Source organism: Hyperoodon ampullatus (assembly GCF_949752795.1).
Source record: "Hyperoodon ampullatus genome assembly, chromosome: 16".
Taxonomy (NCBI): domain Eukaryota; kingdom Metazoa; phylum Chordata; class Mammalia; order Artiodactyla; family Ziphiidae; genus Hyperoodon; species Hyperoodon ampullatus.
In genome coordinates, this window is record NC_136929.1 from 4640619 (window position 1) to 4712707 (window position 72089).

Here is a 72089-nt window from a genome sequence, read left to right on the forward strand (position 1 = left end):
AAAGCAAAGTGTTCGATTCTGATTCTGCAACGTCAACCAAAAATGTCAGTTCCTTCTTGCACGCCTCCATTTCCATTTTCCCTTTTATCTCCTTGGCAACAAGGACAAGACATCAACATTGAGCTTTGCTTCCCTTCTTTGGCCTGTAGGTAAAATATTTGGATATTATTACTATAGGCCCTCCTGGTGTTGATTTCCGAAATTACCAGCACTTCCACGCCACCCGCGTCCTGCCATCACTGGTTACCTCGCCCTGTGGTCACTTCCTGCTGTTTCTCAGGCAGCACCTAGAGGACAGAGCAGGGATTGGGCAAAGGGCTATCCAAACACAGAACTGGTAAAACAGGAGGCTGGACTCAATGACAATTAAATGATCGATCTCTCATTTTCAAAAGACAGTTTATCAGTTATGTGAGCATTTGAGTGTACAGTTTCTGCAGTTGCTGAGAAGAAACGCTTTCTTTTATTAGCCACTGAAGAAATGGAGAAGCAGGCATTGTTGCTGTACCCCATCTAGTGGTCACCACTGCTGAGATATAAGAGCAGCTTTTTGGATTCAAAATCAAGGACCAGGATGGGATTGAAGCCAAATTTTCTTGTGCCTTCAACTGTTCCCTCATATAAATTAAGCCACCTGGAAAAGTATTAATTTTTTTTAGCTGTGAGATGATCAGCCAGTGAAATTTAAGGCTGATACGTGAGGAAGAAATGTATTTCTTTGAAGATTTAAATTAAATGAGAGGTAATTATCAAAGATCATCATAGTTCAAGATTAGCCTAAATGAATCATCACTTCCCTTTAATTGTGTCTTTTCCCTCTTCTCAGAAGAAAGTATCTTTAATATAATTTTATAATGCAGGAATTTAACGTTCTGGCATTAACATTTTACTAATATTAGTGTCTATGTAAATACCTTATTGTCTGTTTAGGTGGTGCTAAAGGCTTACACTTTTCAAGCAAGCATCAAAATACTAGGAGTGTCTTGCAATTTGGAAACTGTTTCTCAGTCCTGATTTTTTTCTTACAAACTCCAAGCAAATGATTCATTTATCCCTAAAGACAATCTCACTAATGAAAAAGAACCCTTTAAGATCACTCCAATTAATTGGTAGTAGCTATACAAAGCCCTGTGTTAAGAAATCGCGTATGATTAGGCTGAAAGCAATTTAGCCAAAGCAATTTGGCTTACTGTGATGGAACCGAAGGTAAGATGTTCTGCTTAAAAGCCTAACTGAAAATGAGTATTCTTCCAATGATGCGCTTGTCTTTTAGTACGGTGCTTCGCAAAATGATTTCTTAAATATCTAAGAATTTTGGAGAGAAAGATTTCCATTTTATTCCTTCCTGTCAACTGAAAAAAATGCACAGCCTAAAAGTTGAGAATTATGTTTTATTCGGTGGACAAATCTGAGGACTTAAGCCAGGGACACAGTATCTCAGATAACTGTGAGAAATTGTTCCAAAGAGGTAAGGGGGGAAGGGAGGGAACCAGAACATATAGGAGTTTTTGGCAACAAAAGACAAGGAAGTCAGGGACTTTCCTAGTGGTGCATTGGTTGGGACTCTGCACTACCACTGCAGGGAAGAGGGAATAAGATCCCACATGCCTGGTGGCACGGCCAAAAGAATAAAAAATAAAAAGACAAGGAATTCAGAACATCAAAAGATTACTGTTAATACAAGAAAACCAGATATCTCAAGTTAAGGAATTTAGCACTTTGCTATGTACGGGAAGATGCAAGGGTCTGGGCTCACTGAAATCATTCCTTTGATCTGCACCTCAGCTCTCTGGGGCCCGTACCCTGTGCTCTCTCATCCTGTGGCTGCAGCAGCTGACTGCTAGATGGACGTGCCAGTGGGCAGACCTTTTGTCTCCATCCTGAGTTCCCTCAGGGCTCACCATCCGGGCACCTGTAATGTGATGGCGTGATGGCTGCAACATCCTTTGTTTACTGACATGACAGGCAATATTTTAGTTCACATTCCTAATTTGCTTTTTTAAAATTTATATTCTTCTATTACTGCAGTGCACTCTTCGCAATAGCAGAAATATGGAAAAGTCCAGCTACCCACACATGGAGAATTGTGAAGTCTTTCTAGTGATTATCTCTAGGTCTTTAATGTTGTGATATGTCCTTTGGAGGGGGAACACTTTTATTTTTCTACTTCAATGCATTACAAATGGAACTAAATCAATTAGAAAAATTATAAAAAAGAAATTGAAGCTATTGGTAAAGATCTAAAAATTCGATGGAAATATTGAAAGACAGAAAGAGGGGTAAAACTCCAGTGAGGCACCAAAAGTATCACCCTTCAAGGAATATTGTATGTTAATCATTACCTCTAACATTATTATTTGACTAAATTATCCTGGGGCCCAGCTGACACTTGGCTAAACAATATTGATCAACCTATGAGCACAGAGGGATGGACAAAAAGACCTCAGGGCTCAGCCAGGGAAAAGAATTAGATTGATCAGAGATGAAGGGGCAACTACATTACAATATGCTCACCTGCTAGAAAATAAATACTATTCCTACAAACAAAGAGAAAACGTTTGAGGAGAACACCTTGTCATCATCGTGCTGCAATAAAAATAGCAAAGAAATCGTGAAGACTTTCCCAAGTGTTAGCCTTTAGTGGAGAAATATAATATAAAACAGAATACTCTTCCAACCCGGAAATCCTCTCCATAAAGTCAGTAGAGAAAGAAAATAGTTTTATTGTTGAATAAGCATTAATCCAGAAGGTGATGCACATAGGAGGTAGTCTGCTAAGAGGTTGCAAGGAGAGAAAGCCCTCTTTTGTCACCAAGGGGATGCGACCCATTTAGATACACGTTCTCAGGATAAACAGTAACTAGTCCTCAAGTAACAGGACTTGACAGAAACATTTGTCCCATGTAATTCATCCTAAATCTACCTGGTATTTGGGGTGACCATCCGTGTTGGTTAATTGACTTTATACAAAGGAAAAACAAACGCCGATCTCTCTAGGGCAGAAGATGGAGCCCTTACCTTCCTTGATGTTACATCTCAAGGAGATGGCTCCCAGGTCCTTGATAAAGACTTTCCGGGGCTGGGAAACCTAAGTTTAGCTTTTGGAAAGATTTACAAATACTTCGAAGAGACAGAGAAAGAACTTGCAAGTTTTTTAAAGAAAATGTTCTAAGAAAAGGGATGGGAAGCAGCCCCTCCCTGATCTCTAACAGGTAGAATGATGCCTCTTCTTTCCACTTTTATTTGCCCTACATCTTCCACATTTGCTTTTCTGGCAGCAGCCTCACTGCCTCTGCCAGCCTGCATCTTCAGGGCTTGCCGATCACCTCTGGGAGCCTGCTGTCAATGTGACCCCTTCCCCTCCAGTGTTGCCTGAGGCCACCTCTCCTCTTCTTCCTCAGTTTGTTCCAGAACCAAGCTGCCAGCCTTCTAGCAAATCTGAAGTGCTTGAAAACAGCTGTTTTCAGGGAATTTCACCGGATAGTGTTGTTATGTGATCTATCATTTCCTTTATATACTTCAGTATAGATGGAAGGATGCACATGTGTGTGTGCAAGTTGCCTTTCGTTCATAAGGGAGGGATGGGGGTCAACAAGGAGGAATCAGGAAACAAACTCCGGGTGGTCAACTCGAAGACCCTCGTTGGTATTCCAGCCTCCAGGGGGCTGTGCAGCTCTTCCTGTGATGCCAGCTCCATTCTGCACTGCAAGACTGTGAATCTGCATAAAAGATGTCATAAATTATAGTTCATGGGAGGAATGAGCAGTGTTCACCCCGTATGACCGCAAAAGTTGTTTGGGGCATTTCAACTTTTACATGATCATATAGAAAGACCTGGAGAGTAAAATAGCTTAACTTTCCAAAAAGGTGCCAAAGGTTTAAAGTTCTAGTCGATCATGTGACCAAGAGCTTCAAAAATGTGGTACATCCACCTTCAGAACATTGCTGAATTTGCATCTGAGGAAACTTTTCGTGCAAAGTACTGGGCTATACACCTGGCACTAACACAACATTGGAAATCAACTACACTTCAATAAAAAATGAAATTAAACATTTTTTGGAAAAGTACTTACTGAAGTACTGAAAAGGACAGAGAACTGATCATGTGACTATAAGGAAAACACAATTCTCTCTCTCTGGAGCACACCTCCTGGTAGACAGCTTGCCGGAGTGCAGAGAAGTACCTGCCTCTGAATATTAGAAACCACTGATACCCCCCCCCAAAAAGGATATGGCATTTATGCATCATCAGACTATGTCCATTTTCAACAGATGTATATCTGTCTCAGAAAAAGTTTAATTCATTAAGTAATGAGATAAATGATTGCATATGCCAGTATAAGACACTGAAGGTAATCAAACCAAAATTTAAGAGCATAAGCACAGTTTAAATTTTTTCCAGAAAAAAACAATGTTAACAATAAATAAGTGAAAAAATACATATATAGAGAAATAAAATTGGTTTCATAAATTATGAATCCACCAAAAAAGACTGCAATGAAAATCTAAAAAGGTAAATTGGTAGGGCATTTTTCTTTTGAAGCTACTTGTTAAAAAAAAAAAAAAAGATTAAATTAGCTGAAAATAGCCCACAAAAGAGACAAAATTCTCAATTACAGTTAAATCAGGCTTTTCTTACCCTGGTTTACCTTCATTGTTTCTTTTTTACTAAGATAGTGTTTATATACAATGGCATATATAATTTTAGGTATATAGGTAGGTGAATGTCAATAATTGTAGAAAATCATGTTAGCTGAGTTTGGGCTACAAACTGGATTTCTTCAGCAGTTAGTTTGGGTCTCAGTTCAGATATTTTGTCCTCAGCGTATGTGCTTTGCATCTGTTGATTAGAGATGAGGAGGAGGGACTTCCCTGGTGGTCCAGTTGTTCGGACTCTGTGCTCCCACTGCAGGGGGCACAGTTTCAATCCCTGGTGAGAGAACTGAGATCCCGCAAGCCAAGCAGTGGGGCAAAAAAAAAAAAAAGGGAGAGAGAGAGAGAGATGGGGAGGTAGACTTTGGACATCCATTCTCAGACTCCTTCCTTCCAGGATTCCCCACACTCCTCAACAGTCATGTTTTACCAGCTCATTTCTGATTTCCTAGAAATCCTTCTGGATTTTTCCACATGTGCCCCCCAGCCCCCCAGAGAAATCTCCGTGTACAGTTCCACCTCCCGGTTCAAGCAAGTGTGCTCTCCCCCTGGAGTCTGCTGGCTTCTCCTCACCCCCATGGCCTCCAGGTAGTTTTTGTACATGTCCAGTCTTTACAGTTTTTTCTTCCAGGGCTTTGTCTGGTAGAATCTTGGTCCATTTTAGGAGAAAGATAGACTCCTGCCAACAGAAGCTCTCCGACTCTCATCCTAACAGTTAATTCCCATCATGATCAGAAATCTCCAAAGAAGACGATGCTTGGATTAAAGAGGGAAAAGTAAGCCAGGTGCAAATGCCCACAGTTTCTCCATTAAAACATGTAGACAGTTGTATTACTTTTCCAGTTAGCCTTTGTCTATGCTGTTTAAATCCAAGGAATCCAAACAGTAACAACTTTACATCAAATCTTTGCTATCTGAATTGCGACTTAGTTGGAGTCATTTTTATTACTAGCTATTGACCACAAGTGCTACTGAACTGCTGTGTGGACACAGCAGGCTTTGTGTACACAGGAAACAATACAGCACCCTCAGCAAATTCTCTGTGGGCATTTCCACTTTCTCTATCTACTGGAAATGCAAAAATGTTTTACTTCTCTCAGTAAGACCATAGACGATGCACAATGAAAGGGCCTCCATCTCTTGACAAAGTGGCATAATATATGGAAAGAAATTGATGTAGGCACAAGAAAGTAGACATGGCACCGATTTCCAGATTTTCTTAAGTTAGAGGTTATGAGGCGCTTCATGCCCTTAATAATTTTTAAAAATTTATTTTATTGAGGTAGAGTTGATTTACAATATTGTGTTCATTTCTGCTGTACAGCAAAGTGACTTAAGTGCACACATATATGTATTCTTTTTCACAGTCTTTTCCATTATGGTTATCACAGGATATTGAATAGAGTTCCCTGTGCTCTACAGTAGGACCTTGTTGTTTATCCATTCTATGTAGAATAGTTTGCCTCTGCTAATCCCAATCTCCCAATCTATCCCTGCCCCACTCTCCCTCCCCCTCGGCAACCACAAGTCTGTTCTCTGTGTCCGTGAGTCTGTTTCCATTTTGTAAGTTCATTTGTGTCATATTTTAGATTCCACATATAAGTGATATCATATGGTATTTGTCTTTCTCTGTCAGACTTATTTCACTTAGTCTGATAATCTCCAAGTCCAACCATGTTGCTGCAAATGGCATTATTTCATTCTTTTTTTATGGCTGAGTAGTATTCCATTGTACATATGTACCACATCTTCTTTATCCATTCATCTGTCAATGTACATTTAGGTTATTTCCATGTCTTGGCTATTGTGAATACGTTCCTTTAATAATTTATTTATCAATTAAGAAACATAAGCTGATATCTTTTATGAGCAAAACACTGGGCTAAGTGATGGGGGATAGAAAAGTGGGTAAGACAGAGACATCCTTTGCCCTGATCAGCATCAGCCTGGTAATAAAGGCAGACATGGGATGGAGATCATTACCACACCTGCCATGGGCAGGAACTAAGCTACTGAGTGAGCTTATAAGTTTTATAAATTTATCTCTGGTTCCCACATCAACTCTGTACAGATTCCTATCCCTGTTTTACAGATCAAAAAACTGAGACTTGGAAAAGTTAAGGGCTTACTCAAGAACACATACCTAAAATTAACACAGTTGCAATTCAAACCAGTTCATTGGACTCCAGGACCCCATGATCCTGTCACAACTCTATACTGCTTTTCAGGGTAATTTAATAAGATACACCAAATAGGTAAAAATGAAGTTCTGTGTCATTTCAGCAAAAGGCTTAAGCAACTCCCAAATGGAGAGAAATGCAAAATCTTCATGGCAAAGAAAGTAAATTCCTAGACAAGTACACACTGGTATTCAATTTTTAATTAATCAAGCAAAATGGAAGTGATTCAACCCCAACTGCCATTTTAGAGACATATGTACACTGCTCCGCAATTATTAATTCAAACTTATATGTTCAGAGAAACGTGTGCAGGTGAAGATTTACAGAAGGCTTTTCTTATTAAAGAGTAAAATATGTATGGTCTTTGAAATATCAAATATGCCCTGTACTTTTACATTGTTTTGGTCTGGTGCATAAATTTAAAAGAAAATTGATGGTCTGAAACTCCAAGATAAAGATGAATAACACAGTCATTAAAACTATGATATTTCTAAGTGTGGGTAACACGATCATTAAATTTTTCATACTTTATAGTATGTTATTAATACGATACCCAATAGAGATAAATCCGTTTACTCCTAGTGATGCATGGCTGGTCCAGTTCAAACAAAAGGAAGTGAAATTCAGTGAGGCTGCCTCTAGACTCAGGGTCTATTAAACTTAATTTTTTATTAAACTCAGAATCTAATTAGAACTGAAGAGAAAGGGATACAGCTGCGCTATCTACCATGAATGGAAGCAGTTGGGTTCAGAAACAATGTGAAGGTTCTGATCATTTAAGCGTGAACGGAACTTCACCTCAAGAGCTTCAATGGGACTTGCGAGTATTCAGTTTAAAGAAAATGTTTTGTCACCATTTAAAGCGAAGGCGCGGAGGCTGTGAGCAGGTGTGCAGCTCACAGGAGGAAGAGGTGGGGAGTTTGGCTGCGGGGCGGGGTGGGACCGCGTGCCGACCCACCGTCTGTGCATCTCGCGGTGGACAGTGCGAAACCAGCTCGTTAAACCACTCATTAAAACGATCTCATTGTTGCCTTATTAAACGGTTTGAAAATAGAACCACCAAGTCCTTTAACAAAGAAGCCCATCGGGACTTTGGATGTTCACGTAGAGCTGATGGGGGGATATCATGAAAAAAGCAACGGAGTCCAAAGCTTCGACCTCACCTGTGCGGATGGTGGGGGGTGGGGTGGGGAGTGAGGAGGCGAAGGGCACCCAGTGCCCGCAGCTGCACGGGGCGGGCGGCTCCCCGACAGCCCAGCAGAGATGGGAGCGCAGATGCTGGGAGGAGCGGGCCACAGAGAATCAGAGCCCTTGGCCCTGAATCCGGCGCCGCCTGCGCAGTCAGGAAACTCACCTCTTAAGTCACAAAGAAAACAAGGTCTCTCGGGCCTAGTGTCCTTTTCCTTCTAGGGACCTGCCTTCTGCATCCTCTACGCTGAGGTACTTCCGGCCTCTGCCTCCGGTGAAGCGGTACCTAAAGCGACCTCCCTGCTTTTCCGCCAGGTCCCACGCCTCTCACGCTCCCCGGATCTTGCAGGGCCTCCCTCTTGTCTACCCTCCAGCCACCTCTTCCCTGGACCCAGGGCTGGAGCCCGCATGCCGGCCGGGGATGCCCTTCCGGCTGCTTCCCTCACTCCTCTTGCATCATCCGAGGGCTGAGAAACTATCATCTTTCGTCATCAAAGTCCTTGAAATAAAACGCTTCGCTTCGGTTTTCCCAAGGCCCGCCCACGACCCCTCCGCTCCTCCTCGCACACTGCCTTCTAACCGGGCCCACGAGCCTCGCCTTCTCCCCGGGCGCGTCTCTCCTCCGCCCCCGCTCCGGGGACCCCTCCCCTCATCTCCTCCAGGCCCCGCGCTAATGCTGAGAAATTAGATGGTTCCCGCCCTGCAGCCTGGTGAATGTGGGAAAGGCTGATGTACTTCCCGGAAAACATTTCCTTGTGTTGAAAGAAAAACAACAAACAAGCAAACAACTGGCCTCCTTTTTTTTTTTTTTTCCCCGGTACGCGGGCCTCTCACTGCTGTGGCCTCTCCCGTTGCGGAGCACAGGCTCCGGACGCGCAGGCTCAAACGACCATGGCTCACGGGCCCAGCCACTCCGTGGGATGTGGGATCTTCCCGGACCGGGTCATGAACCCGTGTCCCCTGCATCGGCAGGCGGACTCCCAACCACTGTGCCACCAGGGAAGCCCCAACTGGCCTCCTTTTGAACCTTGTTGATTGCGCTCTCAGGAGAGGCGCAGGACCCAAAGATGCTGCTGCTGCTTAAAGAAAGCGCTGCAAGAGCGTGAAGGTACCACTCGTGCTGCCCTCCACCGCCCTCCCCTATCCCATCTCCCAAGTCCTCTCCCTCTCCCTCTCCCTCTGTCTCTCTCTTTCTTTTTTAAGAAACATTGGTAGAGGTGACAATACACCCACAGTGTTACTCATCCACCTTTTCTCCTGTGCATCTGTTTGGATGACGTGGATAGTCTAGCCCTCTGCTGGGAAATTTCCAGGCCAAAGTGATTAAAAGTAAAAATAGTTGACCCCATGGCCAGACTTGTGAAGCTTCATTTTCACTTCTACCAAGGACCAAACGAAAATCCCCTGGGTTAAGTTATAGCGGATTTTTCCCTGCTCTTTCAAGAAACCATTGCATTGTTCTCTGACACTGAAAAAACCCCTGCTGTTGGTCTGAATGCAACTTTTTGGAAGCTGGATTTGATTTTGCAGTATTTCAAAGTCTATTCTCAAACACTGACTGTTGCTAGCTCACTGCATGTCCAAGTAGGCACCAGTATCTAGGGCAACATAAATGGAAAGTGGACCAATATCAGGGTCTCAGCATCACTATTGACCTCAATGGAGCACAAAGGGGTGTAAAGCTAATAAACACTGAATACGAAAGTGAAGAAGCAGTTGGCTCTGCAGACCCTGTCCCCATCAGGGGTCACAGTCCAGATGCACATACTCTAGTTTCTGAGACCTTGCATGAGATATGGCCCCAGTTCCTCGTCTATAAAATAGAGGGAATAATAGCACCTGCAATCCCAGGGTTGTGGTGAAAACTAAATTAGATTTAAGGGAACAGAAAGAAAAATGACAGACTAGAAGGGGACCTTCACAGAACACACATCTGACAAAGGACTTCTACTAAAAACAGACAAAGAACTCTTACAACTCAACAGTAAGAAAACACACACCAATTGAAAAGTGGCCAAAAGGTCTGAACAGACGTCTCAGCAAAGAAGATCTGCAGATGGCAAAGAAACGTGAAAAGGTGCTCAACATGGCATGTCAGGAGGGAACTACAAGTTAAAACAAGGAGGCAACTCTGCTCACCTATTACACGGCTAAAATCTGGAACACTGACAGTGAGACCCTAGCCAAATGCCGGCGAGGACGCGGAGCAAAAGGAACTCTCATTCACTGCTGGTAAGAATGCAAAATGGTCCCGCCCCTTTGGAAGACACCTTGGTAGTTTCTTACAAAGCTAAGCATAGTCTTACCATATGTTCCTGCAGTTGTGCTCCTTGACTTTTACCCTAGTGATTTGAAAATGTACGTCCACGCAAAATTCTGTGCACAAATGTTCATAGCAGCTTCATTCATAATTATCAAAAATTGGGAGTGGGCTTCCCTGGTTGGCGCAGTGGTTGAGAATCTGCCTGCTAATGCAGGGGACACGGGTTCGAGCCCTAGCCTGGGAGGATCCCACGTACCGCGGAGCAACTAGGCCCGTGAGCCACAACTACAGAGCCTGCGCGTCTGGAGCCTGTGCTCCGCAAAAAGAGAGGCCGCGATAGTGAGAGGCCCACACACTGCGATGAAGAGTGGCCCCCGCTTGCCACAACTAGAGAAAGCCCTCGCACAGAAACGAAGACCCAACACAGCAAAAATAAATAAATTAATTAATAAACTCCTACCCCCAACATCTTCTTTAAAAAAAAAAAAATTGGGAGCAACTCAGATGTCCTTTCATAGGTGAACAGATTAACAACTGCCAATCATTCATACAATGGAGGATTATTCAGCAGTAAAAAGAAACAAGCATCAAGCTACAAAAAGACATAGAGGAATCTTAAGTCATATTGCAAGTGAAAGAAGCCAGACAACTTATGGATACCAAACGGGATAGGGGGAGGATAAATTAGGAGTTTGGGATTAACATATACACACTACTATGTATAAAATAGATAACCAACAAGAACCTACTGTATAGCACAGGGAACTATACTCAATATTTTGTAATAACCTATAAGGGAAAAGAATCTGAAACTGAATCACTGTGCTGTACACCTGAAACAACAAACACAATGTTACAAATCAACTATACTTCAATTAAAAAAATAAACATTAAAAAAAAAGACTATATACTGTGTGATTCCAACCTATGACATTCTGGAAAAGACAAAACTATGCAGACAGTAAAAGAGCTGAGTGGTTGCTAGAGCCTCAGGGTGGGGCGTGAAGGGAGTGGAGGGGTGAATGGGGGAGCACAGGGGACTTTTAGGGCAGTGGAAGTACTCTATATGATCCTGTGATGGTGGATACATGGCTTTAAGCATTTGTCAAAACCCATGGACTGTCCAACACCAAGAACGCTCATGTAAACTGTAGAACTTTAGTTAATAATTGTGTATCAATGTGGGTTCATTGATTATAGCAAATTTACCACATAAATACGATATGTTAATACCATGGGGAGTTGAGGTGGTGATGATTAAGTGGACAGGCTCTCTCTGTTCAATTTTTCTGCCAACACCAAACTGCTCTAAAAATTGTCTATTAATTTTTTAAATTAAAAATTAGATAGTGTGTACAAATTGGCTTAGTGTGGTTATATATATATATATGATTTTTTAAATTAAACAGATATAGACAGTATGCATTATATATAGGTATTAAAACATACTGTTCACCATTTCCTGGTTAAAAAGTCAGAGATGGGAAGAGATTTCTGCGAAAACTTAGGGAGGAGGCTGTCCTCCAAACTTCCTGTGTCCATGTTCTTCCTGCCACCCTTCTGCCCCTAACGTCTGGACTTGACACACTGGCCGCATTTTCCAGGTTTGCCAACCAGTTAGAACAACCCCACAGGAATCAGCCTGCATCACACGGGACAGAGCCAAAACTGTGACATTGCAAAGCTTTCATTAGGAGTTGGATGTGATTGAGGAATCACTAAAAGGGTCTGGTTGGTCTTTTAACCCTTGTCCAGTTCTTGGTTTTATCATTTTTAGTATTTCTCTACCCACTTAGTTGCATTTAAAAATAAACCATTTGGACTGAGTTATTTGTAGTGAGGTGGATGGACCTAGAGTCTGTCATACAGAGTGAAGTAAGTCAGAAAGAGAAAAACAAATACCGTATGCTAACATATGTATGGAATCTAAGAAAAAAAATGGTTCTGATGAACCTAGGGGCAGGACAGGCATAAAGATGCAGACGTAGAGAATGGACTTGAGGATATGGGGAGGGGAAAGGGTAAGCTGGGACAAAGCGAGAGAGTGGCATGGACATATATACACTACCAAATGTAAAACAGATGGCTAGTGGGAAGCAGCCGCATAGCACAAGGAGATCAGCTTGCTGCTTTGTGACCACCTAGAGGAGTGGGATAGGGAGAGTGGGAGGGAGACGCAAGAGGGAGGGGATATGGGGATATATGTATACATATAGCTGATTCACTTTGTTATACAGCAGCAACTAACACAACAATGTAAAGCAATTATACTCCAATGAAGATGTTAAAAAAAAAAAAAAAAAAGACCATTTGGGACTTCCCTGGCGGTCCAGTGGTTAAGACTTCGCTTTCCAAAGCAGGGAGTTCGGGTTGGATCCCTGGTTGGGGAACTAAGATCCCACATGCCTTGCGGCTAAAAAACCAAAACAAAAAACAAAAGCAATATTGTAACAAATTCCATAAAGACTTAAAAAAAAAAGACAATTTACTTCAGTTGTTCTAGGTTTCCCTCTGGTGGTTGTACATGGGTACAACACCTCAACAAGGCAAAGGTAAGACGCTGCTGTGTTTCCAAAGTAATGAGAAACATGAATTTCCAAGTGATCTCTTGGGAATTTGGCAAACACTACCTAGCCAGATGATTCTGTCTGATTTGATGTGATGAAAAGGGCACTTCTTTGGTGTTCTTCCCCAAAAGGCATAATAACTCCATCCTAACCATGAGAAAAATATCAGGCAAACCCAAACTGAGGATCATCCTACAAAACACCCTCAAAGCTGCCAGGGCCATGAAAATAAGGACAGTCTGAGAAACAGTCACAGATCAGAGGAGGCGAAGGGAGTGTGACAACTAAATGCAATGAAGTACCCTGGGTTGGATTCAGGAAAGCAAGAGGACAGCAGTAGAAAAGCCAATAAAATCCTAATAAAGTATGGAGTCCAGTTAATAGTAACATACTAGTGTTTGTTTCTTGGTTGTGGCAATGTCATGTATGTATGACACTAACTATGTGGGAAGCTGGGTGAAGAGTGTACAGAACACGTACTATCTTTGTAACCTTTTGTAAATCTAAATCCATTTTAATATAGGATGATGTGCAAAATCTTTTCTCAGAAAATTCTTTTTCTTCTTCTTTTTAGATCTTTCTCTAAGCCTCTCCCTTTCCTTCCTGAGACTATAATTTCAAGTTCCTAAGGTTTTTAATTAAATTTGATCAGTTTCTGCACAACTCTTCAAATGTATTTTAAACAGGTAAATTTTATAGTATGTCATTTGTACCTTAAAAAAGTTGTTTAAAAAAGAAAAATTCCGGGAGGGATAAATTAGGAGTTTGGGATTAAAATATACACACTATTATATATAAAATAGATAATGAACAAGGACCTACTGTATAGCACAAGGAACTCTTCTCAATATCTTGTAATAATCTGTAAGGGAAAAGAATCTGAAAGATAATGTGTATGTATATATATATATATATATATATATGTATATATATATATATATACATATATATATATGTATATATATCTGAATCACTTTGCTGTACACCTGAAACTAGCACAACATTGTGAATCAACTGTACTCTAATATAAAATAAAAATTGAATTAAAAAAAGAAAAACTTCTGTAACTTCTATCCATTGATTCTCGTTTTACCCTCTAGCATGTTATGCCTCTTTAAATATTGAAAAAGTTTCTTCCTTCCTTCCCTCCTCTCTCCCTCCTTTTCTCCTCCCTCCCTCCATTTCTCCCTTTCTTCCTTCTTTCCTTCCTCCCTTCCTTCCTTCCTTCCTTCCTTGCTCTTCCTCTCTTTTTTGACTTCTTTTGGGGGCAGGGGCTTTCTTTTTCATTTTTTTCTCTTGTACAGAAATTTCTAGTTTCTTGACACTTCCTTCCTTGACCTTTTCCACATTTCTCACTATCAGGTGACAGTGGGAAATCCGGGGGCTCTTTCACCTCATGTGCCAAAAAGCAGGCTTCCTCCTACATGAGACCCAAGTGCACCACCCATTCCCTGAGATAAGACTCAAGCAACAGCTAGAACTCCAATTGGTTTTAATTTTCACAAATGAAAATTCTTACAGCTTTCCAAACTCTTCCAAATGGCTGGACGTATCCACTCAGATAATGGGGGTTAAAAGGAACTTCTGCTAAGTGCTGAATTTCCTCTCCTGGGATGCGGGGAGAGGGAACTCTGAAAGCACAGACCGCATCCTAGTTTCCTGAAGGAGATGCGGATTTCAGCACTAAAGCAGGCTGTCTTCTCTGGAGGTGTGTCCTCCGAGGCTGGATGACAACCTTCCAAGGTGGCAGAGGGGAGTCCTCCGCAGGTGGGAAGCTGTTTAGAAATGTCTTGTTCGCTTCTACTGTGATTTTTAGACTCTAATCGGGCAGCCCTGTCAACTCTGATGTTAACACTTAAAAAAAATAATAATCAATTTTTCTTCACTTCCAAGGGAGTCAAATTGTCATGTATTATGCAATAGGCTTCTCTGAAATGCAAAAGGAGAAAGTGGGCTGTTTTCATTTCCAAGTGACTCTCTACCCACACAGTCCTGTTCATATTGAGTGTGGTCCCTATTCCACTGGGGGACCAGGGACCCCAACCCTATGCTCTTCCCTGACAAGATCCCTTAAGAGGATCAATCCTTTCTCAGCACTTAGAGCGAGGCTAGGTAGGGGCGGTTCTGAGGGCTGTGAGCAGACCACGCCCTCGCCTCCCTACTTGCCCCAGCTCATACCTGTGGGCCGCTCCCATATGGACAGCCCCGCGGCCCCGGAAAGACTCTTTCCCATGGACGTTTTCTTTCTCATAGACTCCCCTTTATTCTGCTTTCTTGCCACTCTCCCCAGATCTCCTGAATCCTGGTTCCTTTCCCTCCTTCCATCAAGTTAAATTTAGGGCGACTTTCTGCTTCCACACTGAAGCTCTCGCTCCACCTGCCTCTTAAATCCTGGAAACACGTAGCCTCCGGGCAGGATGTGGTCAGAGCTGTGTGTTTCCTTTTCCATTTGCACTCCTGGGCAGGAGGAGGCTCCCATGGGGCTGAAGAAGGGCAGGAGAGGTGCTCCCAGTCCCAGGGGGCTGCTTTCTCTCTGGTTCGGTTTCTTTTTTTCTGGTCTATTCAAGAGATCTTAAAACAAAATAATAAAACTAGATTTCTCAATTTCCTTCCAATTTAACTTTCATATTTTTTCTAAAATAAAACAGAATAGTGCGTGTCTATTTCCTTCTTTTGAATTCTGGTTCAAATCCCTGCTCTTATGTGTGTGTTTGAGGATGGGGGTGTCTTTTAAGCAAAAGTACTTAGTACCTATACGCCAATTGCTATTAATGGAAAACATGGGATAATAGATGTAATAATTATGTAATATTCTGAAGCTGTGCAAATGCATAGGCCTAAAAAGAATACTGTTACAGGCAGTGATCACATATGAAAACCTGCTAAGAAATTTCCCTTGGTATTTAAAGGTGGAACTATAATGTTAAAAACTTCCATTTCTTTATAACCACGAGACTTTTCTAACACTTTTTTATGTTAATGTGATGTTTTGGATAGGAGCAGAACATTTTGGCCACTTTGTGGTTCTTTTATTGACCTGGAAAACAACGGCAGCGATGTCTATGCCATAGGGAAATGTGACTCATTACTGCAGTTACTATGGCAGACCCTCTGCCACAGAAAATACGGAAAAGCATCGTAACAGGCAGAAGAGCTGTGAATAAGGACAGCTTGAAAGAAAGGAACAACAGAACATCCAAAGCAGCCAAAGTCTGAAAAGCACAAGGTCTAGAGTCACTATCGAAGTTTTATATATATATACACACAATAAAATGTTTCATCCAAAAAGTTCTCATAGAATATATTCTACCACTATAAATACACGCCTAAAGGTAATGATATAAGCAGTGTTTCCCTCTAAGTGGTCTAAAATGGATTTTGTGAGTTTTCCCATTCATTTGTGAAAAAAATCGTTGCTAAACAGATGGAAAAAAATAAGACCCAGAAAAATTAATCAACTTGTACTCCGGAATACCAGATAAATCATAGTTTTGTGTTGTTGGTCTTGTTTGTTTAGTCCTTTAAAGTGACAAATTAACTAGCCATTGGGAGATCTAAATTGACAGTTCCATATCATAACACCAAACCTAACAGTCCCTCACACAGAGCTACCCAGTCCATCTTAGCCCATTAGTTCCCACCTTTGTGATTAGTTTTAAATACAGTGTGTGATCGCAGCAGGGTCTAGAAACACAAGATAAAACAAAAACTAAGCAAATGCCTAAAATCTTTTCATGTGCACAGAATTAAGTATTCAGGAAAAGTATCGCATACTCTGAATACATGATCTTAACTTTTGGGGAGGATCATGCTAGCATAAGATTGTAAAATAAATCTAAATAAACAACAAATTGATACTCATAACTGTCATTAGCATCCTTCTACAATTTTATTTTATTATCTTTATTTTTTCAATGATCTTAAATATTATTTCCTTTTTTTAAAGTAACAAAAGACTTAGTCAACTTAGCGATGGGGAAGGTGAGGAGGAAATCAAAGACAGCCTCAAACGGAGCTTAAAAGAAAATTGCATTCACTTCTTGATGGCCCGGGCATGGCTAAGCAGGGACATCCCCAGTGTTTGGAGTTGCTGAGGGCCCCATGCCAGCCCTTGGGGCCCTCCCCTTCTCCACAGGAGAAGGGAAACCACAAAGGAGAAGCTGATTTGATGGACACCTAGAGATCTTGGACCCCCTTTAACGATGATGAATCTGTGAGAGTTAATTAGATTTATGCACATTTACAAAATTAATTTAGAAAAGTGAATGAGCCCACAGATATCCGGAGTAAACTCTCTTTATAATCCCCAGGATCCTAGCGCAGGCCAGACAGATAACAGGGGGGCAAAGAGAGTCCAAGGGGTCTGCAGCAAAGCAGAGAGCACTTGTCTGCCTGCAGTGGGCAGAGAAAAATTAGCCCTGTCAATTGTGCCCTTGAATAGCCTGGTTCTGTGTGATTTTCTGGAAATTATCATTCAGAAATCTTTTTAGCAGTATTAACTGAAGCCGGACATATGCATAGTCTATGTCGTAACAATTCCACTCCTAGGTATAGATCCAGCGGAAATAGGTACATAGGGTCCCCAAAATGTTTTCAGAGAATATTCACAGAAACACAACTCATAATAGCCCCAAACTAAAAATAGCCCAAAGGTCTTTCAATAGTAAAATGGACAAATATATTGTGATACATTCACAAAATGGAATTCTATTCAGCAGAGAAAGAGAATGACCACTTCCTACAGGAAACAGTGTGGAAAGATTTCACAAAGTGGTGAACAGATGTTCAAAAGATGACATCCCGTAAGGTGCCATTTGTATAAAGTTCAAATGTTAAAACTCTTCCTTTAAGACAGAAGTCAGAATGGCGATTACTTAAAGTAAGGGAGGAGGTGACAGGCTTTGGGGTGCTGGAGATGTCCTGTGCTGAGATTGCGGAGGTGGCCTCAGGAGGGGTCCACTTTGTAAAAATGCATCACCAAACCGTGCCCTGAAGATTCTGAGTATTATTGTACGTATATTATATATCACCCTCCAAGGTTGTAAAATAAAACGTCTGTATCTCTGAAAGAAATGAGTGTCCTGTTTCACGTAATGAATCTAGATTTTTATCTTAGAAACCAACTCAAAAATTGCGAAGCAACATGGGAGCCAAACCAAACATGTCAGGGGGCTTCACGGGTCTCCTAGGGCAGGGACATCTTCATAGTAATATTTTCTGGTTCGGACTTCGAATGACAATAGGGTTTATTAAGCCCTTCTATCAGTAGGTCATTGCACCCATAACAGAATGCATGGGAGGAGCTTCTCTGCACGGTGACCAGACAGTGGAGGGGTTTCTCCAGGCACCAGTGAGGACAGCACATTACTTCCTCAAGATATTCTGCTAATGCGTTGAGGGCCCTCACTGGGTGATTAGGTAGCATCACGAATCTTGACTTCGGATTTAAGACAAAAGAGTATCTGGCCTGGGCCCATATACTTAAACCTTAGAAATTCTCTTTTTGTAGGAAATCCCAGGATAACATCCATTTTCTGCTAAAATAAATTGGAGGAAAGATAGCAAAGGCTGAACTTCGGCAATCTCACTCACTGTTGCAGTCACATCCCCCCACACCTCTATATTTACCTAATCTTTTTTTTTAATTTATTTTTTATTGAAGTATAGTTGAATTACAAAACCATGTTAATTACTGCTGTACAGCAAAGTGACTCAGTTATACATATATCTACATTCTTTTTCATAGTCTTTTCCATTATGGTTTATCCCAGGTTATTGAATATAGTTCCCTGTGCTCTACAGTAGGACCTTGCTGTTTATCCATTTTATATATATACCAGTTTGCATCTGCTATTCCCAAACTCCCAATCCAACCCTCTCCCACACCCCTCCTCCTTGACAACCACCAGTCTATTTTCTATGTCCCTGATTCTGCTTCTGTTTCATAGATAGGTTCATTTGTGTCATATTTTAGATTACACATATAAGTAATATCATATGGTATTTGTCTTTCTCTTTCTGACTTAATCCAACTTCCTGATAACTGCATAAACTTTGACTCAACCAAAGTCTGATTTTCCTCACAATTTCACTGACGAGGAAGATATTCACAGTTTAAGGCTGGTTTGAACAGAAAGCAAAATAAGATTTAAGACCATTTTATGTGGCTGAATTCTACATCTGCTGACAAAATATGCTAAGCCATTTAGAAAGAAAAATGTTGCAAGCTGTAGATTTACAAGAGATTAGGGTGCAAGCCTATTACAATGTAGTTTTATCTTTTTTTAACCTAGGCTCTAAGAAATATTTAATCCATAACTTTATATATATAGTATTGAGGTGACCAAGTCCTTTTTGGAACATGTAAAATATTTATGACTTCAAATACTTTATATCATACCCTAACACAGACTACTTTATAATGTTCTACAATTTATGCACCTAATTTTTTAAATCATTTTACTTAGTCTTTTTTAATTGAAGTATAGTTGATTTACAATATTGAGTTCATTTCTGTACAGCAAAGTGATTCAGTTATACATATATATACATTCTTTTCCATATTCTTTTCCATTATGGTTTAATCACAGGATATTGACTATAGCTCCCTGCATGCACCTAATTTTTAAGACAACATTCAGTGTTATGGAGAGAAACCAAAAGATGAGTAGTGTTAGACAAACAATCCAAAAATGAGGCAAAAGGCACTAACATTGTTTTATTTGGCAATCCACTTAGCAGCAACACTAAGAAAATCTCTGACTTCCTTCTAGTATCAAAACTTCTACCTCACCTATCACTTCTTTTTTTATTACAATATTGTAGAACAGAATAAACTGCAAAGTGTATTTTATTTTAACCAAAAAGCCAGAACTATAGAAATGAGTTTTAAACAAAGTTTAATTTTAGGCACAAAATACAAATAATTTTGTTTTGAAAAAAATACCTTTAAAAATATTTTAATGTAAACTGGGGAAAACTAGTGTAGACCAGGGTCTATTTTTCCATCTGTTTAAACAATGAAGTAAACTGTTTAAACTGATGACATTTAAAAATATAAGCAAAACACATGATGTTATAAAAGATAAGTATTACAGCATTCTCAAAAATGAGTCTTTATAAAATGAAAATTAGGACAATGTCTTCCGGCACGTGATAATCTTTGGAACAAGCACATGGCATATAACATACTCAGGATGCCAAGAACTTTAATTAAACCTCAACTTCTGTAAAGCTAATAACATGAGTATTTTTTAAAGGCTGGGATATGTGAACTACAATACCAGCAGTTTAAAACAGAAGGATAGGAAATTAAGGGAAATGATATTACATTATTACAAATGTACTTATTAACTTCTATGGCAGATTTTATTTTTAGGTAAAAACACGTATAGTTATTTCTTTCAATTAATGCTTATATGCATGAATTGGAATTACCCTACATTAAAAGTTTCTGAAGTAACTGAAATTAGCTATAAAAAATATACCTAAGTGTAAACACATGAGAGAATTATTTCCCTCCTGTGAAAGATGTCCAGGAGTGTTCCAGCGGGTAATATATGATATTAGAGCTAAAAATTGCAAACTTGAAATAAACCTAAAAGACTTAAATAGTAACTATATCCTATTTTGAGTCCGGGTGTTTAATATGATATTTAAATTTAAACTTTTAGTTACTTTTTCTTGTATGGAATGCAAGATTTCTATACTTTTTTTCTTTTTTTTAGTTTCCTCAATATTAACTGAAAATGGAGAAAGGGTATTTAACATAAAAATAGAGGATAAATCCTGAGATTTCCCCCAAATGTCTTAATGTCCTACAGGCATGGGTGCTGTTCCATAGCAAAGAGTGGGATACCATTTTTGAAGAAATGATTACTGCCCCTTTGTATCTTGTGCTTCTTCCAAGGTAAGAAACTATCACTAAGGTGTTCAACATGGCATTATAGTGAAAAGTCTTTCTAGTTCTATTTTTCCTTAAACGGGCTCTAGTTCTTGTAATTCACATGACACCCTTTGGCTGTGGTTGTCTGTTAAATTTCCTGTTTTGGTCTAGTTTCAGCAAACCAGGCTATGGTAACTACCTTTTTTTTTTCCTTTTGGTATTTCCAGTTAAGTGTTTTCTCTTTAGAGGTACAAAGAAAGGGAGGAAAACAGCCACACCAAGGTGTGTAAGTAGGTCACAGAAGTTTCAGTGCACCAAAAAACGTGCCGTCTCCATCCCGGGATATTTTAGCATCTTCGCGTGGTATTGCCAGCTGGAGTTCATCTCCTTCCTCCAGCTTTGCGATGCCTGGAAAATGATTTTCAAGAACTTTAAGCAGTTGTACACGGAAAGGAGGGGGAGGGGAGAACATTAAAGACAACTACTGTGTTTTGGAAAAAAATAGTAACATAGGCATTCACCCTTCAAATTACACCAGTGGACTTCTAAACCACTTATTATTTGCCTAAACACCCCCCCACACCACCACCAAAAAGTAAAAGAAATAAGCAGAAGGAGTTATAACAGACATAAATGGATGTCTCACCTACTGTTTGTAAAATGGAGAATCTAAACAGGACCCAGACATCTAACTATAAGAAAAAAGTTTAGGAACTCATAGCACGTCCCTTGATGGAATGTTATATAGTTTAAAGTGGTCTTGGGCATCCTGCTGATGCAGGGGACACGGGTTTGTGCCCCCGTCTGGGAAGATCCAACAGGCCGCAGAGCGGCTGGGCCCGTGAGCCATGGCTGCTGAGCCTGCGCGCCCGGAGCCTGTGCTCCGCAATGGGAGAGGCCACAACAGTGAGAGGCCCGCGTACCGCCAAAAAAAAAAAAAAGTGGTTTTGCTTCATTTTATTGACATGGGAATCTTTAAAAAATAATGTTAAATAAAAATACAAAACAATGAGCACACCCACGTATATATAGTGCATAGTCCTAAATATACTTTCAAATGTGCATATAAAATGCATAAATTATTTAAAAGTGAAAAACAAAACACTACTTATTCATAAAGCACATCTGCTAACATAGTCTTTCTCTAGAGTACAAACTATGGGATGAGGAGTCATTTGGATTATTTTTATAGCCCTCTATAATTTGTGTTTCCGTACTTGTTTTTATAATCAAAAGCAACAAGGTAATTAGCTGCTCAAAATTGATCAACTAATCTGCATTCATGCACCTAATTTGCAATAATGCAGCCTGTGATTCAGGAATACAAAACACAACTCAGGAACTACACTCAGTATATCAGGTCGTTCTTGACATCATTTTAAAAGAAAAAGATAAAGAAAAAGAAAGAGGAGGAGGGGCAGAGAATAAAACCAACGAAATAACAAAGGAAATAGCATCTAAATTGTCAACACTTTCAACTAACAATTTTAAAAGTAGTTGCATTGTTTCATTAACATGCCATGAAAATGTATTTACAGGAACACATCTACGTTAACCTCTATTCCACTGTCAAGCCAAAGCACCTGGCTGTCCTGCAGCAACAGCCAGTGGGTATTTATTTACTGAGCACCTCAGATATACCAGACACCTTCATAGGCCCTCATAGGGTGGTGATCAGAATAACCAAAGAGTCTGTCTACAAGGATCTTGTTTTTTGTTAATAGATCAAGACAGACAACAAACAAAAGAACATAGTTCTATGTATTGTTAAGGGTAAAGTGTACACTTTTAGGACTGGCAAGGCATTTATGACTACATTAAGTAGTAGAAAAAAAAAGATTGAAGTTATTTGTTGAATGGATTAGTCATTATCATAGACATTGAAGATAATCTAATAATTCGACAAAGGCTATAGATCACAGATCATTAAGTAATAGTAACTCTCAAAATAAAGTCTGTGTGAACCAACTACGTTTCAAAGTAGGTTCTATTTAAAATTTCAACACTGGGTTATTGGCTATTTCAATTCTTCCAGATTATAGCAATCAGCTCTAACTTTTTCTACAATAAACACATTCAATTTGTTAATGAAATAATAAGATTCAGCTTCATTGGGCTCCTCAAATGGACCATTTTAATTTTTTCCAGATTATTATGGAAGCACTTTATACACGTATACACCAATGTGTGGCTTTTAATGGTTTTAAACAAATTCGTTCTAGAACAGATAAAGATTGAACACCTGAAATTTCCTAGAAAACACTTTTCGTAAATAATACTAAGCTACTAGCACTGAGAAATATCTTTAAGGTCAAGTTAATTACTCTTAAAAAGTAAGGCACCTAGGAAATCTGGCTGAGAAAGTAACCATGAGGGGCTGATGATTAGAAAACTTGAAAAAGAGTGTGTTGTAAAGCTCTAAGTACTAATTAATGTAAATAAATATAACAGACTGAAGTGACCTCACCATTTATAAATATTTTGCAACACCAAAATACTGGTTACCACTGGCTGCAGGGAAACATTTCTCTATGAAAATTAGGGATTTCCAATTTAGTAAACTTCCTCATCACCCTGTCAAAGGTATTTATGGCTGTGGATCCAGAATGACAATCGTCTCCATTACTGGGAACTACTTTGCTTCCTCACTTGTTTCATCATGCCTTTGCCAATAAACGCCTTTGGAATAGAGTGCTTCAAATCGCACAGCCCAGCTGCACCCCATGTTCCACACTGCCATTCATGCTAACTGTCTGGAAGGGAAGACATTCCTCGGGGTCCTGAATGGATTTGTCAAAATCACCAGAGAGAAATAAATGTGTCGAAGGCAATTTTTTTTTTTCAAATACTGGCCTCGATTAATTTGAAATTACCCCAAGACAAAATGAAGGCTACGATGGCAATTACAGCCCAAACAGACCTGCAATGAAGCGAGCCTGCCCTTTCCCTTTTCTGAGTTGAAATGCAGCCTCACTCCTACACTTTCACATCCCAAACGCATCCACCTGGTGTCCATTGACACCAGCAAAGCCACTGGGCCACTGGACCTGACCCTCAAACCGGCCAAAGGCACTTCTTCTGCAGGAGGTAAAGAAGAGATTCTGTGAGTCCCACTGGGGTCAGACTGGCTGGTTTAAACTAAGTTCTGTGCAGCCTAAGACAATGTGTGCTTCCCCTCTGTGCCTCAGACCTCACCTCCCTTCGACAGGGAGGATTAAAGGCAGGGGCCCAGGTAAAGTGCCTGGCACACGGTTATCATTCTGTTATTATTCCAGCATTGTTATTACAGGTTGAAGAAAACACAGCTTACGACCGTTCTAGTTTGGATTGCTGTGAAGTTACTGCCCTTTCTAAATGTACATAAAAATGATAAACCTATTAATAATGATTTTGTCTCTATTAAAACAGACTAGCTGGGCTTCCCTGGTGGCACAGTGGTTGAGGGTCCGCCTGCCGATGCAGGGGACACGGGTTCGTGCCCCGGTCTGGGAAGATCCCACATGCCGCGGAGTGGCTGGGCCCGTGAGCCATGGCCGCTGAGCCTGCGCGTCCGGAGTCTGTGCTCCACAACGGGAGAGGCCACAGCAGTGAGAGGCCCACGTACCGCAAAAAAAAAACAAAAAAAAAACAAAAAACAAAAACAAAAAACAGACTAGCTTATCATTCAAGATAATAAATACCACACAGTATATTGAGGAATATCTTTCTGTCTATGTATATAGAACTATTATTTACCAGCTGAATAACAGGAATTATTGGGTAGTGTTTCAGGCATATTTTGAATACATCGGAACAAAGTCACCAGACTCAATTCGTCCCCAAAGACATGGACTTTTTTCCTCTGTATTAGGTGTCCCATGGCAAAGGTGTTATCGGTGTATAAAACCTGAGAAACAAACCAAAGAACTTTGTCAGAAGTCAGCACAAAATTGGAGGCACTGGACAGTGACAGCGGTATTAGGGTTGAACCTACCTGACCGTATATAAAGAAGTAACCCGTTTCTTTGACCAATATTTTATTCTCTTTTTCTTCTAGCGCTCTTCCTCTTTTAAAGCTGAGAAGCCATGGAACAAATGTGTAAGCTCCTACAATGAAGAGAATGATTTATAAGAAAAAAAAAAACTGAGAAAAGCAGTTCTTCACCTCCACTTAGCTGCTATCTAAGTCTGAAACTTAGAGGAGAAATTCATCTTTTAAAAAAAGAGGAAAAGAAGAGAAATCACAATCCTCCACTGGTTTCTCAGCCATCATGTACATACTCACCCAGGCAATTATCACATACAGAAACTTGAAAGCAAACACTTCATATGTAATGTCTGGGGTTTTGATTTCTTCTGTATTTCAGCAATTTTCAAAATATAGTCTGGTCTGGATGGGACAGTTTGAGGCCAAAAAAAATGCACAAACTGTCTCTGAATAACACACCAAGAGAAATTTTTGGTTTTCTTTTGATTCTGTTGGGGAGGAAGAGATTTTCCTCTACCCTTCTTGGTTCTTCTGTCTGGTCTAAGAATTAAACTGACATGAAACAGATCAACAGGAGAAAATCACACAAAAGTTTAATCATATGCATACATGGGAGAGTCCCAGGAAGACTGAGTAACCCCCTAAAGTGGGCAAAGCCCTCACTTTGAATACCATCTTCAGCTAAAGACAAAGGAGGATGTTGGGGGTACGGGTGCAGGACTTCAAAGGGGATGAAGGCGATTCACAAAGAGATGGAAAAACAAATGTCTGCTGGGCCACCAGAGACAGTAGGACACAGAGTGGACTCTGGTCGCTAAGCCCTACCAGAATCTCCCCCACTACCCTCAGCCCATATTCTTTGAAGACGTCTCTCATGATGGCTCTGTTCTAGGAACAAGCCCTCTATCCAAATTCTTTTAGGCAGTTAAAGGGAGAGGTAACAAGAGAAACTTCCTGAGTCTTCTTAAAAATAATCGCTAAAAATAATCAGCCTAAATTAATCCTCATGTCAAAGAGACACATCTTGGGGCAGCAAATTTTGCTCCCCTCCAGTTCCCAGAGAGGAGGGAGTTTGTATGTGGAGAGTTTAGCAAAGAATATGGGGAGGAAGCCACCCTCTCCCCAACATGGCAGTAAGACACAGCTTAAGGAGAGGGAGAGAAATTACTGAGACGCAATCTCTCCTGGGAAACGGTCCAGGAATGTTGTGATAACCATCCGTAATGTTCAAGTTGAAGTGGTTTCTGTTCAATACACCAATTCTCCTCCACTGTCCCTCAAACATCACTTGGGGAGTGGCAGGAGAGCCATGGTTCTCAAGAGTTGGATAAAGGGGCGGAGAGAAGACAGAGGCCAAAGAAATGCATTGGCAAAAGGGGTGCAGATGGCTGAGCCGGAATGCCCACTGAAAGAGTAAACACTACTTTCCGGTGAATTCGCATGCTAAGGTCACTGGAGTTCCCACCATCATGTTATGCATATATTGGAGTAAACAGTGGACCCTGAGGCTAGGGGCTGGGAAATGTGGGGTATAAATAAAATGGCATAAAGTAAGGGAAAAGAAGATTAGGGAAATGGCAGTATAAGAAAAAAATCGTAAAATGAAACTGTGGTAGTCTAAAATCATATAAAAAATGTTCCCATATAATTGGCAATGTTGGACCACATGTGTCCCCAAGCTTCACCTTGGTCATAACAAAAAGAGAAACAAAATCAATAATAAAATTCAGAAGTCTACAAGACGGTATGACAGAAGCTCAAGAAAAGAACAACTTGTCCTAGACTGAGCATAAAGGAAATTTTCCCCTGTGGATTTTCCTAAGGGGGCGCCCTAGGATGCAACAGTTGACAATGCTTTCATGTTCATAAATACAATTTCTAAGTGGACATGCCCACTTCAGTGGTGCCCCCAAGGCAAAACCATCCTACTGGAACTTTTCCCAAATAGTATTCTCGAGGGAAGAATACAAAAGAAGAACCACATATTTTCTGAATATTTCTGAGGCATTAAGAACCTGAGTGGTCAAAGCCACTATACCGTGAATTCAAGTTACAATGAAACAACTCCTTAAGGCAGACCTCCAGGATCACATTCCACAGACAGAGGGAGGGAGCTGAGAGGGAGGGGTGGGTGGAGAGAGGAGAGAGGGAGCAGCAGGAGGGGACCCCACAGATCTCCACTCCTGTCCTCCCCTGAATGGCTCCATCTCTCAGGAGGAGTGAGTGCTCCCCCCAACACATGAGGCAGGTCTGATCCCCCCAATCTGCTGTCCAGAAAGACGGTCTCTGAGAAGCCATTTCCTTAAATGAAAACTCTCCAGTGCCACACACTGGGTAATGACAGTCCATGAATAAAGATCTCCTCATTTACAAATAAGAGAGGTAATCTCATCATCACCTGTTTTTATAAAATATTATTTCTGTGAAAAGATTATAATGATGTAGTTTTGAATTCTGTTTAAATAAAGATCATGTGCCCAAAGCATTCTTTAAGGTAGAGCTCTGAAAACATGAGGAAAAATTAATATCATGGTTGTTATTATTGTAAAATGTAAGCTGATGACTGGACCTGATTGTTTTCATGGAAGTGATACTTATTTGGTACTCTGACCACAAACGGTTTTCCTTCCCCTTCAAAACTGTACACATCATAGACTCTAATTTCTCTGAGCTTGGGGACTGTTTCTGTTTGGTTCCCTACTGTTTCCCCAGGGCCTAAAATGATACTTGGCCCACAGCAGATGCAGCAAATATTCACTGAGTTAACTAATTGAAATTTAAACATAAAATAATTCAAAATGGTGGGGTACTAGGCAGTTAGTCACTAGCATTTGATTGTTTTTTAAAAGCATTTTATTACCTGGTTTCTGAAACTCTTGGAAATGAAACACCCTCCATTATAGAGGTAATATGAACTCTTGAAGTAAAACACATATTTCTAAAACTGCTTGTTTATATTCTGACTAGAGATATTGAGTAAAAAAATTTTTTGGCCATACCTGAAATTGATCCTCTATTTCTTTATACAATATTATATCTATAAAATTAGCCAGTTCATACCAAATTCCACTGCTGTATTGTCATAATAGAAAGCAAAACAGGTAGTTATTAGGTTTATATTCTTATTTACTCTTTTGCTTTTGTCATTTCATCATACCTCGCTGGAAATATTCTTATTAAAGAGAGAGAGAGTATACATTTACTTGTCTTTATATACTGTCTATGTTTCTCCTCCCAACCCCACCCTCACATATGAACGTGTGTGTGTGCACATGCACACACACACACACAGATTATACTCCATTAGGCCAAGGCAATGACTATGCTGTAGTCACAGCTGGCAACTCAGACGCCAAGAATGGAGCCTAGCACACAGTATGCACTCAATCAATATATGCTGCTCAATGAATTTTTAATTTAAGAAAACAGACTGAACAATTAATTAAAAGCTAAAGTAATTATAAACTTAAGCATAAATGTTATAATATGTTTCTACATCTTAAAATTCACTTAGATTTTTTTGCCTGCTAGTTAGACCATAGATAGATGCTAACAAGAAAATAGGCATTAAATGACTATTCTGTAGGCTGCTTATCTAAACTAGTATGAATCACTCCTTATAGTATTTAGGAATTTGGAAAGGAAAAATTTCAATGACCACAGATTCTTACATCTTCTCTTCATACATAGAAAAGCACTAAAGTCATTAAACTGAGAGTCTATTCTTTGTGATTAGCAGTAATCTTTTGATGTTCAACTAAACATTCTTTTCCAGAAAAAAAAAATTAGATATATCCAGGTTCCTCCCTTGCCTTTTTAGAACTGTTTCTCAGAGCTATCTGGGAGGCTGTCTCCCGGGCTACAGTCCTCAATAAGACACTGAATGAACTCCAACTCATAGATTTTATATTGTGCGTTTTTATTTCAGTCAGTGGAGGTAAATCCTAGGAGTATTAATGCTTAATTTTGCTAGTCAACAGCTAAAATACTGATATATCTTGGTATATAAAGTGTGAACTTCCCAGCTCCACTCAGCTTTAAATACTTGATGTATTTAAATGTTTTGGAAAACTTAATAAATTACTGTGTACATTAATATGTGAAATTAAATAAAAATAATGCCAGTATTTAAATGTAAAAATAATTTACATGTATTTCTGAAAATGCCTGCTTTTGAAAGAGTAGATATTTCCTGTACTGATATATATGAAAGACTTGTAGATAAATTTTAGGACAACAAATTTTTATAGGAAAATCAGATCCATTTCATTAATATTTGTTTTCTATTCTATTTTATGAATAGGAAATTTCCTCCCAAATATTTATACTTCCAGTGTTATTTCCCTCAGTAATTGAATATAAATGCTCCAGAGAGCAGCTATCAATCACAGCTATCACATTTGGTTACTGCTCCTGATTTTCTATTTTATTATCTTAAAACTCCTGGAAATAGTTTTAAGGGAGAAGATACTAATAATATTTTTTGAAGATAGATTAAGTAAACCAATTTAAGAAATCGGGATTTTTAAAAAAGAAATAGGGATTTTTTTAATTGAACAAATATAGTTTAGCAGTGAAATTCATGTAATCATATGCCTGATTCTGTAGATGAGGCAGGACTAGGAAAATCAAAAGAAACAGAAGCCAGACAGGCAGAGCCATGCAGGCTGAGCTACCAGAAGGGCAACGAGAAGCCCTGTAGGGGCTGTGAGCAGTGGGGGAAAAATGACTATATCTGTGTTTTAGAAACACCTCTATGTAGTTACCAGGTAAGAAATGTGCAAAACTGGAGGCAAGGAAACCAGCCAAGGTGAGAGACGATGGTGGTTTATACTAGGATGGTGAAATGAAAATGAAGAAAAACAGATTAGTTCAAATTATATATATGAAGAATCACTGATAAAGTTTTGAGATTAACGTACTGACTTCGAGGAAGCAGTCAAGAATGACACCCAGAATTCTGGATTGAACAGCTGAAGACATGGTCAGAATTTACTGAAATAGGAGACCTGGAAAAAGACCAGACTTGGGGAAAAGTTCTAAAGAGTTCACGCTGATATGCCACCAAGATACTCAGGAAAAGATGTTAAGTAGACAGAGGTACATATAGGCTTGGATCTCGGAAAAGTCATCTGGGCTAAAGATCTACATTTAAGCCATCACACAGGCATGCTAAGTGACAACATAGGAGGATTTAGGAATGCCAAAGAAATAAGAATGAAGACAATGGGACTGTGGCAGAGGTCTGAAAAACATCAATACTGAAGAAATTTAAGAATAATTTGCAAAGAAATTTAAAAAGCAGTGGCCAAAAAAGCTAGGAACATGGTTGGAGAAACAAACCAAGAAAAGCACGTGTTTCAAAAAGAAGGGAATCATCACGTGTCAAATTCTACTGTGAGATTAAATCTCATCATTGCCTCTATGAAATAATTATGTTGAAAAACAGAATAAACAAGAGACTTCCACTATCAATGACTGTGGAAATCACATCTCTCCTTTTTTATCTCCTGTAAATCCTATGAAAGAAACATAGATGTGTGTTCTTCAAAATAACTGCAAGGGATGCCAAAAGCAACTGAGATCACACTGAAGCTGAGCATAAAAATGAAGAGAAGAAGCAAAGGAAATAGTCAATGGCCTGGAACAGCAAAGTTCACATAGAGTCAGCAAAATCCCTCAAACACATACACACAGAAATCTACAAACAAACAAAGAGGAAATGTCAATGTTAGCTAAAAGAATTTGGGAAATTAGGGAGGGAAAGTGCTCACTTAAATGAAAGTAAAAATTTCAGAAGGGAAAATAGGTTTCACACAAAACAAAATGAGATGGAAATTTAAAAAAGAGTTAAGAATTTGAGAAAAATTGTAAAACTATAGAATATAAAAGATAGGTAACGAATTACCAGTATATACATAATTGGAACCCAGAGAGACAAAACAAAAACAACAAAAAGTCAAGCAGAACAACCACTTAGAAGTACTGCAGAATTAAAAGACCCATTATGTGTCAGAGAAAGTTGATTCAGAGTTTTATTAGTTTCTTAATGCAGCTGTAACAAATTACCACAAACTTAGTGTCTTAAAACAATACACATTATTATCTCCCATTTGAAACATCAGAAGTCTCACTGGGCAAAAATCAACGTGTTGGCAAGTTGTGTTCTTTCTGGATGCTGAAACGTCCATCCCTTGCCTTTTCCAGCTTCTACAGTCTGCCTTCTTTCCTGGGCTTGTGGCCCTTCCTCTTCCCAGACAGCAATCACATCATTCTGAAGTTTGTTTTCATTGCCACATCACCTTCTCTGACTCTGACCCTGCTAACTCTCTCATACAAGGACCTTTGTGATTATACTGGGACCACACGGATAATCCAGGATAATATGCCCAAATTCCTTATCTTAATCACATCTTCGAAGTCCCTTTTGCCAGGTGAGGAAATAAACTCACAGGTTTCAGGGATTACAGTGTGGACATGTCTGAGGAAATATTTTTCTACCCACCACAATAGTCTACCTTCAGATATATAATAAAATAAGTACTGAAATTTTAAGGTAAATATATAATTCTTTGTGTAACTAGGCAAGATAGTCAAACCACTTATGAGAAGAAATTTCCTCTTACTTTAGTTTTCTTCAAAGTGCATATAATGCCAAAGGCAAAAGACAGTGGAGAAATTCCTACAAGTTACCCAGGTAAAGAAAGGGTAAACTGAGGATTTCACACCCAGGCATCGGTCCTTAAAGTATAAAAACTACAAGGAAACAGCTTTATTAATGCAAACACTAAGAGAACACTAATTGTTCTCCTGTGGCGATTTTGAATAAACTAGTAGAAAACAAAATTCAGGAAACTAAGATATGAATGAGGAAACCATAGCAAAAGGACTTGCAATGGGTATTGAATATATTTACTGTAAAAACACATAAAGAGGATGGTTTGATGATAAAGAATAGAACAGTTTTATGCCATACAATGTAGAGATTATATAACTAGCAAATACTGAGAAGTAGTGGAGAAAAAAATGTTGACAGTAAATTCATCAGTTGCCTCATTTGTAACAGCTGGGGCTCAAAGGATATAAATTAAAGTTGAGAGATCAAGTAATAGAAATATAAACATTGTAACAGTATGTAGATAAACATTAAGAAATGTAATATCACTATGCAAAAAAATGGATGGTGGAGGACAGGAATGATAGAGAAAATAAAGAAAAATCATATTTAATTTTATTACAGACCAGAGTAGACAATCAATGTATATTATCTAAAGATATAATTATAGATGTCAGAGTAACATCATGAAAAATGACAGAGTAGAAAGCTCAAAAATAAGTCCCTTTGTGGAGGCAAGGGTATACAATGGAGAAAAGACAGTCTCTTCAATAAGTGATGCTGGGAAAACTGGACAGCTACATGTAAAAGAATGAAATTAGAACACTCCCTAACACCATACACAAAAATAAACTCAAAATGAATTCGAGACCTAAATGTAAGACTGGACATTATAAAACTCTTAGAGGAAAACATAGGAAGAACACTCTTTGACATAAATCACAGCAAGATCTTTTTGGATCCACCTCCTAGAGTAATGGAAATAAAAACAAAAATAAACAAATGGGACCTAATGAAACTTTAAAGCTTTTGCAAAGCAAAGGAAACTACAAACAAGACAAAAAGACAACCCTCAGAATGAGAGAAAATATTTGCAAATGAGGCAACTGACAAAGGATTAATCTCCAAAATTTACAAGCAGCTCATGCAGCTCCATATCAAAAAAAACAAACCACCCAATCCAAAAATGGGCAGAAGACCTAAATAGACATTTTTCCAAAGAAGACATACAGATGGCCAAGAAGCACATGAAAAGCTGCTCAACATCACTAATTGTTAGAGAAATGCAAATCAAAACTACAATGAGGTATCACCTCACACCAGTTAGAATGGGAATCATCAGAAAATCTACAAACAACAAATGCTGGAGAGGGTGTGGAGAAAAGGGAACCCTCTTGCACTGTTGGTGGGAATGTAAATTGCTACAGCCACTATGGAGAACATTATGGAGGTTTCTTAAAAAACTAAAAATAGAATTACCATGTGACCCAGCAATCCCACTACTGGGCATATACCCAGAGAAAACCATAATTCAAAAAGACACATGCACCCCAATGTTCACTGCAGCAATATTTACAATAGCCAGGTCATGGAAGCAACCTAAATGCCCATCGACAGATGAATGGATAAAGAAGATGTGGTACATATATACAATGGAATATTACTCAGCCATAAAAAGGAACGAAATTGGGTAATTTGTAGAGACATGGATGGACCTAAAGAGTGTCATACAGAGGGAAGTAAGTCAGAAAGAGAAAAACAAATATTGTATATTAACGCATATATGTGGAACCTTGAAAAATGGTACAGATGAACTGGTTTGCAGGGCAGAAATTGAGACACAGATGTAGAGAACAAACGTATGGACACCAAGGGGGGCATGGGGGGTGGTAGTGGTGTGATGAATTGGGAGATTGGGATTGACATATATAAACTAATATGTATAAAATGGATAACTAATAAGAACCTGCTGTATAAAAAAATAAATAAAATTCAAAAATCAAAAAAAGAAAAAGAAAAGTCCTTTTTCTAAGGCAGCAATTAAGCTTGCAAGAACTTATAGAATCCATGTTTTTGGATATATGAAATCTAGTAAAAAACTTAAAGAGACCAAGGGAGTGTTTAATGAAACAAAAGGTGTAAATTTCATTAAGAAAGTATTGTGGTATTTTTGCTTACTCATGTACCACCCCTCATTCTCCAGCTTCGTGGCAGCCATGGAGATGGTGGCCTGAGTTCCAGTTGGTGTCTTTCTGATGCCAGGAAGTGCAATACTCACTTTGTTCTCAAAACATTGTGACTCTGGATTTTGACCTGCCTGGAGTTTCCATTTAGATGGGAGCAGCTCCTCAGCCTGGTGTCAGTCAAAAGCTTTACAGAAATACACTACCTGTAGCCACCTGTAACAAGGAACAGTGGATAGGGCAAGCAGCAGACTGACAAAAAGCCTGAGAAGGATGAGGTTAAGGAGGAAGATACTTCAAGGAATAAGGGCTTTGAAGTATTACCACATACACCAAGGAATCTGCAGTGGATTGTGCATGACCAGAGCAGGATGCATGTTCAGAAAACACCTGAAAGAACCCTAAGCTAACATCTCTAGTTGATCTTTGCTCTTTGCTCAAGCAGGATGGGAAGTCTAAGGCACAGTTGCTGGTAGCCTAGCTAAATGTTGAAGGAGTGCCCCAGCCCAGAGATAATCTGCTCAGAAAAAGGGAGTTTGGTTTTTGTTGGTGGTGGTGGTTTTGGTTTTGGTTCCTGGCATTAAAGTAAATCTCTATCAGGATTAGGATTGGAGATAAAAGAATCTCCAACAGGATTACTTCAGAGATAACAGAAAAAAGACTTCAGTGATCACACAGAACAAGGAGTACAGTTTATTTTTTGAAAAAATATTTTGGAAAATTCAATAAACAAATGGACAACTGCAGCCCACAACAATCAACAACAGCAAACCCTGGGGATGGGATTTCCAGAGTTACCACACTGTAATATTCAAATTGTCCAATTTACAAAGAAAAATGTAAAGCATACAAGCAAACAGAAAATTATGGACCATTCACAGGGAAAAAAAATGGCGTAAACCATTCCTGAGGAAGCCCAGATATTGGACTTACTAGACAAAGATATTACATATTTTAAATATGTTTAAAGAGCTAAAGGATACCATGGACAGAGAACTTAAGAAAACTGGGAGAAAAGTGTATGAACAAATAGACACTATCAGTTAAGAGATAAAAATTATTGTAAAAGGAACCAAACTCTTTCTTCAAAAAGAACTTGTGGAGCTAAAAATTAAAATAGCTGAAATAAAATTTTTACTGGAGAGGTTACACAGCAGACTTCACCAGGCAGAAGATGGAATCGGCAAACTTGAATATAGGACAATTGAAATTATCCACTCTGAGTAGAAGAAATAAAAAGGAAAAAAAGGAAGTGAAAAGGGCATAAAGGACCCATAGGACACTCCCCATCAGACTAATATATGCATTATAGGAGTCCTAGAAGGAGAAGAGAAAAAGGCAGAAAGAATATTTGAAAAAATAATGGCCAAACTCTTCCCAACTTTGTAGAAAGAATGAATCTACATATCCACAAAACTGAATGAATTTCGAGGAGAGTAAACTTAAAGAGATCCATTAGCAGCTGAAAGACAAAGGCAAGCACAGAATTTCGAAAGCAGCAAGAGAAAGCAATTCCTCAAGTACAAGGGATGCTCCGTAAGATCAACAGCTGATTTCTTACTTGAAACTATGTAATCAAAAGGCAGTGGGATGACACATTTAAGGTTCTGAATGAGGAATTATGCCAGTAAGATGGTAGAGTAGGGAGGCTTACCCCTCATCCTTCCACAGAAATGCTGATTTAACAATAATATTGTTATCAAAATACCATGAAGAGACATTCAGGATCCAGCTAAGAAGTAGAAGCAGCCTAGAGGAGCACAAACTGAGAAGCAGTCATATTTATACAGGTAAGAAAAGCAATTTCAATTTACTCACATCAGTCCCTCCTCCAGACAGGCTTAGCTCCACCCCAAGAAGACTGCCTCAGCCCATGATTCTCACATGGAGGGATGGTGACGTTGGACTGTGCACAAGGCCTCATGGCCTCCCAGGGTGCCTTCTGAGGAACTGGTTTCTATCTTGCCTCATACTGAGCACTGAACAACCAAAAGATCTTGGTCCCTTGAGACAGTTAGAAACAAAAAAGGGGAGTGCATCCCCTTATAGTCAGAAATTTTTTTGTCGTGATTGTGGAAAAGCAGAGAACTGATACTTTTTCTCAGGAGGGAAGGAAGGATGCAAAGGGGCTTTGCTCCCAGCCTCAGAGTGACGAACAGTGAGCACTGCCAACAGGGAAAGTGTATCCCAGTCAAAATCAGTCCAAGAAGATGGGGAGAAGTAGCTGCTTCTTCAAATGCACAGACAACAAAGCAAATCTACAAGGAATATGAGGAATCGAGAAAACACAACACAAAGGAAGAAAAAAAATCTCCAGTAAACAATCTGAGAGAAATGGCTATAATGAGTTGTAAATCACTTTCAACTCTAGTAAATATAAAAGTTAAAAGACAAAAGTATTTTTTAAAAAAAGAATTATGACTACAATAATGTGTTAATACATATACAAGATAAGCAGACGTAAGTTGTCACATTAACAAGCTAAAGTATAGGGGAGGGATAAGTAAAAGTGCAGTTCTGGGATAAGATCAAAGTTAAGCTGTTATTAGCTTAAAGTAGACTATTATCACTCGGTTGTTTTATGTAAACCCCATGTTCAGCAGAAATAAAAACCTGTAGTAGATACACAAAATGTAAAGAGAATCAAAGCATACCACTACAAAAAATAATCAAAGAACTCAGAGAAAGACATTAAGAGAGGAAGAAAGGAACAAATGAACTGTGAAACAGCCAGAAAACACTTAACAAAAGGGAAATAATAAGTCTTTACTATCAATAATTACTTTAAATGTAAATGGATTAAATTCCCCAGCCAAAACGCATAGAGTGGCTGAATGGATTGGAAAGAACAAAATCCAACCATATGTTGCCTACAATAGACTCACTGTAGCTTTAAGGACACACATAGACTGAAAGTGAAGGGTTGGAAAACAATATTCCATTCAAATGGTAAACAAGAAAGAAGAAGTGGCTTTTCTTAAATCAGACAAAATAGACTTTAAGTCAAAACCTGTCACATGAGACAAAGAGGGTCATTATGTAATGATAAATGGATCAATTCATCAAGGGGATAAAATAAATATAAATATATATGCACTCAACAGTGGAGCTCCTAAATATGTAAAACAAATATTAACAGATCTGAAAAAAGAAATAGACAGCAATACAACAACAATAGGATAATTCAGTACCCCATTTTCAACAATGGATAGGTCACCCAAAAGAAAATCAGTAAGGATATAGCATACTTGAACAACCCTACAGACTAAACGAACTTAACAAATATATAGAGAACATTCTAGCCTACTGTAGCAAAATATACATTCTTAAGTGCACAAGGAAAATTCTCTAAGATAGATGAAATGTTAGGACACAAAGTAAGTCTTAACAAATTAAAGAAGACTGAAATCATATCAAGCATCTTTTCCAACTAAAATGGTATGAAACCAGAAATCAGTAACAGCAGAAAATTTGAAAAACTCACAAATATGTGGAAATTAAACAATACACTCCTGAACAACCAGGGAGTCAAAAAGAAATCAAATGGTAAATCAAAGAATATCTTAAGACAAATAAAAATGAAAACACAACAAACCAAAACTTATAGGATGCAGTAAAGCAGTACTGCTGCAATGTCCACACACACTAACACTTACACATTCAAGGCTTACTGGCATCACAATGCATCAGCCCAAATGGAAAACACCCAGATAAGCACCCAGATCTTCCAAGGAGGATCAATGTAGAGCAGCCACCGTGCGAGGAAGATCACAACACTCTGTGAAATTCAAGCTCACAATGGAGTAGCAGCTGCATCGTTTTTGCGTGATTTATAGCATTTTTGGTTTTGGCCAAATGTGTAAAACAAACCTTTTCCAAGTTATATTTTTAAACTGGTCCTTAGAGTCTTCTTCTGGCTCTATTTTAATTCTTAGGGAACAATTTGCTACCTAATAAAAGTCGCAAACATATGACTTTGGAAAATGCAGAACAATAAATAATAAGAGAATTTCAAATATTTTAGTATTTGGGTTACATTTAGGATAATTAAAGTCACATAGAAAAATACAGATGAAAGGTAGTGTTCCCCAGGAATCATTGCAAAGCCCAATCCAAATTCATTATCTTTCTTGTGTCTCCACTCCTGGCCCCCAGCTTAACCTCTTGACACTTCTGAACTCCCCCTTGTGGTTCACAACCCAAATATTCCCTTGCCCCCGTCTGCTTTATTTTTCTCCATACCATTTAATTTTATCATTCTACATTTTACTCGTTCATTTGTTTGCTTTTCTGTTTTCCCTTCATGAGAAGGTAAATTCCATAAAAATGAGGACCTACATACATGTTTCACTGCCGAGCCCCAATACCCACACAGTAACTGGAACATTGTATGTTTTTAACCAGTATATGTAAAATATAAAGCAATAATTTCATACTGGAGATTTATCACAAAATGTTATATTTATTTGTACATATACTTATTGATAAATTAATATAAAATGTATGTTCAGTTTAACTTCATCCTATTGTAATATTCTACAACCTAATATAACAGAGAATGAATATTTGTGAAGAGGATCTTAAGGCACCATAGAAGCCAAAATCATTTCTAAATAATAAAATACTGAATTTGATTTAGTACTGATTTTATCATGTGCTACTTATTTAAAATTTGTACGTATTAGTATCCTTAAGGTAATTCTCTTTGTTAGGTTATTACATTAGCCTAAATATTTACTCTCCAATCATTTTAAATAAATTTATTATTTTAAATCTGATTGTAAGAAATTTTGTGGCAGATAGGTGATTTGAGATGGAGTTTGAATACAATCTTTAGACTTGAAATGTACAGGTAATTGGACTGAATTGAATTCTAAGTGGAAACGTTCCTGGGAATATTTTATTACCTTTTCGTATGGTAGGCGTGTCACTGTCTGCAATCAATTGTAAGCAGTCTTGAGTGACTGAAAAGCAAAAATATATCATTTTAGTCACTTGAATAGAAATAGTAAGGGAATAAAGATGACCAAGAATACAAAGCTGTAAACCCACTCCTCCAGTGACACCAAATCAGTTATACTTTCTATATTGCCTATATGCTGTTCTTAAAATTACTTTAGGAAATGTGCCCACAGGTTCTTTTTGTTGTTGTTGTTGTTGTTGTACACGGGCCTCTCACTGTTGTGGCCTCTCCCATTGCGGAGCACAGGCTCCGGACACACAGGCTCAGCAGCCATGGCTCACGGGCCTAGCCGCTCCACGACATGTGGGATCTTCCTGGACCGGGGCACGAACCTGTGTCCCCTGCATCGGCAGGCGGACTCTCAACCACTGTGCCACCAGGGAAGCCCCCACAGGTTCTTAATATAACTTTTACTTGAAATACAATATGTACTTGAAATTCAAGCTTTAGAAAAACTCTATATGCTGTTGAAATACAGTAAGTATATCAGCTGAACAGTTTAGCTTAACTTATTCTAAAATGTTATGCCTGTATAGAAAGCAAGTTTAGCCACTGTCATTTGTTTTTCAATTCTCTCAAATACACAAGCCAAATTATCAGATTACTCTAAAATGATTTTTTGTTTTAAAAAATCTAACATTAAGTAATAACTCACTAGTACTGAAAATATCACTATTAACATTACTGAAAATAAAAATAATTGCTAAAATACATTGAGCTAATATAAATCCAGGCAACTTCACAAAAATCCCAAGATTTACATCCTGAAAACTACATCATGGAAAGTGTAAACAACTTGTCCACTCCCCAGGGATAGAAAGTGACAGGGCCAGAATTTAATAACGCCTGTTTCACTGTGGAGCCAAAGTCAGGCTTTTGGTAAAATGTTTTGGACTAGAAAGAGAAAGAGAGCTACAACGTCTTTTTAAGATAAAATGGAAGATTTCCCTGACACTGCATCACCAGTAAAGCTTCTGGGAAGCATCAATTCACATCACACATCACATACAGAATATTACACAGAGTATTCCAAAGAATACATAACTAGTCTATTAAATAAAGACAATGCCTTCAGGTAAAAGCAAAATAGGTACACTGCCTGTAGGAAAAGAAAACAAAGCAGTAAATATCTATGAAAAATATGAAACATGAACCTAAGTGTGCCTATTTTAAATTAAGAAAATATTAGTTTAGATCGTTTATTATATAGCAAGTATTTTATTCTGCATTGAAGTAATGCTTTAAAAACATTCTTCACAATGTATATATTTTAGGAGCTTATTAACACAGTGGAGAGTTCCTGCTGCAAGTCACTAATGGAAAACATGGAATAACAGATGTAATAATTATGTAATATTCTGAAGTTGTGCAAATGCATAGGCCTAAAAAGAATACTGTTAACAGGCAGTGATCACATATGAAAACCTGCTAAGAAATTTCCCTTGGTATTTAAAGGTGGAACTATAATGATAAAAACTGCAATTCCTTTATAACCACGAGACTTTTCTAACACTTTTTTATGTTAATGTGATGGTTTGGATAGGAGCAGAACATTTTGGCCACTTTGTGGTTCTTTTATTGACCTGGAAAACAACGGCAGCGATGTCTATGCCACAGGGAAATGTGACTCATTACTGCAGTTACTATGGTAGACCCTCTGCCACAGAAAATATGGAAAAGCATTGTAACAGGCAGAATAGCTGTGAATAAGGACAGCTTGAAAGAAAGGAACAAAAGAACATCCAAAGCAGCCAAAGTCTGAAAAGCACAAAGTCTAGAGTCACCATATTAAACCTATTTTTCTGACAAACACTTCTTGAGGAATTACGACATACAAGGCACCGTGATAAGTTTTGTGAGGGATGCAAGGGCCAATCAGAGCATGAAAAGCTCTAATCTTTCCTCCACAATGAAAAAGAAGAGGATCTTGACGAAAGTCAAAGTTAAATTTCCAAATTTTCCATCTTTCCTTTGTCATGTGCATGCATATTGTAAAGATTAAGTGAGATAATAAATCTGAAACATTTAGTACTGTACTTGGGACATAATAATTGCAAAGTCAATCTTGGCTATTATTAGTGGTATTGTTCTTAGTAGCATCGAACCAAATAAACTGGGAACACAAGGGAAGGACATTAGGAGAGCAAGAAGACCAAATGAAGCTGATAAAGGGCTCAAGGAAATACTATTTCTTTTTTTTTTTTTTTTTTTTTGACCACACGAGGCACCTGGGATCTTAGTTCCCCAGCCAGGTATCCAACACTTGCCCCCTGCACCCCTACAGTGGAAACACAGTCTTAAACTCTGGACCGCCAGGGAAGTCCCTAGAAATACTATTCCAATTAGCCCTCTCCTTGACTGTTTCCACAAACTCCTGTAGGAGACTTACCTTTTCTATTTAGACAGAAAGGGGTTTACCTAATGAGTGCTGCCTGGAGACTACCAAACTGATATGAAAATATCTGAATTTTAATCTCCAAAGCCCAACTAAAACTTGGCCACAACCTACACATTGAAAATTTATGATCTATTCTATCACACAGTAGCAGAAATCTAACTTTTAGAAGAAAATACACTATGGAGAGAAATTTTTATTTCATGAAATACTCTTCAGAAAAGAAAATGAGATATTAAAATGACAGTTCAAGGGTAGTGTTTGAATTATATTCACTAAAGCTAGTGCTATTCATTAGTTTTCCTTATTCCAGAGAAAGTCACTGGGCTTTTCAAGGAGATAAGTTCTTGGAAATAAGAACAGGACTTTCCATCCTGCCCTCATTAGATGTTGTTCAGGTCCCATCAACCCTATCAGTGCTACTTACCTCTTCAGCTTTCAACTCTTCCTTTTAAGGAAATTTGATATCTATTATCAACCAGTTCAGTCTTTTAGGACTCTCTTTCCAATTCACCATAGATCTGATTTTAGACTATAGATTATTGTTCACAAAAAGTTGGCCAAAAGAGAGCAGTACTGTTTTTGTATCTCCCAATAGCATAGATATCCAACCACAAGAGTTTTGAGAATGCATAGTCTAATATAAGAAACATAATATTGATAACAATTGTAGTATTAATTGACTGTGTTTGGTTTTCAAATGTCTTTCACACATCTTTCCTGCTGCTACAGTTGAGGGGAATTATACAAGAGTTTGAGAATGGTTTAGCTTTTTAACTAAGCAAGGCAGTAGCATACATTAAAACATTTCTGTGTCAGTGGGGAGACATATTTCTAAATATATATATATATGTATATATATATATATCTCATATTATAATGATGTGAGAACCACAGATAATTAATCTTAAGTACATTTTTACAGCATAAGAAAATTTACTCATATTAAACCATGTGAAAAATATTTCTAAATACAAAACATTATATTGATGACAAAACTAGCTTACAAAAGAGAATTCCTAAAATAAGAACTTTTAGACAAAAGTCATTTGCTATTGCTCAATGTTTGATATAATAAAATCCAACCAACTTCACAGTTAGAATAGTGGTTGGACTGACTGTGATTGAAAGCCACCTTTTAAAGGGGCTTTTAATCAGGAAAAGAGATTTATAGGTTTATGGAATTGCTAATATCTGTTGTATTGTTTTCTGTGTTGGAACCAAACCTTTTCAAACTGGAATCCAGTTTATTATACATTATTTCAACAAAGCTAAATCTAATAGAAACTACCATAAATAATGCAATTATTGCAGATTATGCGTGGTTCCCATGAAAAGCATCCCACAATGAGCTTTTCCCATTACTCGTGTCCTGTCCATATGACCTACACCCACTAACTCCCATATTTCTCACTCATCTCATTCAAGAAGCTTCTTCTAAGCTCTTCAGTCTGAATGAGATGCCCTTCCTTCATCTTCTTTTATCTTTCTTCTTTTTTCTGTTGTCTTACTTATTACATTGTACATTTTTCAAGAATGAGGACTCTGAAGATGATGCCTCTCTTCATTTCTGTAGAGCTTTCATTCAGTACATGGAAGTCATGACAAATGTAGGAGTTGGAATTTTCTTGAGCTACTTTTGAATAAATCATCAGTGGCTGGAAAAGTTTAATTAAGAGAAATCCCTTAAAGATCTAAATATTGACCTAATGCTGGACATAGATTTATGAAGAAATCAAAGAAATCACGGTTTTAGGATAAACATTTCTACTGGAATGGGAAGACAAAATTTTAGGGGTGGAAACTGGATTATAAAGTTTTGTATGATCAGGGATAAGCAGTTTGTGTAACTGGCAAAATTTATTAAGTTACTTATTGGTAACTTACAAAAACAATGAATTGAGAGAGTTTTGAAAGAATTTCTAGAGAGCTAGGTTGAGAAGTCTGTATTTGACTTACTAGAAAATAGAAAAAATATTAAGAATTTTTAATCTTGAGAGGGGCTTGCCTGATACATGTTGTGCTTGAGAAAGACAATACATGTGTCTATGTGTAGAATGAACTGCTGTAAAGGGAGAATGAAAGCCAAGGTTTAGCTCTTGACTGGTAATAAATATAATATGTGGATGATTTGGTTTAAAATGAAATTATATAAGTGGAGCACCCAAGACAAACTGTGAAAAAAATTTAAAAGTTTCTGACTAATGAGTATATGTGCTTGAAGGAGAATTAAAAACTAATAATAAAAGCAGGTTTTCAATTCTGGGGAATTCACAAAGATGGCAGCACTATAATGGCCTTGGGGAAGTGAGAAAGGGGTGCTGAATTTTTGGAGGTCTTGGAATGAAGCTGATAAAGTAGAAATAAATATAGTGGGTAGAAGTAAAGAAATATATTTGAATTGAAGATTTTCTATGTGTATATGTGCACAGAAACAGTCTTGACATGAACTGGAAGTTGCCATGTACCACTCATAATATAATCATGTTCTATGACTAAAGTAAGGCAGGATATGTACGATGGCAGCCCTCTGGATAGCCTCATAAGAGTAAAGTAACAAAGACAGAAAAAAACCCCAAAATACCATCTTCATCTAATGTTGTTTAATTTTGCAAATGATCAAATATTTTAACTTAAAATTACCAATTTTATAGTTGTCATCATCTCCACAGGATATGTTTTTTCTTTGGTCATGACTTCTTTGCATTATTTTAGGATATTTCACTTTACTAATGACACATACTCAGAAGGCACTGGCTATCACTAACTTACCAGTGAAGGACATTAGCTTCATAACAAAACGTGCAAACAGGTCTGAAGTCAAGGAAGGTAAAACCAAAAAATACAAATACACCTGAATATCTGGAGAAAGGTGGCAATAAATTGCACAATTGGCTGTTACATATTCAACTCCCGCTTGGACATTCCCACCTGAACACCATAGTGATCTCAAGTTTCATCTGCCTCAAATCTATTTCTTGATCTTCTCCACACACATTCACCTCTCACTCCTTCTCTGTTTTCTCTCTTAGTGGGTACATAACTGCCCTCTGAGTTGCACAAACTAGAAACTTTATAAACATGCCTTATTTCTTCCTCCTCAATCTTGAAATTCAAATAATAACCAAGTTCTAATGGTTTGAACTTTTAACTTTTGTTCAATTAAGATTTCATCTCTCATTCATCCATTCAACAATTTTACTGAGCACTAAATTTGTGTCACATGTTGCACTTAGGGATACCAAAAAAAAGGAGATATAATTCCTACCCCCATGGAGCTTACAATCTAGTGGGAAGAACAGGCATGAATCAGTAACACCAAAACAGAATTAAAATTGCAACTGTGAGAGAGATACAGTGCCCAGATGTCTGATCCAATGAGGAAGGCTTCTTTGAACAGTGGCAAGTTTGGCTGAAGGAGAGAGAGAGAGAGAGAGAGAGAGAGAGAGAGAGAGAGAGAGAGAGGGAAAGAGAGAGAGAGGGAGAGAAAGAGGGAGAAATGGTAAGATGGGGAGCATCGTAGCCTAAATTCAGATCTTTACCCTCACCATTCTTCACAATTACCTTAGCCTACCTAGTTGTGCCTCTTCCATTTTCTACAATTCCTAGTCCATCACTTGCATTTCCTCGAGTTATCTTCCTAAACCCAAATCCTATCTTGTCCTTTTCATATTTATAATTCCTTCAAAAGGTTTCTTCGTACACAAAATCCAAGTCTACCTGCACAGCCTCATGACCCTCCTCTCCAACCCCCGCTGCACTTAAACACACCTTCTCAGAACAGGAGGTCAGCTTCATGTTTCCAGGCCCTTGTATCTGCCATTCCCTACGGCCAAATATTCCTCACCTTTCCAACTGGTGAAACCTCATTCATGCTTCAGGGCTCAGGTCACATACCAAATCTTTCCCTGATCCTTCTAGCTAAATATTTGATGCCATTACACTTTGAACGTACATCTATTGAAATACATTTCACTATATGTACTGATTGTTTCTATAACTGCTTCCATCCCTAGACTGTGAGTCACTTCATATTAAGGGCCATCATTTACAAATTTGCAGTGTCTGGTTTACAGCACATTAAAAAAAATCTGTGGAGCAATTTAGAAAAGAAAGTAGACATCATACCAACATCTAACCTCTCCAAATAATTCTTAAAAACCCCATCCTTACATCCAAATGTATAATACATGTTAAATCAAATTAAATTAATGTTTTAGGGAAAATAGCTTCCATTAAAAAAAAAAAACCTATGTCCATGATGTCTGAACTCTGTAACAATAAATCTTTGGGTCCATGGTTTTATGGAAAACATTCTTCATAACGAATAATCTCAATAAGTTTTTGAAATGTCAGCCATAGAACTGTAGCACGCTATAATTTTTTTAAAGTGAATGGTTGTGTGCTATTTCTCTAGAATTTCTTACTCTCTAGTTGCCAGAAGAAGCTCCAGGGTAGTAGATAGAAGAGAAAAAAGATGAGCTGAAGTGTAGCTTCACCACTTGTGTCAGCAGATACCATGAAGCAGTTATTTTCCATTTCTTTGTCTACCTGACACAGGATAGTCAGAGGAGAGGGATGGAGAGAAGAGGAAAGCCTGAACTTCAATCAATCAACATTTGCAAAATTCCCCAAGGAGATGGTAGCTTACTATATAATGAGGTCTTTTCTTGTATTCTTTTCTATTTCCTGTTTTACTACTGTTACCATATCTTGGATACACTCTCCTCTTACCCACATCTACTCAACCTTTAAAACCCAGCTCAGCTTTTCTCGGCCATGGTCTAGATAGTCATTCAGTCTGTGATCTTGACTACTGACATTCTGTGATTCCATAACTAGCCATCCTTCTCACTGGTATAATACTGATAATAATTTAGGCTTCTCCAGGATCCAATAACTTTTCTCAAAACTGGTGCTTTATTTGAACGTTAAGCACATATAGCTCACGTGATCAAAAAAACTCAGAATTTATAGTCAAGATAATAAATTCAACCTTAGTTCTTAAACCAATTAGCTATTTAATCATGAGATTGACACTTAATTTTGAAATATTTTTTCTTATCTGTAAACTGAAAAAAAACCAATATCTATTTCATAGTGTTGTGAGAATTAGTTGAAGTCGTAATTTGCATGTGTTTTGTAAAGGCAAAAACATTGTTATTTTTAAATTATTTACTATCTTGAAATTACGTTAGCTTTTTAAAATTTCTCCAACTCAGTACTGGGTTTCTGAAAAGAGGGGTTGGCTGTGCCTGCTTCAATTCTCTCACCTAAAATGCAGACAATAATGCCAGCACTGCAGGGTTATGAAGAGGGCAAATGATAATCATAGGTCCACCGGGCCTAACCCAGAGCTTTCACATGGACCATACTCGGCTAATTTCATTCCATTTCTCTCCCCTTTTCTGTATATTCTGGAGAGCCTACCTCAGAGCTTTGCACAGTAGGTGTCTCCTCTATTTTGAGAAAAGTCTGTTTCTTCTCTAACTCCTCAGAAATGGGGATACTTTTTTTTTTGATATGTCCTTTGAGGAATTTTTATTTTTTTAACATCTTTATTGGAGTATAATTGCTTTAAAATGGTGTGTTAGTTTCTGCTGTATAACAAAGTGAATCAGCTATATGCATACATATATCCCCATACCTCCTCCCTCTTGTGTCTCCCTCCCACCCTCCCTATCCCACCCCTCTAGGTGGTCACAGAGCACCGAGCTGATCTCCCTGTGCTATGCAGCTGCTTCCCACTAGCTATCTATTTTACATTTGGTAGTGTATATATGTCCATGCCACTCTCTCCCTTCGTCCCAGCTTACCCTTCCCCCTCCCCGTGTCCTCAAGTCCATTCTCTATGTCTGCGTCTTTACTCCTGTCCTGCCCCTAGGTTCTTCAGAACCTTTTTTTTTTTTTTTAGATTCCATAAATATGTGTTAGCATATGGTATTTGTTTATCTCTTTCTGACTTACTTCACTCTGTATGACAGACTCTAGTTTCATCCACCTCACTATAAATAACTCAATTTCGTTTCTTTTTATGGCTGAGTAATATTCCATTGTATAAATGTGCCACATCTTCTTTATCCATTCATCTGTCGATGGACACTTAGGTTGCTTCCATGTCCTGGCTATTGTAAATAGTGCTGCAATGAATATTGTGGTACATGACTCTTTGAATTATGGTTTTCTCAGGGTATATGCCCAGTAGTGGGATTGCTGGGTCGTATGGTAGTTCTTTTTTTAGTTTTTTAAGGAACCTCCATGCTGTTCTCCACAGTGGCTGTATCAATTTACATTCCCACCAACAGTGCAAGAGGGTCCCCTTTTCTCCACACCCTCTCCAGCATTTATTGTTTGTAGATTTTTTGACGATGGCCATTCTAACTGGTGTGAGGTGATACCTCATTGTAGTTCTGATTTGCATTTCTCTAATGATTAGTGATGCTGAGCATCCTTTCATGTGTTTGTTGGCAATCTGTGTATCTTCTTTGGAGAAATGTCTATTTAGGTCAAAGAAAATCCCACAACAAAAGAGCAGCTGCCCAATGCAGATCCTGTAAGTAGGACTTGACCTATAAAAAGCATAATTAACCATTAAAACTAATATCACCCATTTCTATGAACTATGAATGAGAATGCATCCCTCGACATTATGAATTTATTTTTAAAATACCTAGGCATGTCTGCAGTTTTTTTTAATGTTGAAAGTATAAAGAATTGTTGAGCTTTCAGGGATTAGATAGAAAGACTTACCCTGGCCTCCCTATTTAAAATACAGACATGTCCTCTTACCTTTCTTCACCCTTAACTCTGCTGGTTCTCTTAACCCTGCCCTAAAATTTTCACTTTTGCAATGTATTTGACATTTTCTAGTATTATAATTTCCTCATTAATTATGTTTATTGATTATTTTCTATGGCTTTCCACCTCACTGCAATGTAATCTCCAATGTATGGGAAACTTTTATCTGTTTGTCTTCTAATCAATACCCAACAACTAGAACAGTGCTTGGACCTCCTAGGTCAGGGAAGATTGGAAGAGATACAATATCGCTTCTGGCTGCACTGGTTGATTCGCTTCCTGGCTCTTCTGTTTCCCAAAACTTTAAACTTGATAAGAACAGGGTTCAAAGGTTTGGTTACCAGTTCACTATTTTCATTTTAAATACTTTTGTGGAAATTGAACAGAATCCAGCTCTTGCAACACTGAAAAGAAGGCTCTCGTTATTTAAAGCAGGGGAAAAGAAAAATGACACTCAGGGAAGATTCTGGTCAAAGATCACCATGACAGCAGCCAGCTGTTTCTGTTCTAGGAAGGAACACACCCTTGCTGGGTAAGAGGCTGCCGTTAGCCTCATCTGGGGACAAATTGGATGGCTGAGTTATACACTGCATGCTTTTAACACTCACTTTACAGCCTTGTAAGTTACAGCTGAGCCCGAAATGCCGATGAAGCAAAGACTGGATGTTACAGACCCCTCAGATACCCCATCTTTTCTTGCAAAGGAAATGGACTATGGATTTCAAGAAAGAAATATTAATATTTCAAAAATATTAATAGTATTGATATCTTTATGTTTAACAACAAAAATGTTTACCTCAGAGAAATACTTTAGTTATACTATTAGGTGTTAACTTATGTGCATTATATTCAAAACTCTGATCTTTAAAAACTATTAAATGCATTCTGGTGTCCCGGATGGCTCCCGGAACATGATAAGACCTTAGCGGAAAAGCTGGTGAAATTCAAGTAAAGTCGGGAGTTCAGTTAAATCCTAATGTTGGTCTCTAAGTTGTGACAAAGGTACCATGGTTACATAAGATGTTAACATTAGGGGAAACGGCATGAGGGATATATGGCAGCTCACTGCACTGTTATTGCAACTTTCCTGTAATTCTAAAATAATTTCAAACTAAAAAGTTTATTTAAAAATGGAGAAAAGTAAAGTAGATTGGTCAGAATTTTACAAGAAATATTTGAAAGATAAAATATGGGCAAATTTTTCTGCTCTTGTTTTTATATTTCTTTGAAATGCTCATGCTTTCACCACTTCATTACTTTTTTTTTTCTTTTTAACTTTTTGCCTGTGCCATGCAGTACGGGGATCTTAGTTCCCCGACCAGGGATAGAACCCGCACCCCCTTCATTGGGAGCACAAAGTCTTAAGCCTGGACTGCCAGAGAAGTCCCTTTCATCACTATTTTTAATATTACAGTTGAGATGAGTATAATAAACATTATTAATAAAAAATAATTTTTGTCTTTCTATAATCTAAAATACATGGGTTTCTGATAACTTAAATTCCCTACTGAATAACAAGGGAAAAAATGAAAGGTCACCTAATTTTATTAATAAACTGTTTTTTTTTTGTTTTTTTTTTCTGGTATGCGGGCTTCTCACTGTTGTGGCCTCTCCCGTTGTGGAGCACAGGCTCCAGATGCGCAGGCTCAGCAGCCATGGTTCACGGGCCCAGCCACTCCGCGGCATGTGGGATCTTCCCGGACCGGGGCACGAACCCGTGTCCCCTGCATCGGCAGGCGGACTCTCAACCACTGCGCCACCAGGGAAGCCCTAATAAACTGTTTTAATTCAGTAAGAACCCATTTGGAAGAATTCACTTTCTTGATGGACTCTGAAGATGCTTATCTTTAGATTCTTGAAATGAATAGAATTATAGTTAAGTGCAGGTTCAAAACATGGGTCATCATGATTTCATCTGTGAACAAATTTTCATGTGTAATATTTTCAAAGCCATGTCACTTAGTGTTTTTGTTTTTGTTTTAATTGGGACTATCTCCAAATACACTTATGGGCTTAAAAGTGAATTTTTGGCTATTGCAGGCCATTTGGCAATTTTAATCCTGGATTTCCCCACATTTCTGTTTGTTATATTATAACCAGAAATTATCTTATGAAACACATGAAACTTACTGAGACTTTCACTTGAAACACAACATAATTAAGAAAAACAAAACTGGAGCCACAGTGCCAAATTCTAGAATGAAGTAAAAGCAGCACGTTTACTCCGGGGGTGGTCTGCAAGAAATACTCAATGGGTGTGGAGACTGATGGTGATGTCTGCCCTTCATCTCCTGCTGTTCAGCTTGTGAATTTCACTGACCTGTGTCCTGAAGATACATGCCCTTTTCTGTATGTAAATAATATGTCAATTAAAATTTTAAAAAATTAAGCTAAAAACCCATGAAATTATAGTTAAAGAAATTGCTGAATATGGGAGCTTCTCTATGACTTTTCAATGAGCCCAAATAGTGCCTCTACTTGGTGCACCAAGAGAGTCTGAGGCAAGGGGTTTCCAGACTGCCCCTGCGACTTTAGCCTTATGATCATGCTCATTCTTTGGTTAATTAGTTATTTTAAAGGTCAAGTTAAAAAAATTTCATAAGATGGCCTTTGATCAAAACCTGACAAATGAAGAAATATGGGAAAATCCCTTCCCCCCCAAAATGATGTCAAATCATTCTATCTTATTTGATATTGAGCCCAAAATTGATTAACACATATTCATGGAATACCTACAGGGTGCAAGTGTCATGATGAATATACAAAAGGAGAAATAGGACCAGACCACAGAGGTCTCTACTCTTTAGTTGAACAGATGGGGTATACACAAATGAAAAGAAAACAACCTTCCTAGGTAATATGTGATGAGTATCAAATACCAATGCAATAACTAGGCTTGCTGTGTGCTGGGGAGGTTCGACTTTCTAGCCCACAACATACTGGAATTTACTTACAAACTGAATATCCACACAATAAAATTGAGATGCCTGGTGATATTTGGGTTGGATTTATAGAAAAATAAGAATGAGTAACATTCTGGTATGTTACTTAGCAATATTCAGCTGTGAACCTTTTTGACACAGTTATAAAATAATGGCAACTTGATGTTGAGGAGTATATACAGAAAGCAGAGTATTTTAGAAAAAAATCTAGAATAATATTATAATTCTGTTAAGTATAAATCCACTGAGTGTACTACTGACGTGGCTTAAAAATAAGCGTGAGATCAAATACTAAATCGTTTACTGAAAATTCTATGTTTTTTAGCAGTTTAACAAGCTATTAGAAAATGCTAAGACTCCTAATAGCAATAAACCCTTTTTAATTTAACTATGAAAGAATAGTGAAACCTATATAAGGAAAACTGTCTTATTGTGAAATTTAAAATTCTGTATTTAATAGAGATATTAAAAATTCTTGAATACATCCATTCAAACTGTGAAAATTCATTTTCTTCTTCAGAGTTACAGTTTTTCTAAAATTCCAACAAAAACGTTTATAGAAAATGAATAAATAAAATAGAAACTAATACTCTGAAAGTAAAAGGGATAACTCTGGCTTTTGAGTTTTACCTAAAATAAATCACAACAACTAGAATGGAAACCAAAACCAAAGAAAGTTGCTAGATTCAAACTGCATAGAATTTTCTCAATTCCAAAAAAAGGACCCTACCAAACAGAAAACAAACAAAAATCATGGAGTTTCAGACAACCTTCTTGTTATATATATATGCATTAATTTTGGAGTAAGGCTAAACAAAATAAATTTTCCCTGCACAAAAGGATAGTGTCTAAAACAACATTCAAGCCAATTTCATTGACCGGGAATAACTGACTACATCTGGGCTATGGAAACCGGGTCCATTCTGATTCATTGGTTAGAACTTTCTGCTATTCTCCAAACTTTCTAAAAATTGCAAATTATTTGGGGAAAATTTTTGTCAGTATACAATTTTTGGATGCCCTAGTAACACAAATATGAAAAAATATTCACATGGGAGGAAATTTTAAAATATTAATAGAACATATTTGGTCAAGTGGAACTCAGGGAGTTATTGATTTCTTACTCAATTCTTTCCTTCTTAAATCTGCTGTAATGAGTCTATATCCTCTTTGGAATGGAAAAGTTAGGGTTTAGTTTTAATATTAATATTTAGAGGCAGGGGAATACTAGCAGACAAGGTTGAAGAAGATTGAGGCATCCTCACCCTACTAGGCATTGAAGCTCATTTTATTATAAAATTACTTAAAATATTTAATGCAGATAAATAGGAAATAAATCAATGAAAAAAAAGTCTCAAAATAGATTCAACTATAAATGAGGAACTTAATATATATAATATAGTAAGCATTCCAATGCAAATGAGTTAAAAAGAATCATCTAATGAATTTGGCCGAGATACTTAGCAACAGTTTGGAAGGAAAAAGTAAAAGAAGAAAGAGGAAGTTAAGGAAGGAAGGAAAGAAGTTCCTAAGAAAGGAAGTTAGTATGACATGACCTACCAAAATAAACTCCAGGACTAATGGATTAAATACCCAACTACAACACTAAATGACAAAAAAAGTCAAAATGGCAGAGAAAAGAATAAACTACTTAAGAGATTATGAACAAATATATTTTTAGCTTTGATGTATTACAGAAAATTTAAAAAGTGTATCACATTAAATATACAGATGCAAAATCTCTGTACAAGTTTAAAAAACTGCAAAATATTGTGAAAATATTTACATCAAAATTTTGATAAACAATATGCCTAATACAGAGTTTATTCAAAATTATTTTAAAAATAGGACAAATGAGGGAAGTTATAAATAAAAATTAGCAGAAGATAAAATTAGAAGTTATCAAAATATGCAGAAAGATAATTCTTATTTGTAAGCAAGCAAAAAATTAAATTTGAGGCACTCTTTTACAACTACTAAACTAAATATATTTTTAAAGATAAAATGCTGTAAGAATGTGGAGAACTTGTACACTGCATTTCTGATTGCATACATTTGTAATTCATTTTGAAAACAGTATGGCAACAGGTAGCAAGGGTGCTAAAGATGTTCATCCTCTTTGGCTCAGCCATTCCATGTATGGAATTTGTATTGAATATATGCATAAAATTCCTCAGAAACAAAGAGATCTGCACAAAAATTTTGGCATGTTCCATTCTATCAAAAAAATGGGAAATGATAAATGTATGATAACAAATAAATATGGATGTGTGAGAATTACTTAGAAACAAGGAAAACATTTATTGTGTAATAAGTGAATACAAAAATATACCACAGTATATATACTGAATTTTTTCAAATATGTAAAAAATATAGATAAAATGCAAAATATGAAAATAATCGATGTGTTAAAGCATAGTAAAAATATGAGTGTTTTCCAGTTTTAAAATGTTTAAACCCAATCCTTTCTGATAACTGGTACAAAGATATGATAACCAGATAAAAAATTTACAGTTGTATAAAACGAGGAAGAATTTTTTCCACGAATAAGGCATTGAGTGAAAAGTAAGTTTACAGAAGGAGCATCCTGTGTGTGTGTGTGTGTGTGTGTGTGTGTGTGTGGTGTGATAGGACACCTATTCTGTCTCTCATGCACTTCTGTTCAGAAGTACCAATACATGTAAATAATTACACCTGTTGGGTCTGCCTCACACTCACCGTGAAGGTGAAAGGAAACAGGAGGTGGGGCGATACCTCTCCTAGTATAAGCCTGCCTGGCACGTTCTAGGGGCTCAAGAAAAGGTTCCTTCAATATAAAAGAGAAACAGCACCAAGGATTTGTTAAATTGCAATATTAGTAAGTGCCATTCAAATGCTCTTTCTCAGCCTTGAAATGAAGGAACTAGAGCTGAATCACGTCTTGGGAGGCCCCACCAAACCTGAGGGGTCAGGAACCCACACCATTCTGTGGGACACGTGCAGCAGGAAGAAAGGTAGCAATCGCTAAGGAACTATTACAAGGAGGCTATAAACGTGTGGAGCTCCAGGAAAAGCACACATTAAAGAAAAGCATTACAATCTGTGTGTGTGTGTGTGTACAATAAGCTTTTTTAAAAAAGCAAGACAGCAAATAAAGCACAAACATGCACCTGCTTCCCGGGTGATCTACACGTGGTTTCACAGCGGCTACGCCCCCCAGGAGATGCTGTCTGGCTGCTCTTCTCTGACAAAAGCTCATTCTACACTGGCACGTGGTGCTTTTTTCCTGCACTGCCAGACGATGCTCCTGACATAGGAGTGAACTATCAGTCTGAGGGGAAATGTGGGCCCCTTCCCCCTGTTCTAAAGCGCCGCACAGATAAACACCTCTCCCCACAAAATCTGCTCACTGTAGGACAAAACATGCTGTCGGCCTATTACGTCGGCCAGGGCTTGGCTTTGCCCTGGAGCCACACCTGGCTGGGACGGTAAGTTTCCAGGTTTCTAGGTCCTGTTTGGTTCCCCTCTCCTCCTCACCTGTGAACCGGGATCCCCGAATCCTAGCCGCTTCTGTGCCCCAAACATACCTGTTTCTTCTGCATCCTGCAGGCCACGCTTACTCCTGCTGCTTTGGCTGGAGTTGCTTTCTCCTGGAGCTGGTAGCGCAAAGCTCCCCTGCCAAGAGAAAAGCCCCCCGTTATTGCCAGGGCGTCTGGGTGCGGGAGCATGGGGCTGGGGCTGCCGCAGACTCACTTTCAGGGCGGAGGTGGCGGCTGCAGCCTCCCGCAGGGCGGCCCTGGGGGCTGCGGCTCCCGCCTGAGGGACGCCGGGCAGCTCCCGCAGCTCCTCCCGGAGCCTTCCCAGCTCTGTTTGCAGGGAAGCCACGCGGCAGAAGGAGAGCACCGCGAGGCAGCAGGACAGCAGGGCCAGCAGCAGGGTCACGGCCAGCAGCTTTCCATCTTTGGAGAAGTGGACAGAGGGGCTTTCCTTCTGGGGGAGGATGAAGACTGTCCCCTTCAGTTTCATTTCGTCTCTGGTCTTAAGGCGAGAAAGGCGTGACTGTTCCCCTGTGGAGTCATCCATTTCCCTCCTTGAACTTTGAAGGTTCGGGCCCTTAGAATAAGTGACCACAGAGAATGGATCATTTCCTGTTATCTGTGTTTGTTGCTGTCCTACATTGACTACATGGCCCAGCCCGGCGCTCGCCCTCCGGAGAGTTCTCCTGAATTTTCTTCTCTCTGCCCGGCTGCATCTCTGCCCCTACTGTATGATAGGTCTTCCTGGCATTCGCCCTTCTATGTGATTGCTCAATCAGTCTTCCTCATTTCACTTTCAGTTTTTGTAAGAATTTTAATGGCATCTCAGAACACTCATGCACAAACGGGCCCCTTAAATCTACTGACGGCAAGGAGTTGGGGGTTTGGACCAGCACACTGCAGACAACTTTTAAGACAGGAAGGTGTTTAAGTAGCTCCCCCTCAGGCATTAGGAGAGAACTGGGTCCACTTGGGGCCACGTGGCTTTGTAGGGAAGGAGGAAAAGAATATTAATAAGTTCCTGCTGGTGTGATAAAATTAATAAATGCCAAGGTCAGATAAGCTAAGTACTTTAGCATTGAACTGTAGTCACCTGGAGAGTGATTTATTAACAGTCTCTAAGTGGGAAATAAAATGAAATGTTCTTAGACGAGGCATAAAAGTCCGCTGGGGAGCACTCTCCCCACTATCACCTTAGCAATGTAATAAGAAGAATGTGCCTCAATTTTGGGGACCTACTTAGATTAGGTATGCAGGGGATTCTCTATATGCAGGTGTATGCATTTTGAAAGGGACCCTAAGTAACTCTCTTCCTCGTGGGACACACTGCCAGAGAGGCAGCCACCCACAGGATGGCCAGTCCCCAGGAGCTGTCCCACCTCTGCTGTCCCCACCTCTGGAGCTGCAAGTCCCTGCTCCGTCTGACACCATTTGGGGGAGAATCGGTCTTAGCTCAGCTCCAGATGCCTGGGTCCCATCATTAACTGCTCTTTCCCTAAAGCAGCTTATCTGCTCGTCCACATTAGGCCGACTCTGCCCCAATCTAACCTGTATACAAGACGACCCGACTCGACTCAGACAGAATTTAGTTTCAAATCTCTATTGTTGGAGGCTTCCCTGGTGGCGCAGTGGTTGAGAATCCGCCTGCCAATGCAGGGGACACGGGTTCGAGCCCTGGTCCGGGAAGATGCCACATGCCGCGGAGCAACTAAGCCCGTGTGCTACAACTAACGAAGTCCGCGCGCCTAATGCCCGTGCTCTGCAACAAGAGAAGCTACTGCAGTGAGAAGCCCGCACACCGCAACTAAGACACAACACAGCCAAAAGTAAATAAATAAATTTTTTTTTAAAATCTCTATTGTTGGACCTGGCGTGGCTGTAAGGGCACCAATCCCGCCTGTGATTCAGTGTCCTCATCTGTTGGATGGGGTGATAACTGTCCCCGAGAGCTGTAAGGAGACTTACAGGAATGTAGAACAAGCTACCTTGAAGATGTTCCCATTTTTCATTCATGCCATTCATTCATCATGTGGAATCTATTCTGCACACACCTGCTGGAGAAGAGCACAAAGTCACCCTGACTAGGTGTCTCTGAGCTCCCTCCCAGGGGCGCCTGTTTCATCCTTGTCTCAGTAAGCGTGATGTCATCCGCCTTATTCATTTTTACCTCTTGGGATTGCTGTTTTTTCCTTTGCATCTGCAAGTTCCAAGACCTTTCAAAATGACTTTAAATTTTTTTTCTGTTTAAAAAAAGGTTTTAGTGATTCCCGTGGTCCCCCCAGTTAGCTTTTCTCAGGTGGAAGTTGTCTTCTCTAAGTGAGCGTGCAGACTCTTTACTGTAATACAACTCCTTTGTGACAGTCCATGTTTCCAGATCAATCGTGGTAAAACATACTAGATAACATTTCAATTTTTTACAAAAGGATTAGTTTGGGGATTACTTTCTGACTGAAAGTAATTGAAACTCTCTCAGATTCTATGTGTGTGCATTCATAGTACCTAAATACATAGAGAAATAAAAGAATTCAAGGCAGTGCTAGAAACCAATTACTCTTTTCCACCCTGGACACCTGCAGCCACCGCTTCTTCCTGTGAATGGACATTCTTCCCCTTCTGGCAGGCCACTCCGCTCCGTGTTCTGCTGTAAAAGTTCTGAAGAAAGAGGGAATAACTCGCTTTAGGGAATTACCTTTGCCTTCAGCTGCTCTCCTGGGAGAGCCACTGAGCAGTCTGCCTGTGGCCAGTTTGGAACCAGGAGCTGGTCTTGGACCACCAGCAGGCAGCCCCAGCAGAGAAGGGCTAGTGCTCCCTCGACCAAAGGCAGCAGGGCAGCAGGCCCAGACTGGACATGGCCAGGTGATGTCCTCCACAGCCATCACACAATGCAGTTTCTCAGAAGACAGGTAGAAAACCAAGTGGCATTTATGTGCTCTCGAATTTCTTATTAGAGGAACAAAAGGAAGTTATTACTCCATCAATCAAGGATCTGTTTCCTGCAAAGGAAAGGGTGTGACAATAATTTAACTGAAATTCTGTTCAACAGATAGCAAGCACGTCCATAGTCACTGACTAGCTCACCACATTCACGTTTATTTAGGGCTGGACCTGAGCCACAGTTCTCTTCCATGGTTCAGCTCCTTTTCACCCATTTCCTTTTCTCAACTGGAGTGTAAAACATTCTCCTGCAACAGAGCTGAAACAAAGTGAGTCCCATGTTCCCTGTCCCATCTACTCAGGAGAGGGTAGATAGGAACATGGGAGAGTATATTTGAAAAGAACTGAAGTCAGGAGTTTTTCTGATGGATGAAACACAGCATAAAACAAACATCTACTCTGACTGCTTGCTTCTTATAGTGACAACCTCAAAAAGATTCAGAAAGCTTAATTTTAAACTTCTGGCTTAACAATCTTTTACAAAATTGGCTGGTTTGAGAAATCTATCCTTTACCCATTTCTTTGAGGAAAAAAGTGTCTTTCGTAAGGATTTGGACAACACAAGCATGGAGACAACAGCTCTTCTAGAAATGCATATGTACCTAAAAATAGACCTAGGTAAAACTGGCTTCCTCAGGTGCTCAGAATATGGAAAATGGCTTGATGCAAATAATTATTAATTTCAGAAAAAAATCATGTTGTTTTCTTGTAGAAATTTATATGTGCAGTCAGTTGCTATTATAATTATAGTGAAACTTGAGTTGGAAGGCCAAGTGCTAATCGCTCTGTGAAATTGAACCAGGAAGTAATGGTGTGATTTTAAACAGACAACACTGGTCATTTCTTATACAAAAAATAATGTCAGTCCCTGCAATGTTGATTTCTATTTCTTAATAGTTATATTCAAATGAGGAGTGTGTATGTATTTATTTGAGCTTAATTTTGGTCAGTTTTGGAAAAAAAAATCTGCTAAGAATTCAGTTTTATTTGTGAATTGTCCTCAATTTGTAGTGTAACTGCTTTCAGATTTAATTCTCTTGAGTGTTTATTTAAGTGTGTGTTTTTAAGAAATTTCTGTTTAATACTATTTTCAATTAAAGTGCAATTTAGTTTGTTATTCTTTACCTATATAATACTTATGAGAATATTTTCATTAGTATTAAGATGAATATGTGTCAGTCCATGTGATCATCTATTTCATATACATCAACTAATTTTTCTATTCTACATGCATGACACAGACAATACACATTGACACAGAGGGGCACTCAAATAATACCTGGTCAGATTTGACCATCTCAAAAATGTTGGGAGAAAGGATTAATTCTATCCATGCAGGGAACATTACTTATGAAATTCTCTGTCTTTAAAAACGAATAAAGCAGAGTTTGCAAACATTTTTAATAATTTATTTGAAATTTTGCTTATTAAATGTGAGAAGTAAAATGATGGGGGTGAGATGTATGGCCTCTGAAGTCAGACGCATCTGTATGCCCAATTTTGTTTTACCATCTTAACGGACTCTTTCCTGCCCCAAATCTAGAAACTGACTTTGTTTAGATAGACATTTTGGTGGGTGGGATGCTGACCCACTGCAAGCTTCAGTTCTAATCACTGCAATGCAGTCCTGGTGATTCCATCCGCATCAGCATTGATTGCTAAGAGTGGACGGATAAGAGAGGTTTCTAACAATCAGATGGGAGGGGTGGTCTCTTTGGGGGCTCCTGAGAAAGAGTTCATCATCTTTAAAGAGAAACCCAAGAAAAAGACATCCTTCCTGCACCGCCACATGTTCACATATGACACCACAGAACTGTGCTGGCCATCCACCAACTGCTGTGCTGTCTAGGCCGACAGGTGGAGGGTAGGAAGAAAACCTGGGTCTCTAACTGCACTACTGTGCTGCTGAATTAATCAACTCTTCATGTTCCCTATTTGGGGATGTTTTATACTGAGTAATACTTTTGCCTTATTCTTTAAGCCAATTTGAGACAAGATTAGATGTTAATGGATCCCAAAACATCCTAACTAATTCTGCTAGCTTGAGGATATTTATATTCCTACAACCAAAAAACTTTGTGTTTCGAATGTTCTTCCAGAATTTTTCCAAATGTCTTCATGTTAAAAATTACAATGTAAAGAGAAATTTTTGTTTTATATTTCATCTAGCATTTATTGCTGGGAAAACTAGCTCATTCACTAAGAAGAATCTTATTTCCATTTCTACTATAAAGTTACTTTTTGATAACTTCAACTATTTAGTAGAATTAGGAAACTTAAGAAAACAATATCTTTACAAGTTTATTCTGTGGAGATGTATTGAAGGGACCTGTCTTTTCTAGGTGGACCCAGAATAAATTCAATCACCTCTTCAGAAAGGAAAATAGGAAATCAAAATTGTGGGTCACCACATAAGGAGGGGATCACCTCGAATTAAAGAAAAACCAAAGGAAGCCCAGGGTGTTCTGAGAAAAATGCAGCCTGAATCCATTTTTCTTCTCCTTCCTACAGGCTCTGAGTTATCCGTCTTTCTTGAGCCAAACTACAGAGGAACCCAGAGGCAGCTGGATGTTGGGCTCTAACAGGTCTTAGACAAAGAAAAATGATGTGAGGCTTCTTCCCCCAGAGGAAGGTTAGGTAGTATTGAATCTGGGACTGGAGTCTCAGCGGATCTTCGAATAAATGGCAGAGCAGAAGTCTGTGGGCACAGGCAGTGAGCCTATGAGTGTGCCAGGTGTCCTTGACCTGGAGAGGGCATGGAGGAACCAGGTGAGTGGAGGTATTCCTCCCGTCCCTGGAGCTGGGACAATGTAAGGGGTGAGAGGAAACGAAAGCCTCCCCAATGCCCATGGCTCATCAGTAGACAGCAAGCTTCTCTTCCGGCACCAGGCCGGCTTATCCGGATGGAGAGGACTTGGTTTCCCAGCAGTTGAGCGAGTAAAGAAAACTGATAGGATGCTTAGGAGAGGTGAACAGGCCCAGAAGGAAAGAGAAACAGGAATCCTCTTGCCAACATGCAAAACAGAGGTGACGGACAATTTGAGTTCTAAAAATTAATAGAAAATTCAATTGCAGTAAGTTTCTTAGAAACTAAAAAAGATCCCCATCATTTTCCAATGAAACAGTTTAATAGATGAGTTAAAAAGGAAAGGATGGTCACTTTTGAGCTCTGAATTACTGGCCTGCTGTCTTAAGTGGAAGTAAAACCTCAAAACACAGAGTAGAGACCTAACATGTACAACACAGGTGATGTTAGGGGCAGGGGGGTGGGCGACAGATTAAAAGACAATGATTTAAAAGCTTGTAGAAAGAAAATACCTTTCTCAATCTATGAAGGACCTCAAACTGCAGTTTGAAAGTTCTCACCAAGTGGAAACGCAGAAAAATAGACACAAGCAAGACCTGATGAAATTCCTGAGAGTAGCAAAATGTGTGGGATATTCAAAATTTGTGAGATGCATTTAAATCTATTTTTATGATGAAAATGACAGCTTCAAGTGCATATTGTAGAAAAGAATAAAAAAAGTGAATATAGTTCACACGATCCTAAAAAAATTAAAGTAAAAGCAAATTAAGCTTAAAGATAAAGAAATATAAAAAGAAGAGAAGAAGTTAATAAAATAGATAGCAAGTGACCACGCAATAGAGAGGATAAAGAAAATCGGTTATTTGAAATGGCAAATAAAATGAATAATTTGGGGGAAGACAAATTGAAGAAAAAAAGAAAGTACAAAGTTGCACTAACAAATGAAAAAGGGGACATTTCTGGAGCTATTACAGATGCTAAAAAGATAGTAACAAATGAACAAATTTTTGCAGTAATAATAAGGGGGAATGGGAGTTTACATACATTTCTATTGTGTACAAGGAAAATGAAATAAAGCAGGGAAGGTGGTTGCCAGATGAAAGGCAGTCAACATTTAGCTCTTCATTTATGTTCTAGGTGCTAGAAAGAAAGAAAAATGGAAAACTCCTGCTTCATGGAGCTTAAATTCTATTGTATGAGATCATCCATTTTGAACAATTTCAAATTTCATTTGATAGATTTACACAAAATAGTTTTTTCTCTGGTTTTCCATTTCAATTTTAATCAGTGGCTCTCTCTCTTGTTAAAAAATTGTCTACTTGTGATTTCTCCCTTTATTTCATGGGAGGAGAGTCAAAGTTTGTTTTGTTATTGTTTAAGTAATCAACAGATAGTTTTACTATCTTTGTGATTTGCCTCATTCTACTTGTCTTAAGTTTATTTTGTTCTTTGTTCTAACTTCTTCAGTGGAATGCTTAAGCATTCATTTCCTTTCTTATTTGATCTCAATATATAGTCTATTAAACTTCTTATGAGCATTGCTGAGTGAAATTAAATCCTATTTGATAAGCAAAGTTTTTATCGTTAATATTTTTTAAAAATCTGACAATTTGGGGTTTCTACTTTGACTCAAAAAGTCATTTTAATAGGTATTTATTAATTTGTTTTAATTTTTCAAGCATTTTTTCCATTGTCTTACTAATTTCTACTCATTGCATTATAATTTTCTTTTACTATTTCTACTTATAAAATTTAGTTAGAGTTTCTTTGTAGATTAATAATGCTGTCATTTGTGTGAATATAACACAGGCACTTGAAAATAAGATACAATCTTATTAATTTTATTATTTAAATCTTCAATACCTTTTTTTTTTTAATATGGTCTGTCACAGACTAATGGAGATCAACTAAAGTCTCCTACAACTAGTGTTTTTTCTATGTATTTCCCATTGTTTCTCCTTCGGTTTTAACTTTACAATTACTGATATTATATTATTTACTATATTATTTAGTATAAGGATATTTAAAAAAGAGGGTGATGCTTACTTATGTCTATTAAAAAGAGATTTTTTTCCCCAAATGTACAAGGAACACTTACAAAATTTAACTAATGACTCAAAAAAGTAGAGCTTTTTACAGGCTGCTGTGATGGATAGTTTGCAAAGACTGTGAGAACAAACCCTCTAGAGGAAACCCATTTGCAAAGTGACTTCGTATCCTGTCAAAAGGTTCTGTAGTTTCTTGCCCCTGAATCTGAGATGAGCTTGTGATTTGCTTTGACTGGTAGGATATGGCAGATATGACTGAGTTCCAGCTTCCACTCTCTTGGACTGCTTCCCTGAGACCACCATGTAAAAGTCAATCTCACCTCTACTGGAGGATGAGAAGACACATGAAGAGGCACCAAACTCTCCCAGCCTCTTGGCATCTGCTGCCACATGTGTGAGTGAGGTCAGCTCAAACATTCCAGCCCAGCCTGGCTGCCAGGGACCTGCAGCCACAAGAGAGAACTGAGGTCGGACCAGCAGAAGGACCCCCCTGAAGCCCACAGAATCACAAAAGTAACAGATGATCACTTTTATAAGCCACTAAGTTAGGGTGGTTTGTTACTTAGCAACAGATAACTGAAATATCACATTCATTGGTTGTAGTTAATAAAAGTAGAAATCATTACGAAAGGTCAAAGAGTTGTTTACTTGAAAATGTAAAAATACATTCACAAACCGTGAAGCAAAAAGGTATGGAAAACTGAAGTTAGAAACTACTCAGATAGCAAAGAGAAGGAAAGCAATTTATATACTAAAACAGCAAAGGCAATACTCATTAATAAAATTATGGCATGGAAAACAAAGCTATGATCAAAACATATGATATTCAAAGGAATCAAATGCTTATCTGAAGAAATTAGAAAAGGAATAAAATAAGGCAAAATAATCCAGGAAATGAAAACTAGTAAAGATAATAAACATTGATGATTAATTGTTAATTATGATTGCTAGTTAGAATGTGAGTAAAGGGTACTCTTTCAAAACTATAAAATAATAAAGTTGTTTTGGAAACGAATCTGGCAATACCTAGTAACAGTGAAAACACATAGACACTTCAGCTCAACAATCTTACTGGTGAGAATCTATCCATGAGAGGAAAAAACAGTAGAAAATTGCATACATATAAAGTCTCAGGTAAAATTAAATTCCATTATGTTTAGTTCTCTATTGGAAATCTGCAATTTCTCTTCTTGTGTTTTCCTGCTACTCAAAATATAAAGACTCTCTTAATCTCAGATTGTTTTATTACCAAGTCTGACTGCTCAACAGAAATATAATTTTATAGGAAAATTTGTAAAAGCTGTATTAGATAATCGTGAAGTGTCATAAAACATGTCTAATATGTCAGAGTTCATAAATTGCATTTATTGTTAATTATGTCTGAATGTACTGCATTTAAAATGAATTTGCTGATTTTTGTCTATTCCTTTTAAATATGTCTCTTTGTTCTACCACTGGTATAAAAAAAAGAGGGTGATTTCCAGAATTTTAACCAAAAGCATAATCTGTTATCTCACAGCTACAGCTGTTTACATATTTTAAACTAAATAATGAGTTTCTATTAGTTTCAAAAATTAAACACAATCCAGACCCATTTTCGTATTTCCACACTCAAGAGAAGTGATCACGATGCTGTACAAAATTCATGTGAAATTTTCACTATCACTTATCAGCCAGCAGTACTAGTAATAATTAACCAAGGATAACAAGTCAAATAAAATATAAACTGGGCTCTGCTGGTGACTATTAAAATCCTTCAGTATTTTAGAACACTAATCTTAAATCATTAACTGTAGACATTTTTTGAGTTTTTTTAATTGAGGTAAAATTGGCACATGACATGATGTTAGTTTCAGGTGTAGAACATAATTCAATCTTTGTGTGTGCTACAGAGTGATCACACAGTAAGTCTAGTTAGCATCCGTTACTGTACAATTGATCCCCTTCACCCACTTCACCCCCCCCTGCAAGCCCCTTCCCCTCTGATAACCACCAATCTGCTCTCTGTATCTGAGTTTTGTTTTGTTTTGTTTGTCTGTTTGTTTTTTATATTCCACGTGTAAGCGAAATCAAACAGTATTTGTCTTTATTGGTCTGACTTATCACACTTAGCATAATACCCTAAAGGTCTATCCATGTTGTTACAAATGGCAAGATTTCCCCCTTTCTCATGGGTGAGTAGTATTCTACTGTATATGTACCACATCTTTTTGATTTAAAAAAAATTGAGTTAAAATACATGTAACATAAAATTTACCACCTTACCTTTTTTTAAATTGAAGCATAGTTGATTTACAATGTTGTGTTAGTTTCCGGTGTACAGCAAAGTGATTCAGTTATACCTATATACATATTCCTTTTCAGATTCTTTTCCATTATGGTTTATTACAGGATACTGAATATATCTCCCTGTGCTATACAGTAGGTCCTTGTTGTTTATTTTACTTATAGTCATTTGTATCCACGTTACCCTTTTGAAGTCACTTTTCAGCTTCTCTTTAATATGGTTGACTTTTTTAAAAAATACATTTATTTATTTTTTTATTTATTTTTGGCTTTGTTAGGTCCTTGTTGCTACGCGTGGGCTTTTCTCTAGTTGCAGTGAGAGGGGGTTACACTTCGTTGCAGTGCGCAGGCTTCTCATTGCGGTGGCTTCTGTCTTTGCAGAGCACGGGTTCTAGGCGTGCAGTCTTCAGTAGTTGTGGCATGCAGGCTCAGTAGTTGTGGCACACAGGCTTAGTTGCTCCATGGCATGTGGGATCTTCCCAGACCAGGGATCAAACCCGTGTCCCCTGCATTGGCAGGCGACTTCTTAACCACTGCGCCACCAGGGAAGTCCCAATATGGTTAACTTTTGAATTTATAATCCTCACCCCATCCCAGAGAAGGAAAGGTATCTCATTTGGGGAAACTTCTGTATGTCATGGATCTGCAACACAAAGAGGACTGCAGGAGGCACTGTACACATCATCTCAGGCTCCAGAAGGTGGCAGTGCATGGCGGACAAAGCCCCGGCCACACTCAGAAAATCTGGGTCCTGATTACAGTTGTGTGTCTAGGTTTGGTCCCTTCACCCTAGGGTTTCATCTCATTCCTCTGTGGAAGGATATTCACTTCTCTTTCAGGTCTCTTCCACTCTAATCAGTACAGAGAAAGGCATTTTGATTCCCAGGACTGCCCTTTACCTACAGTGCCTCCTGTGGCCCTAGATTTTTTTTTTTTCAAATTGTGGTTTAAAAACACATCCCATAAAATTTACCATCTTAACCACTTTAAGGGTACAATTCAGTAGTGTTAAGTGCATTTACCCTGTTGTGCAACCATCACCACCATCTTTCTCCAGAACTTTTTCATCTTGCAAAAATGAACGTCCATACCCATTGAACTAAAAACTCCCTTTCCTCTCCCCCAGGCCCTAGTCACCACCATTCCACTTTCTATCTCAATAATTTTGACTACTCCAGATACTCATATAGGTGGAATCATACAATATTTGTCTTTCTGTGACTGGCTTATTTCACTTAGCATTATGTCCTCAAGGTTCATCCATGGGATGGCATGTGTCAGAATTCCATTCCTTTTCAGTGCTGAATAATATTCCAATGTACATATGTTTGCCTGTGATAGTAATGTAGGTAGCCCTCATCCAATCCATCAAAGGCCTGAGGAAAACAAAGAGGTTGACCTTCCCTTGAGTAAGAATGAACTCCTCCTGCCTGTTAAGGGGGACATGTGTCTTTTCCTGCCTCAAGACTTGAACTGAAACACTGGCTCTTCTGGGGTCTTGAGCCTGCTAACTTTCATAGTGGAACCTACAATATCAGATCCCCTGGTTCTCAGGACTTCAGACCTGTACTGGAATATGTATGTATGTAAGTGTGTGTGTGTGTATACACACACACACACACACATACATACTGGAATACATGTATACTTACACATCCTGTTGGTTCTGGAAAACACTGATTAATATAATACCACATTTTGTTTATCCATTCATCCATCGATGATGGATGATAATCAACTTGGGTTTCTCAATGATCAGTTTGGGTTGCTTCCACATCTTAGCTACTGTGAATAATGCTGCTATGAATATGAGTGTGCAAAATCTCTTTGAGATCCTGCTTTCAATATCTTTGGACAAATACACAGAAGTGGAGTTGCTGAATCATATGTTAATTCTATTTTTAATTTTTTGTGGAACCTCCATACTGTTTTCTGTAGCAGCTGCACCAATTTTATTGATACATGTCCATCAAAGTGCTCAAGGGTTCCAGTTTCTCCACATCCCTGCCAGTACTTCTTATTGTCTGTTTTTTGATAGTAGCCATCCAACAGAAGTGAAGTGATATGTCACTGTGGATTTGATTTCCATTTCCCTGATTAGTGATGAACAATGGACATTTTTTAAAGGTCTTTAAAGTTTACTTTAAAAAATAACACAAATGCTAACTTATTTACAATGTGAAATAAAACTATAGACAGTTTTTGTGCATTGACTGGCACATCTTCTCAAATAGGCTTGTAAAGAAAATCTCAATCTTCCTCCTGTGTATCTCTTTTTTCTTTTTTTTAATTTAGTTTTCTGTTTGTTTGTTTTACCTTTCTATGTATCTTTTTACCGTCACACCACAACCAATCCCTCAACTCTTCTGAAACCAAAAGTGTGGGCGCTTCTCTGTGAGGCCGGCTGGCTCTCCTACAGTTTAATTCAATTCTGACACATCTATCTGGAGTTTGTCTCAGGTTCCACAGGCTGAGGGCTCAGTCCCACAAGACTAACTCCAGCCCACTTCAGATGGCAACCACAAGTCCAGCTTGTCACCGTGCTTCTGATAGACTGGCTATAAATCTGAGGAACCCACGACCCGATCCTTGGGTTTGATTAATTTGCCCACAGAACTCAAGAAAATGGTTTAATTAGTGTTTACCAATTTGTTATCAAAGGATATGATAAAGGGTACATATGAACACCCAGACAGAAGAGGTATGTGGGAAGTGGCGCCGTGCTTCCACACCCTCTCCAGGATGCCATGCTCCCAGCACCTCCAGGCAGTCACCGACCCCACACTTCTGGAACTTTCCTGCAAGCTTCACTAGGCATGATTGCCCATTAACTACAGCTCCAGCCCCATCTCTGGAGAATGAAAAGTGGGGTTGAAAATTCCAAACTTCTAATCATGGCTTGGTCTTTTTGGTGACCACCCTTCATTCGGTGACCAAGAGTCTCCTCATTAGAACAAAAGACACTAGTATCACCTAGGATATTCCAAAGGATTTAGGAACTCTGCATCAGGAACCGATCAAAGACCAATATAAATATTTTCTAAATCATTTAAAAAAATCGTTTAGAAGCTAACTTATTAAGAATGTGAAAAAAACTATAGCTACAGTTCTTGTTTATTGATCAGCAAATATTCTCAAATATGCTCAGATATTCATGAGTAAATACACTAGTGAAGCAACATTAGAAGCACAGGTTTTGGAACTGAGCAGGGGATTTCTTGGATTAATTTCACAGTTACTATTATCAACCCATGTTAGCAAAATAAACCTACATCGTCTACAAGGACACACCTGCCCTTACACCCCACTCTCTAGGTCATGGTCTCCTCCGTCATGTGGGAGACTTACTGCTAATGTGACTTCCATTTTTCATGCCCCATTCCTGACCACTCCTCTCTAATTAAGACACTGTTTTCCTCTTGGACTTGTTAGTCTTGTGTCATGAAACATTCTACTTTTTAAGGAGACTTTGCATATGTTTAATCTATTATTGTTTGTTCTATAGTATAAAACATAAAATCCAAATGCAATGTATAACCAGATGAGGATCCTGGATCAAAAAAAATAAAATAAAAAAGCTCAAAGAAATTTGGGGAGAGATTGAGGAGAGCTGAATACACATCGGCTACTTTGTTGTTAAGTATCTTAGGTGTAATAGTGGTATTGTGCTTCCATAGGAGAACACCCTTATTCTTAGGTGATGCATTCTGTAATATTTATGGGTAAAGTGTCATCATACCTGCAACTTACTTTGAAATAGTTCAACATAAAGTAATAGATATATGATGGATATAACAGACTGACAGGTGAAGCAAATATGGAGAAAAAATGAGCAAATTCTGAATCTAAGTGACAAGTGAATGGTTATCCATTTTACCACTATCTCAATTGCTCCGTACACATGAAAACTTTGTAACCCCACAAATGGAACAAAAGGTCAATCACCTTTTTCTATTTACAAGTTCTGTGAAAAGAAAACATTGGAGGAGGCCCCTCCGCCTTTCATCCACGTACATAACAATCCTTTTTCTAAAAAGTAAGATGTGTGAGCTTTAATGATATTTTCTCTTGCTTCTGCTCTTTCTTCCAGAAGGCAGGTCAGCTTCTTTGTACTCTTATCCTTCAGAATCTATGGCCATCACATGCTCTGTTGATTCTGGATTTTTAAATCATGTAGCATCTTCGTCAGTTTCCAACAGAACGGCACTCAGGACAGAGACTGGAAAGACAAGGGGGTGGTTTCCACCAACTAGGGAAACCCTCATCTGCCACCTGTAGGGCCTCTGATGGGAGGTCTGTGTGAGGGCCAGAGACACACAGTGTCCCTAGAAGCTGTGGAAAATAGACTCATGGCTGAGCCTGGTGTGGAAGGAACGATGCCACCTTAGAACAAACTCTGGAGTAGAAGGACCCAACAAGATTTAAATAGCACGCATCCCAGCAGTTATCATATTATGTTGAAAACCTGAGGCATTGCTCCAACTGTCTGAGATCCCATAAGTCAAATGGCTCTAGAACCGTCTCAGGAAAGAGATTAGGGGACCCTGACAGCAGAACCATCTTGATCACCAAGATTAACAATCCAGCCAGGAAGATCAGTGAAGGCTGAGTCAGATTTAATTTGATGTAGAAAAACAAGGAAACATGATCTTTCCTGCTCCCATGTACAAGGGAGTCATTCTCTTTCAGAGAAATCTATTCTTTCTAATTATAACATGTACTATTTGTACTGCGTGTATATATTTATTTATTTACCTGTTAATTGTTCATCTCCCAAATTCCATGAAGGCAGAAGCTGTGTCTGTTTTGCTTGCCTTTATGGAACCAAAATACAGTACAGTGACAGAACACACTATAAATGCTCCATTCATTTAAACAATTAATGAAACAAATAATATCCATTATATTAATATATAATATTATGTACATTATATACTATATATAGTATAATTATACATAATCAATAATTATAATTTAGGCTATAAATCAATCAATAATTTAGGCTAGTTTATCTAAATGTGCAATTGTTTATTAATGGAATATATATATATATATATATATATATAAACATTTCAGCTATTTTGCCCTATTTCACATTATTTCAACATTCTTCCATATCAAAATCTCATCAGCATGTCTTCAGTTGATAATATATTTGGATTTCTGGTAATTTGTTTACACTTCAGTATGGCAAATGTGCTATATGTGAATTAATTAGAATTAGTTAATAGAGGTTGAGTAATTATTGTAAAGAGTTAGCTCGTCCGTATTACATCTTAGGTTTTGTAAGAAACATAAAGATTGTCAGAGATTATCTTTAATTGGCAAAATCAGTGGACTACAAGATACGTGTTAGTGAGTACTGGTACGGCAGGGCCCACAGCCTTTGCACATACACGGATAAGCTGGTGCGCCCAGCCATCCACGGTGCCCTGAAAGTATGGATCCTGCTAAACTTGCATCTCTCTATTTCAAGAGAAATCCTGCTAAGCTGCTGGTCCACAAAGCATGCTGCTCCTGTCTCAAAAGCATTATCAAATAACGTTGGAGCAACCCACTGATACAAGGTGTTAGAAGGACCAGAGGACAGAGTAAAGAACCTCTTCCCTCTATCCAATGTGTCACGCTGGTTGTGAATTAGAGCCTGTGCACGTAGAGGAATTCAGTCTGAGACCTGCTCTCGTAGTAACATCTATCTGGGTGCTAGGTGCCTCTAACATGTAGAGAATCTAGAGATTCACAAGTATAAGCATATTTGCTACAGCTGACGATCTAGGAAATAAACTATATCAGTTAAAGGGACTTGAAATTTGAAGATCAATATAAGCTTTTGTGTTTTCTAATTAGGTTTAGATCCTTCAGATTTCAACAATATGAAAATACTTCTCTTACATTTTTTAAATACCCCTAAACATATTAGGTGGAAAATGAATGGTGGAGAAAATTGTGTACCTAATGCTACTACACCCCTAGGATGAAGTCAGTGGAGATAGATGGATAGACTGAGATGATAGATAGATAGATAGATAGATAGATATAGATGGATGGGGGATATATGGAATATTTTATAGATATATATGTATGTATATATATATAAGTGTATATATAATGGCTGTTGTTTGGCAATTTACAACCGAAATATTTTAAATAACGTTTCTATATTTCAGGCAAATTTACAAGCTGATCCACAACAATGTGACTTCCTTTTTTTTTAATTAGCCATTTTATTATTATTATTATTATTTTTTCTTTTTGGCCGCTCCCCATGACTTGCAGGATTTTAGTTCCCAGACCAGCAGGGATTGAACCCGCACCTTCAGCAGTGAAAGTGTGGAGTCCTAACCACTGGACCACCAGGGAATTCCCACAGTGCTCTTTAAAACCAGACATATCACTAGAAAAGATTTCTTCTATGAACTAGAGGAGGGGGAAATTATTAAAGCTATCATATACAAACTCTCCTTTATCTTTTCAGTGTTAAGTACATGACAACCCACACTGTTGTCCAAGGTGCTTTTTTTTTGGGGGGGGGGCTGCGTTGGGTCTCCATTGCTGCGCGCAGGCTTTCTCTAGTAGCAATGAGCGGAGGCTACTCTTCGTTGCACTGCGCAGGCTTCTCATTGCGGTGGCTTCTCTTGTTGTGGAGCACGGGCTCTAGGTGTGCGGGCTTCAGTAGTTGTGGCACTTGGGATCAGTAGTTGGGGCTCGTGGGCTCCAGAGCACAGGTTCAGTAGTTGTGGCTTGAATCCGTGTCCCCTGCATTGGCAGGCGGATTCGTAACCACTGCACCACCAGGGAAGTCCCCAAAGGTTCCTTTTTATTAAGAATTATTTCACTTATACTTTGTCGATATAATGCATGCTAAGTATAACTCAAACAATTTTGAGTTCTATACCAACTAATGATCTCTTCCTGCCTTCTCCCCTCTGTAGCAATCTTTCCCTGATATGTAATTAATACCAAAGGTTTAATGCATGTACTGTGTATAATATATAAACAGTCAGATAGCATATACAAGTTTTATACCAACACCACTCTCTTTTATATGTATACATATATACACAAACACATACATATTATTATATCTATATATATGCTTTCTAATGGACTAATACTGTTCACGTTACACTGCAACAGATTTTCTTCAGTAAAATATACCAAGGGTATTTTTCCAGATCAAAAATATAGATTTTAATTCCTTTTATAACTTATTTTATTATTTCTCACTGATGGAGTTTCAAGCTATTTTTCAGGTTTTTGTTTGTTTGCTTCTTTGTTTTGGCTACTACCAAATAAATGCTACATTAAGATATAATTTTACACATGCTCTCATCTAATTATACTTTTAGGATAGATTTCCCAAAGTGAAAACTGGATTAAAAGTGATAAAACAGGGGCTTCCCTAGTGGTGCAGTGGTTAAGAATCCGCCTGCCAATGCAGGGGACACGGATTCAAGCCCTGGTCCGGGAAGATCCCACATACCGTGGAGCAACTAAGCCCGTGCACCACAACTACTAAGCCTGAGCTCCAGAGCCCGTGAGCCACAACTCCTGAAGCCCGGGCACCTAGAGCCCATGCTCTGCAACAAGAGAAGCCACCGCAATGAGAAGCCCGTGCACCACAATGAAGAGTAGCCCCCGCTCACCGCAACTAGAGAAAGCCCGCGCGCAGCAACGAAGACCCAACGCAGCCATAAATAAATAAAAGAAGTTAAAAAAAAGTGATGAAACAAAACTTAATGTTTCATAGGTGTATGCAATCTGGTCTCCAAAATGTAGCAATTCACAATCCTGCCAGCAACACTTCCTTGTACTCTTGCCAGCATGAGATTTTATCAATTATTTAAATTTTGTTCCTGTTAAACTTGAAAAACGAAACAGTGTATTGTTTATACACTGA

At 38.5% G+C, this 72089-nt stretch overlaps 1 protein-coding gene across 1 annotated transcript; it reads right to left on the bottom strand.

Moving 5' to 3' along the window:
• Positions 1 to 21031: 21031 nt before the first annotated feature.
• On the bottom strand, positions 21032 to 54686 carry TNFSF13B (TNF superfamily member 13b; the record flags this gene model as incomplete). Its single annotated transcript, XM_079721888.1, has 6 exons — positions 54333 to 54686; positions 54167 to 54254; positions 38410 to 38466; positions 24710 to 24822; positions 24472 to 24622; positions 21032 to 21144 (listed from the first exon to the last, which is right to left on the bottom strand). Exons 1-6 carry the CDS (start codon positions 54660 to 54662, stop codon positions 21032 to 21034), a joined length of 852 nt encoding a protein of 283 aa, XP_079578014.1. The 5' UTR covers positions 54663 to 54686.
• Positions 54687 to 72089: the final 17403 nt, after the last annotated feature.